We start from the raw sequence: 72,089 nt of genomic DNA, 5'->3' as shown, positions 1-72,089 counted from the left end.
TAATCATACTTTAGATCAGCCTGTTTTACTTGTTGTTTTATTTGTGGTTTGGTTTGGGAAGTTGTTTCTTTACTGATCTTTTCCTGTCTTCTGTTATTAGACTTGAGATGTGACTGCACTATGCTGTTGCTGGTGACCACAGTTAATTCTACAAGACATGCTGTGTAAGTGAACAAACAACAACAGTTTGGTCTGCATTTCTTGAAAGATCACATCCCAAACTTAGTTTAGAGGGTCTACACTGTATATAGTGAAGTCTGCAAGTTTTCTAACAGCAAAATCTGTTTTGTGCCCAAAATCATTTTGCACATCATTAGAATGAAAGTTATTGGTAAATGGCCTGTATTTATATAGCGCTTTTCTGGTCCCTAAGGACCCCAAAGCGCTTTTATATCCAGTCATTCACCCATTCATACACACATTCACACACTGGTGATGGCAAGCTACGTTGTAGCCACAGCCACCCTGGGGCACACTGACAGAGGGGAGGCCATGTTTGCATAGCCCTTTTTAAAATGATGCTTTCATGACATTATTGTGTGTTGGGTGGTGGTCAGGGTTATCCAGACTGACAATTTGGGACATTGAATGTCACCTCTCCGTGGGGAGGGAGCCTGAGATCGTCTAAATTGGAGTCTGTTTTATACCAAATGCAGAAAAAATGTTTTAAGAAAGCAATTAAGTTCATGTTCCAAAAATATGATTGTTTGCTTGCAGGACACCAGGAGAGATGAGTCCTCCGTCACAGATGGTGTGGTCAGTGAAGATGGTCGCCTGCAGGTTCAAGCTCATTGCATCTCCAACCCACATCCACTGCCACTGTACTTAAGGGAAGTTAAAGACTTTCTTCTGCACCTACATTTGGATCACCTCGATCCATGACAGTCATTCAGGCAGTAATGCCTGGACTGGAAACAAGCATCCTTAAAATAATACAACATTCCAGCTCCTGTGTTGGAATGGAAAACAAATGTGTTGTTTAAATTAGAGACTGCACTTGTGACAGAACAACAAATATTTTATTTTGATTATATAAGTAATGTAAGTACAAAACAAACTTGTGGCAGGCCTAAACTTATTTTCAGAATAATTAAATCTGAGACTTTGTTTCATTGTAAGATTATAACAGTGATGGCAATATAATTGTTTGTTGTTCAGCAGAACAGTGTCCAGTATGTTGGCTGTTATACTTTGTTGTGTTTGAAAATAAAAGTTGGGCTGATTTTAACATCATTACAAAAATTGTTGTTAATTATTTTTAAAAATATTCATGGTACCACAAATTGTTTTTTCATTTAGTTGAACTTAACATGTTTGTCAGTAGGTAAACAATTAGTATTGTACAGTCAGAAATATCAAGTTATTGTTAATACTGCAGACTTGCAGTATTAAGTAGTAAAATTATGGAAACTGTTGCCTCAAAAAAACTAAGTAAAGCTTACTTAAGATGACTGTTAGGACAACTTATACATTAGTTGTCCTAACAGTCATCTTAAGTAAGCTTTACTTAGTTTTTTTGAGGCAACGAGTTTCCATAATTTTTTTGAGTTCTGGGAGCTAACAAAGCTGTACAGTGTACTCAAAATGAGTAAGTTGCCCTAACTTGGTCATCTTACGTAAACTTGATCCAATTTTTTTGAGTTCTGGGAACAAATGAGCTTGTACAGAGTACTCAAAGTAAATAAGTTGTCCTAACTTAGTCATTTTTAGCTAAGCTTTACTCAATTTTTTTGAGGCAACGAGTTTCCATAATTTTTTTGAGTTCTGGGAACTAATTAGATTTTACAGTGTAGTACCATTCTGTCTGTATACGTTATGCACACTTTAAGAGAAAGAAGACACCTTTTACAAATAATTGTTATCTTGTTAAATTCACACAGCTTTTTTCTATAATTTGGGAACTTTTTTTTTCAAAAGACTCAAATGCAGACACACATGAACAGTTTTAATAAAAAGTATTAGTACTTTACTTAGTCACAAAGTCCAGACTAGTCTGATCAATTAATCATTTTCAAATTTTGTGTGACAGTAGATACCAATAACATCTTAAGCTGATTTAATTTTTGCTGAAAATTGGGTGAAGTTCAAAGTCAAGGTCACGCCGAATTTGAAAATCAGTAAAAACTTTATTGTTCTAGGTCAAACTTCACAACAAGATACTAAGCCTTGGCAGTGAGTACCTAGTTTGGCTAACCATTGACCTTGATCTTTACTGTTAGCACCCAAGGTCAAATTTAGAATAATCCTTTAATCCTTTAATTGTCCCACAAGGGGAAATTTGGTTGTAACAGCAGCCAAAAAGACACATATACAAACAAACAGTACACAGGACACAGAACAGAAACATACACAATTTTTCTTACATATTTACATCAAGGACAATGGTTACTATATACAGAGAGTACTGTACAGTTATTAAATTAAATAAAAATAACTACAGATAAGAGGCAAACCAGGTTGTAGTGCGAATCGGTTGATTAACTTATTGCAGTTACAGCGCAGATGTAAACATCTATGATTGTTGGGAGCAGTTCTGATTGTACAGTCTGACAGCTGCAGGGAGGAAGAACCTGCGGAAGCGCTCCTTCATGCATCTAGGATGCAGCAGTCTGTCACTGAAGGAGCTCTGCAGTTCAGCAACATTTCCATGCATGGGGTGGGAGACTCTGTCCATCAGAGATGTTATTTTGGCCAGAGTCCTTCTGTCTCCCACCACCTGCACTGGGTCCAGGGTGCATCCCAGAACAGAACTGGCCTTCCTGATGAGTTTATCCAACCTCTTCCTCTCAGCGGCCGATAAACTGCTGCTCCAACATACCACACTGTAAAAAATGACAGATGCCACCACAGAGTCATAGAAGGTCTTTAAAAGCGCTCCCTGTACTCCAAATGACCTCAGCCGCCTCAGCAGGTAGAGTCTGCTCTGACCCTTCCTGTAAAGATCATCAGTGTTGTGGCTCCAGTCCAGTTTATTATTCAGGTGAACACCCAGGTACCTATAAGAGTCCACTATCTCAATGTCCACTCCCTGGATGTTCACCGGTGTCAGTGTGGTGGGTCTGCGTTTCCGGAAATCCACCACCAACTCCTTGGTTTTCCCGGCGTTGATCAGCAGGTGGTTCTGCTGACACCACTAAACAAAGTCCAGAGTCCACTGTCTGTACTCTGAGTCGTCCTCACCTGTGATGAGGCCGACTATGGCAGAGTCGTCAGAGAACTTCTGTAGGTGGCAGCGTGGGGAGTTGATGGAGAAGTCTGCAGTGTAGAGGGTGAAGAGGAACGGTGCCAGCACAGTTCCCTGTGGGGCCCCCGTACTGCAGACCAGCGTGTCAGAGACACAGCCCTGTGTCCTCATATACTGTGGACGTTCTGTGAGGTAGTCCAGTATCCACTGGGACATGTGGTGGTCCACTCCCGATAGCTCCAGCTTGTCTCTCAGAAGTCGTGGCTGGATGGTGTTAAAAGCACTGGAGAAATCAAAGAACATGATCCTCACAGTGCTTCCAGGCTTCTCCAGGTGAGTCAGAGCTCAGTGCAGGAGGTAGATGATGGCGTCCTCCACCCCAATGCCAGGCTGGTAAGCAAACTGCAGTGGATCCAATGAAGACCTCACCAGGGGGCGCAGATGGTTTAGAACCAACCTCTCGAGGGTCTTCATCAGATGCGATGTCAGGGCTACCGGCCTGTAGCTGCTGAGGTCCTTGGGATGGGAGGTCTTTGGTACCGGTACCACACAGGAGGTCTTCCACAGCTGTGGTACTTTCCCCAGTGACAGGCTCAGGTTGAACAGATAACCTAGGATGCCACACAGTTCATCTGCGCAGCATCTCAGGAGCCTGGAGCTGACACCATCTGGACCTGCAGCCTTCTGCACCTTGATCTTGTGAAGCTCGTTCCTCACTTGAAGTGGTGAGATAGAAAGAGTGGATTTTGGGGGAGGGGTGTGTATGTTGGAGTCCACAGAAGCCGGGGGTGGATGTAATGACTGGGAGCTGGGAGGTGTGAAGTCCTGAGATGAAGGACAGGCAGTCCCTGAAGATGAAGGAGATTGCAGCAGGGGGGGCGATGCTGTGGGAGGGGTGGGTGTTTGATCAAACCTATTAAAATATTTATTTAGGTCATTCACCCACCCCAAGTCTCCTGCAGCCTGGGGGGTTGGTTTTTGTCCTGAGATTGTCTTCAGGCTGTTCCAAACCCCTCTGATGTTATCCTGTTGCAGCTGCTCTTCCATCTTCCTCCTGTAGTTTTCCTTTCCTTGCCTTATCTTCCATTTCAGCTTCTTCTGGACAACTCTCAGCTCCTGTTTGTCTCCAGATCTAAACACTCTCTTCTTCTCCTTGAGGAGAGCCTTAATTTCAGGATTTATCCATGGCTTGTTGTTAGAAAAACACCGTACCTTTTTGATGGGTACGGTGTTGTCGACACAGAAGTTCATGTAATCCACAATGCAGTCTGTGATGCTGTTGAGGTCATCCTCCAGGGGGCTGATTTGATGTTGGAAAAAAATTTCAAGAAACCATATTGTGTAATATATCACATAAAAGTGCTCGGAGAGAGCTGTACAACACAAACCATGACTACAGCTCTTTGCCGTTTGGGGGTAGTTGCACACGCTGAGTGCTCTTTTTACCAATGTCTTCCAGGTCTCGTGGACTTTCTGTTTTATTGAATGCATACAATGATTATTATTTCTATTCTCAACTATAATGTTGGCCTGGAAATTAGTCTTGCAGAAACTCTTAGAGCCCCCCAAAAAAATGCAGATTCAGATTTTTGAAACCCAATTATCATCATCATCATCATTTATTTGAACAGCACTTTTAAAACACACCTGGTAGACCAAAGTGCTGTACAATACAAGACCAAGACATGTCCTTCAATGCACATATTAAAAATAATATGTAAGACTGCTTTCTTCCATTTGTGCAACATCTCTAAAGTTAGAAATATCCTGTCTCAGAGTGATGCTGAAAAACTAGTTCATGCATTTATTACTTCCAGGCTGGACTACTGCAATTCATTATTATCAGGAAGCCCTAAAAACTCGCTGAAAAGCCTTCAGCTGATCCAAAATGCTGCAGCAAGAGTCCTGACAGGGACTAGAAAGAGAGAGCATATTTCTCCTGTTTTGGCTTCCCTTCATTGGCTTCCTGTTAAATCCAGAATTGAATTCAAAATCCTGCTCCTCACATACAAGGTCTTAAATAATCAGGCCCCATCTTATCTTAATGACCTTGTAGTACCATATCACCCTATTAGAGCACTTCGCTCTCACACTGCAGGCTTACTTGTTGTTCCTAGAGTATTTAAATGTAGAATGGGAGGGATGAGCCTTCAGTTTTCAGGCCCCTCTTCTGTGGAACCAGCTTCCAGTTTGGATTCGGGAGACAGACACTATAAGATAAGATAAGATAAGATAAGATAAGATAAGATAAAACTTTATTAATCCCTCGGGTGGGTTCCTCTGGGAAATTCGGTTTCCAAAAGCACAGCACCGACAGAAGTTACAGAGCATGAGCAGAATATTATATATATACAGATACATACATATAAATACAGAGACATATATAAATAAAAAATATACGAAGGGGATAAATAGAATAAATAGGAATAAAAATACAAGTGAATTGCACATTTCAAGCATTGAAGTCTATTGCACCGTTGACTATTAACAAAAAGTATTGCACAAAAGGTATTGCACAGTGAAGTGAAGAGGCACGACAGCTTAGTTGTTCCCCCCTCCTTTGTCCTCCTGCTTCCCCTCCCTCTCCCCTCCAGAGAGGAGTTAAACAGTTTGGTGGCGTGTGGGACAAAGGAGTTTTTAAGTCTGTTGGTTCTTGTCTTTGGGAGAAGCAACCTGTCACTGAACAGACTCTTCTGGTTGTTTATGGCCGTGTGCAGAGGATGCCCAGCATTGTCCATAATGTCCAGCAATTTTTTTAGTGTCCTTCTCTCTGCCACTGTCACCAGAGTGTCCAGCTTCATGCCGACCACAGAGCCAGCCTTCCTGACCGGTTTTTCCAGCCTGGATGAGTCCTTCTTTGCTGTGCTGCTCCCCCGGCACACCACAGCATAGAAAAGTACTCCAGCAACCACTGACTGGTAAAACATCCTCAGGAGCTTCCTGCAGATGTTAAAAGACCTCAGCCTCCTGAGGAAGTACAGTCTGCTTTGGGCTTTTTTATACAGGTGCTCTGTGTTGCATGACCAGTCCAGTTTGTTGTCCACCCACAGCCCGAGGTACTTGTACTTGTTGACCACCTCCACCTCCTCTCCCTCTATCTGAACCGGCAGTGGGCCTTCTCTGGACCTCCCGAAGTCCACAACCAGTTCCTTAGTCTTTGAGGTGTTGAGTTGCAGGTGGTTTGTGTGACTCCATGCGACAAAGTTCCTCACCAAACTTCTGTACTCCTCTTCCTGATCATCCCAGATACACCTCATGATGGCTGTGTCATCTGCAAACTTCTGAATATGGCATAATTCAGAGTTGTAGCAGAAGTCAGAGGTTTACAGGGTGAAGAGAAGAGGGGACAGCGCAGTTCCCTGTGGTGCACCTGTGCTGCTGACCACAGTGTCAGACATGATGTCCTTCAGCCTGACGTACTGTGGTCTGTCAGTGAGGTAGTTGGAGATCCAAGCGACCAGGCAGGGGTCCACCTGCATCCTGTTTTTCCTGAAGCATACAGGGCCGGATGGTATTGAAGGCACTGAAAAAGTCAAGAAACAGGATCCTGACCGTGCCTTTTCTCTTGTCCAGGTGTGAGTGGGCTCTATGTAGGAGGTACAGGATGGCATCCTCCACTCCGACATCCGTCTTGTATGCGAACTGTAGTGGGTCCTGGGCATGTTGTACCTGTGGTCGGAGGAGGTTGAGGAAGAGCCGCTCTAGAGTCTTCATAAGATGTGACATCAGTGCCACTGGTCGGAAGTAATTCAGCTCATTGGGCCGGTTCCTTTTGAGGACTGGGACGATGCAGGATGTCTTCCAGAGGGCGGGCGCTCTCCCCAGTCGCAGACTGAGATTGAAGACTTGTTGTAGCGGCTCCCCAAGTTCAGCAGCACACGCCTTTAGCATCCTAGGACACACCTTGTCTGGGCCTGCTGCCTTTCTGGGGCGAAGCTTCCTCAGTTGTCTCCTGACCTGATCCACTGTGGCACTGGGAGATGATTGGAAGGAGGGGGGGGGAAGATGTCCTGCTGTTGAGAGAGGGATTGGAGGAGGGGGGTGTCATAGTGTCAGGAAGGGGGGGAAGCGAGGGAGGTAGGAGAGTGGGGAGAGGGCTCTGTAGTAAAGGTGAGGGTGGGGGGGTTGTGGGCTGGTCAAACCTGGTGAAGAAGTTGTTGAGTTCGTTTGCCTTCTCCACAGTCCCCCCACTGTGCTATTCTTGGTGTTGTGGCCTGTGATGGTTTTCACACCATTCCAGACCTCCCTCCCATAATGAAAGCCTCAGGGTGTTGTGTCTGCAGTCTTGCTGTAACTGTGTGTATTTCCTCACAGGCAGCTGCTGCGTCGGCTCTCGGAGGGATGTAAACACACACACAGATCACATGACTTAACTCCCGAGGTAGATAATATGGCCGCAAGCTAACGGCTAGCAGCTCCAGGTCCGGACGGCATACCGAAACTTTAACGGAGACGTATCCAGGGTTGCAGTATCTGTTGTTAACGTAGACAGTGAGTCCCCCACCTCTGCTTTTTCCGCTGGCCTGCGTGTCCCTATCGGCTCTCACGGATGTGAAACCGTCTACGTTAGCCTGTGGCGTTAGCTCAGTTAGCCATGTCTCCGTGAAGATAAACAAACTGCACTCACGGTATAGTCGGTGGTTGTTCAGAGTAGAGAGAGAGACCCCTGCACCGCCCAAAAGCCAGTTGCAGGATCTCTAACATTTGAAGCTCAACATGTGTCTTATATGGTGTTATTTCGGTACTTCAGACGTCGCACACGTCACACACAGTTTCATTACAAACAAACTCCTACTCAGTTCCTCTTTTCTGTGCCTTATTTATTAATATGCCTGTGCACTAAAACTTCCTGTGCAGCTTGCAATAACTTCCCCTTTCTGAGGTCCCTTGTCAGGGCAACCTACCACCCTTTGACCTAGTTCTTCTGGTTTATAAAGGCCTAAACATAAAGCAATATAATCAGCAAATATAATCAGCAATATATATTAAATACATGACAAGAAGCAGCCAGAAGAACGCAACTTGGATCAGCAATAGCAATAGTCGCACAGTGCTCATGTCAATCCCAGAGGAAAGAAGAGGAAAGGAAATTAAGGATCAACAGATCAACTTCCAGTTGAGAGAGCACTGGGTTTACAGTGGTTCATAGAAACAGACAAGTTCCAGTTCAGAACCGTCCAACAACCAGAAGGGGCATTTTGTCTGTGGTCAGCTCACTGTATGATCCTTTGGGAATCTTGTCTCCCTTCAGTATGCCTGCTAAGCTGTTGCTACAAGAGCTTTGCTGACAAAATTTGAAGTGGGATGAAGTTATTCCCCACTCTCTTTCCCAGCGGTGGTGTGATTGCCTGGAGGATCTCCAGCTGATTTCATAATTCAAAGTGGAACGTTGCATTAAACCAAGTTGCTTTGGAAGACCAGATAAGGCACAACTTCATCATTTTTCTGATGCAAGTCAAGATGGTTATGGAACAGTGTCATATTTAAAGTTGGAAAAGAATAACATCACGCATGTTACTTTTATCCTGGGAAAAGCTAGAGTTGCTCCTCTCAAGCAAACTACAATTCCCAGGCTGGAATTGACGGCTGCAGTTCTTGCAGTTCGAGTGAATATGCTTCTGCAAAAAGAGCTGCAGGTAAGGTTGGAAAAATCAGTTTTTTGGACTACTAGTACAACAGTACTGAAATACATCTCCAATGAAACCAGAAGATTTAGTACTTTTGTTGCAAACAGAATTGCTGTCATTCGAGAAGCAACAGATGTGAATCAGTGGAGATATGTTTCTTCCAAGGAGAATCCTGCAGATGACGCATCCAGAGGCATGAGAGCTGGGGATTTCCTCAAATGTAGGAGATGGATAAAAGGGCCAGGATTTCTCTATAAGTCAGAGGAGGAATGGCCTAAACTGGATGTGGAGTACAGTGTAATTTCTGGAGATGACCCAGAGGTAAAAAAAAAAAAAAAGGATCTGACAATGAATGTCATTGTGAAGGAATTACAAAATCCTGCCAACTATCTTATCCATTACTTCTCGTGTTGGGCAAAACTTAAAATCTCTGTAGCCTGGTTTTTAAAGCTGAAAAATGCCTTGGTGTTGCTGGCTCAGAAGAGGAAAGAGTTGTGTTAGGAGTAGTAAAATATTATGCTGCTATTATTTGCTGCTATTTTTATGATCATTATTACTATTCCATTAATTATTAATATTGATATTGCATTTAGATGTTTAAACATATTGGCACCCAATTAAGCTTTTATTACAGGTCCAGTAAGAACCACTTTAAACTGTTGAGTTGAATCTATAATTTTAAAGGCTTTTGAATGTTTTTATATTCTTACACTGAAGTCCAGACTTCAGTGGGTGAGAGACTGAGTTGCAGGCTGACAGGAAACGCCATGCTTTGCAAAAGTGAAACTGAAAGCAGAGTCTAAGTGCAAGCTAAGAGCAGGTTATTTTATTATGCATTTATATCTTTGATTAAGCTTTGATTAAGCTTTAAGTAGTTGTATTAGATTGAAACATTTGTTTTATATATTTTACATATAAGTCAAGATCAGTACACACAGGATGGCCTTAGCCTGGGTGCCTAAGCTGAGGTCAATTAAAGTGCAGCGTGAGGAACACACATGCACAGACATACACACACATACAGACACATATAGTTAGAGAGGTCAAATAAGGTGCAGAGCGAGGGCAACACAGCACACACACACACACACACACACACACAGTAGTAGAATCATTTTAGTAGGTTAGAAGTTGAGAGGTGTTTTGCTGTAATTGCAAAGTTTGGGTGCGTACGTGTTAGTTTGTTCCAGGAAGTACACCAGATGTCCCAGAGATAAGCGACAGGGAAGGCGAGCTGAGGGGAAGCACCTAGGTTCAAGTCGAAGACAATGTTCTTTTTAAACTGTGTCAAAAGTTAACTGAACGGTTGTGGTTTTGGATTGACGTAGGAGATCTTGAGTCTGCCTGGCAACAGAAGGGGGCTGTACTATTTCACCCCTATAAAGTCTTTGTTCTGACTATTGTAAGACAGTTCAACACTGAATCTGCACAGTGTTGGACTCCACATGTGTATTCATTAAAATGTCGTCTAATTGCACCAGGCCGGATCAGTGGTCATTATTTTTGGTCTTCCTCCTCAATTTCTGAACCCTAACAGTTGCTTGCTTCAGGTTTGGATAAGAATGATCTGGAAAGTCAGAAAGAAGTGGAGATAAGAATGGAAAGATTTAAGACCACTTTGAAGAAAGGAAATCTGACTCCAAAAGATTTAGCAAAGGCAGAACAAGCTATTATTCAATATGCACAACAACAGAAATTTAAAACTGAAATAGTTTAATCAGCAATGGCCTCAAAGGAGTCTCCAAGGGAAGTTGTCTCTGCAAACTTGATCCAGTATTGGATGTGGGAATCCTCAGAGTGGGTGGCCGATTGAATAAAGCAGCCATGTGTATGGAAGTAAAGCATCCTGCAATTTTGACAAAGGATATGCATGTGTCAACACTGATTTTACGCCATATCCATCAAAGGTTGGGACATGCAGGAAGAGCGCACATGCTGTCAAAACTGAGGCAAAAATACTGGATAGTAAATGCAAATTCTGCTGCCAGGAAAATCATCTCTTGTTGTATCACGTGTAGACGCAACAGAGGAAAGTTTGTTGAACAAAAGATGGCGGATCTGCCTGGAGAGAGAGTCCTGCCAGACACAGCTCCATTCACAAATGTTGGAGTGGACTATTTTGGACCTATAAGTGTTAAAAGAGGACGAAGTCTCCTTAAAAGGTATGGAGTTCTTTTTACTTGTTTGACCAGTCGTGCAGTACATCTGGAGATTGCATGTACACTTGATACAGACTCCTGTATAAATGCTGTGCGGAGGTTCATCTGTAGACGAGGCCCAGTTTCGACCATCAGGTCTGATAATGCTACAAATTTTGTTGGGGCGAATCGAGAGTTGAAAGAAAGTTTGACTGAGCTGAACCATGCTAAAATTTAAAAGGCTTTTGTTCAGGATGGAATGAAATGGAACTTTGACATCCCAGCAGCCTCTCACCAAGGCGGTGTGTGGGAGCGCCTCATTCGTTCAATAAAGAGTATTTTAGCCTCAGTTCTCAAAGAACAAGTTTTGGATGATGAAGGACTCCAAACAGTCTTCTGTGAGACTGAAGCTATAGTGAACGACAGACCCATTACTAGAGTTTCAGATGACTCAAATGATCTTGAAGCACTGACACCCAATCACTTGTTGTTGCTGAAAAACAAACCAGTTTTACCACCAGGACTGTTTGATCCAACTGATCTTCATGTCAGGAAAAGGTGGAAACAGGTACAGTACATGGCAGAGTGTCACGGACCCAGCTCCAGGGATTCGGGGTTCGTGAGCAGGGTGGACTACTACTGTAGTTATTATTATTATCATTATTATTATTATTATTATTATTATTATTATGGTTATTGTCGTTATTGTTATTATGGTTGTGTCTGCTGTCCTGTGCCCCGTGTTTGTGTACTGTCAGGTGTTTATGGGTGTGTGCATGTGTGTGAGGGTGCCGTCGTGGCAGGCACTTTTAGGCCTGGTGGGTGTGGCCCTGCCAGCTGACCGGTCACACCCAGGAATCCACACACACCTGGCGCCGATCAAGCCTCGTCAGAGGAGCTTCAAAACAGTGTGGCTGAGAGCTCCTCGACGCTGGATCGTTGAGTGACTTCCCGTCAGTCTTAAGTTTATGTGCAAGGTTAGTGCAGGTCTGCCGTTAGGTTTTGTACTCACGGCTACCTTTTGTATGCGTGTTTCCCCAGGAGGCATTGCGGCATCCAGGAGGCAGCACACGGACAGTACACAGGGAACGGAGACAGAGCACGGAGCACGGGATAAGGGAGAAGACACGGAACGGGAGTCGGGATCGCGCGGGGGATTTATTGTTGTTTGGATTTTCACCCCTGTAAATAAACGCACTGCCTTCAGCATCAAGTCCTGCATTTTGGGTCCTCATTCCTCACATCCCCACGGTCTGCCACACAGACCGTGACACAGAGTTGTTCTGGAAGAGATGGCTTTCTGAGTACCTACCTCTGATGCAAGAAAGACAAAAATGGACGAGGACTAAAAGATGTCTTATACCTGGAGATGTTGTTTTGATTGCAGACGCTACAGCTCCAAGAGGATCATGGATGATGGCGAAAGTCTTAAGTGTAAACCAGGATGCAAAAGGCTTGGTGCATTCTGTGAGACTACAAACAAAGACCAGTGTTTTGGAAAGGCCAGTGGCAAAACTTATTTTGCTACTGGAAGCCTCATCGTGAAGAAAATCATCAACGAAGATTAAGGACCTGCTTGAGGGAATAGCTCCTCCTTTTGGGACTTTAAAGTAATTTTGATTGTATGTACAATTAGGGGCCGGAGTGTTGGAGCTATTTGTTCTTTATTTCTATTATTTTGAAATTTGTTAAAGTTTGTTGTTAGTTTACTTATATTTTCGGGTTTATTTACAAGTTTATTTGTAGGTTAATATTTGTTTCAATGTTTTGTTTGTTTGGTGTTTACCTTGTTAAATCAGTCGGTAAGAGCTGTAGGGTCATTTTGTTTCTATAAATAAAGAGACTGGTAAAGGACCAGCATGCACTGGGGTGGGCCTATGTTTTTTGTTTTTTTTACCAGAGCAGGAGAAGCAGCAGGAAGTAACAAAAAAATGGATCTTGTTATTGCTTGCCAAACTGGATGAATAAACCATAAAAACGCAACTTTCAAGCTTGGACAGTGGACTTCTTTTGCCTGTGTACGAAATATTATCTCAGTGCAGCAGTGGCTTGTGGAGTTTTAATTGTGGGATGTTTGGTTTGTCAAACAAAAGGAATTGCCACTACACTCACTATGTGTTAACAGACCTCTCTGCATTGAATCATATCTGTTATTAATCTCTGTTCCTGCTTCAGAGTCACATGCAAAGTATCCTCTGATAGAGGGCAGGACCTCTAATTTAATGCACTTTTAGAAGCATGTGCAGATTTAATTTCGCACTGTAAACCAAACTTATAAAACCCACAATATATTAAGCAGTTAATAAAACAAACTATTTGCCATTTAATAAACAATTAATACTGTAATAAATATGGTTATTGTAAAGTCTTACTGACTTCAGCACAACCAGTGAAGATCTTTAGAATAGAATAGAATTCAACTTTATTGTCATTGCACATGTCACAAGTACAAGGCAATGAAATGCAGTTTGCATCCATCCAGAAAGTGCTTTAGCAATAATATAGATATATTACAGAATAGGGATCTATTATAGGTATATATACACCGTGTATATGCATACAATGTACACGGTATGACGGTATGTTATGTTTATTATATCTGATCAGTGCAGATGATAACTTCAATTTATGAGTAATTAAATATGTGAAAATAGGCAGTAATTTCTTCTTTCTTTAGGAATTGATCACATACTAACTAACTAAGAGGTGAAACATCATCAAGAAACTTAAAGAAGTGCAGTCACTTTCCTTCACGGTTCCTTAGATTACAATGACACGGATGACTGAGAACCCAGACAGACACTTTTCTGGTTAAACCTTTAAAAAAAAAAAAACTTTAACAGTAATACGGACCTCACAAATTATTTCATCTTCCCATTAATTGCTAAGAGCAACATAGGAAGCATAAAATAATTTGTAATTATAAACCATTTGTAAGCATGTAAGAAACTTGTTGACATACTGTAGGATTTGTTTTGTTAAATACTCTTTATTTTAGCATCTCGGGTTGTCACAATATTAAATTTTTAAACTCTATACTCTATACAGCTTGTAAAATAGACTAATGCTATTACTTTGCTAGTAGGCTTTTGTCAACTTGATTATGGGACTTTAGGAGAAATATGACACTTGTTAGGTTACAAATAATTGTGCTATCCTGTTAAATTAATGCTGATTTTTCTTGCAATTGGCAGATGTTTGGTTACAGCAAGGACTCAAAAGCAGGCACACATGAACAGTTGACCGGTTTTTAATGAAAACTGCAGGCGCAACAAATAAAGGTATTGATACTGCAAACTGTACTTAGTCACAAAGTCCACACTAAATCTCTATATAGCCTTTGGTTCACTAGTTCAGATTGCAGTAAGCTCCTAGACAGGCTTCTTTTCCTCACAACTCTCAGGTTTGATTCTTTTGCAACCCAAGGTCTTTACTCATAGTTTGGTCTGCTACCTTTTCCTTTTCCTGCAGTTTTTTTTCCCACTGTTGTACTGACCAGCTGACTCTGCTAACAGAATTTCTACTCATAGTAAGTTTTAAAGCAGCAGGCTGGTTCTCAAAATTGGAGCGTCAGCACAGCAAGGGGGCTCTATCTCTGATTAACAGGCAAGGTAAATAGCTGGAAAGGAACACGGAGAGATTTTCAACAGTTATAACAGAGGAAGCCTGAGTAACTCTACTGACTAAGTAGCTTAACAGTGTAGACTGGAGGGAGGTAAGCATAGTTAGTGGAGGACAGACAACAGGCAGACATGAAAATCCCTAACCTGACTGACATCCAAGACCAGAGGGCATGGGACCCAAGAGGGTCATCTATCGTCTATAGATCATAATCTTGCTGTGGAATTTTGTTTGTTATCAAAGAAAAATGTCAATGAATGCAACCGATGACTGTCAATCACATGTCTCATTGATATCTGGAAAGGCTGGTTTTGCAGAGTAAGCAGTGCTGGAAGGTCAGAAAAGCTTTTTTTTCTCTGTAGCCTTACACATGATGTATATAACATCTCATTTATTAGATTTTGTTATAACAAGTGACCAGTCTGTTTGTCATTTTGAATGTGATGACAGGGTCATTTGTACTACTGTGTGCGTGTGTGTGTGTTTACCCCCTCAGGGTATTGGGTCAGATTTACCCAGTTTTACCCAGTTGGATTGTTCATATTTCTTTCTTTATTTGAATATTTTGTTCTGGTTTCTGTTTAATTTTGTATATTTGTTTGCTTTAGAGTGTAATTCCTCCCTCAGTCGTCCTTCCTCTTATGTTAAGCCTTGTTGTATTAAGTGTATTCATGTGTCTGTGGGTTTTACCCATTTACTTTTTTTACTTCCTGGTTCATTTTGTGAGTCATTCATTCATTGTACTTTGCTTGAGTTGAGGTTTCTCTGTATTATTGTAGTAAGAATAGAATAGAATAGAATAGAATAGAATAGAATTGAATTGAACTGAACTGAATTGAATTGAATTGAATTGAATTGAATTCTCCTGTATTTATTTTATTCATATGTCTGTGTTTTCCCCATTTAGTTTTTGCACTTCCTGCTTTATTTTGGGAGTTATTCATTCATTGTGCTTTGCTTGAGTTGAGGTTTCTCTGTATTATTGTAGTAAGAATAGAATAGAATAGAATAGAATAGAATAGAATAGAATTAAATTAAATTCTCCTGTATTTATTTTATTCTTGTGTCTGTGTTTTCCCCATTTAGTTTTTGCACTTCCTGCTTTATTTTGTAAGCTAGTCGTTCCCTGTATTTTGCCTTTACTTTTGCTTCAGCTCAGCTGTGCATCGTTGTTCCCAGCAGTCTCCACTTCCCCTCATTGCTTTTCTGTCTGTATATAGTCATCGTCTATCCTTGTCCTGTGTCAGTGTTTTCTCCACTTCTCCTTATCATCCTTGCCTCAGTATTCTTAGCACTAGTGTGTGTTCCTAGTGATCCCAGTAAATGTCTTATGGATTTATTAGTGATGGCCAGAAAGCTTTATTTGGCCATTGAATCTCACACTGAAAAAGGTTTCATTATTTAAAATTTATCAACTTATCTTTGGTGGCATCTGGTGGCCAAAAATATGAAGAGCAGCTTGAATCTACATGAACTACAACATTCATCTCTGCTCTTTGGAAAGTTCAGTGGTAGCCAAATGGAGAAAATGATTGGATTATTGAGGTCAGCTACACAATAGGCAGGAACTACTTTTCTTCCACATTTCATAATGATATGTGAAATATAGCTGTATAAATGCATTACATCTCACCATGAGTTTAGCTTGGAGTAATATGTATGTCCCCTGAGGTCACCTCTCATCAGTTCTGTTGGCCTAGATTTCGTCAGGTGAGGTTGTAGACTAGAGCATTTAAAGTGGATTGTAAAGGTTAGGTATTATTAAAATATACAGCATACATGCAGTAAAACTGCAACTGTAGGGTTTAAAAAATAAACATATGTAAAATATATAATGGTTGAGAAATATTCTCTCCCCAAACATGACTTTTTCCGTTATATCTTGCACAGTACTAACTTCAGTGAGAGCCATGAAGTCTCTCCTGTTGAGAAATTATTATTTTTAACAGATAAAGAGGTACCTGTGAAGATATTTTATAAGGCTTTATATTACGTACCTTCAATGATGTCACAGAGGCTTTAAGGGCACATGGGAAAAGGAGTTAGGTATAATAACTGATGATGAAGAGTGGAAAGATGTCTGGAGTTATGCCAAATAAATCTCAGTCTGTAATCATACCAAAGCAATACAGTTAAAAATCATACACAGACTGCATATATATATATTATATATTTGCAGTCCTACCCTTTCACCCATGTGCCTCAAATGCAAAACAGAAATTGGTACCCTAACTCACAGCTTCTGGTCATGTTTGAAATTGCAACAGTATTGGTCTAATGTGTTAACTGAAATGGAGAAGATTTTGGGTTGCGAACTGGAGATGGACCCTGTGTCTCTCATACTGGGCCTCCCCAGCCGGCGGTTAATATCCAAGAATAATAGCAGTATTGTATTCTCAACTAAGAGGCGAGGAAGAATATTTTACTCCAATGGATTAATGAAACAGCGCCAACTATTAAAGGCTGGCAAAGAGTAGTGTTGGATCTAGTGCCATTGGAATATCTTACATGTGTACTGCACTTTAAAACAGACCAATTCCTCAAGGTATGGGAACCATACTTGAATTATGTGGAACCTGACATCTCTAATATTATGCTACAAGGATTCTCTTGAGTGTTCAAACTGCGTCATACTACTGGGACCACAGGTATTGTACTGTATTGTATTTTTTATTTATTCATTAATTTATTTATTTATTAGATGGATCTGAGCTGGTGTTTTGTTTTGTGCTTAGTTCTCAGTCTGTTTGTTTGTTTTTGCTTTGTTTTGGGGTTGTTTATTTTTTGCTTTGTTTATTTTTTTTGTTTTTTTATTGCTGTGAACTGTACACTTTATTATGTTATGCAATTATGCATTATTTGTGAAAATGAAAAAAAACTAATAAAAATATTGTAAAAAAAATAAAAATAAAAATATGACTCAAAGTATTTCATACATAAGGGCAGATGTTATTATCTATTTTTAAAATGGTTCTCGGCTGGATTATTATTTATTGACTGAGGTTGTTTTGTTTTTTTTAATTTCATGTAGGGTAATTCATCCTAATTGAATAATAAGAACAGTCTGAACAGTAGAACAGTAGTCTGATGTCTTATCATTTTGAAGGTCTAATTTGAAATACACTACTTCTGATTTTGATTTTCCCAACACTTTAAGGTTTTGTACAAAGTACCGGAATGGACTCAGTATCGTCAATAACAGCTTGAAATTACTTGGTATCAGATCGGAACGGGTCAGTAGTGTCGACATCACTAATACAAGTGTTGCAGTATAGTGTATGTGCCTTCCCACCTGGTGGTCCGGCAGTAACTTTAGAGGTGGTCTAGTGTAATGTGGTGAAAAAGACTATTACAAAGGCTCCAGTAGTTTCTTCAGCAGACCACAAGGTGGGGCTCTCTGTCTATTTTAAAAATTTACATAGGAATGTTGACTTTAATATTCTGGGGTCAAATATAATAAAACTGGGGGGCGGGGAATGAATTAATGCACTTTATCAGCACACATCAAAGGATCTGACTGAAAGAGAGGATGATGGCATTTATGAGGAGGTCAAACTCATCACTTTCCTGTGTGGAGAGAAAAGAAATATACCTGTCGGGGGAAACAAGAGCAAAAGTTGTATGTCTTATGGCTTCAGCTGGACCGGGATGCCAGAGGTTTTGAGTCTGAGTTTTATTTATTTATTTATTTAACTATTAACTGTTGTTTATTTAGTACCAGGTGAGTTAAAGAGGAACTTTACTGTACAAATCCCAAAGATGATTCTGTTCATCTGGACATAGCGTTTTCAGTATGAGAAACATTTCATTACTGATCCAAGTGACTTCTTCAGTCTCAGCTGACTGCAGGTTTCCCCAACCTTACAAACAGTACATTTGCATAATGACTGAAACTAGCACCACTGATGAACAATGAGCTATGAGGTTAGTTTTCTGATCATTAATATGCAAATTCTATGTGAAAGATGTAAGATGGTGAAAGATGTACCCTTAGGCCCCCTCCTCGATTCAGAGATGGTCTTTCCCTTTTCACGTAAATGGCCTCCTTGGGTCCCTGCTCAAACCAGCGTTTCTCCCTGTCCAGGATGTGTACATCCTCATTATTAAAAAAGTGTCCACTGGCATGTAGGTGTAAATAGACTGCAGAGTCTGCAGAGTCTGCAGAGACAGCAATAGCGCATGCAATACTGCGTGAACGTGTCTCATAGGTTGATAATAAATTATATGCTTGCTGAAGCCATATTTTAAATAAGTGTCAAACACAAAAGTGACTTCATATTTTCATTTCATTTCTCTTCTTTTTTTTCTGCAGTAAGAGGAAAAAAATTGGTTTTATAAACGTAATGAGACCTGCGGAGGAGATGGTGGCACTAACAAAAAATAGGAAGTCGAGGTGGAAGTGGCAGAGCTGACGTTGTTGATATATTTTATGAGGAGTGTGCTTTGGGCACAAAAGTATGGAAACCATCTTTTTTTCTCTTCTCTTTGCACTCGCCCTCCAACCAGTTACGGCAGTTAGCTGCCTCTTCCTGAGCCGTGTCTCCCAATGATTTCTTCCAGTTAAAAAGAAGCTATTTCTTCCCAACTGTCTTTGACTTAGGCCCATTCAGATAAAAAGCTCATTTGGATGAAATGGTAGCTTTTGTGTATCAGTTACTGTTACAGCTCCTCACTACAGTAGATTGTGTATTGACTCAGTGATCTAATGAGTTGATAAAACAATGTGGCTCCTTGAACACTTGACAATCTTTTCTTCCTTGCACTTTTTAAAAAGAACATTCACATTTCTCCATGTGCATTTGTACATTTCTTTTCGCTATTATCTCACATAAAAAAGAGAAACACACAAAAAAGACCTCTGGAATTGTGTCTATTAGAAGTTTTTCCCCAAAACAATTTACCAGAATAAGAATATTTTTTTAAATCCCAGAGGAAATTGTGATCACAGTTGCTTAAAAGCAGTAAGAACAGTAATGAACAAGTTAAAGTACATTGTTAAATAATATAATACATTGGAAAGTAGTCAAAGTAATAAACATAGATTTATTATATAAATATCCTTATATATTACACCACAAACTGTTTATGTTTCAACATGTGATGCTCAGTGCAGGGAATAATTTTGCTGACTGTCGGGTGATTTTTAATATAAAACTCACGTTTTGAATATTACAGTTATTATTGTTATCATTATTTTGATGACTGAGTTGTCGAACTGGTCCACTAACCCAATTGGACAAACGACAGTTCTTCACTCGACTGCTTTTCCTCGCGCCGACGGCGCTGGTGTTAAAGCGGCTGAGCCCTTACACCGGAAACTGCCTCCTTTGGGTTTCAAAATAAAAACCATGGGCTTTGACGTCGCGTAAAAATAAAAGCTTTAACGCCATATAAAAACAATAAAAAACGTAAAATGTATGCATTTAATATTTAATATTTTAGGATTATCTTAAAAATGTGTCGCATTTTAAAAGCGTCAATTGATTTATACGACAGGTTGTTTTTTTTTTTTTTTTATTAAAAGACTTAAAGGTAGACGTAGCCAATTTTCGCTTACTTGACGATAGCTTACCGTTTGCGCTTTAAGTAGCAAAATGACAAATGCAAATAGTTGTTGTCGCTACATTTCACCAGTATGGGTGTCCAAGAAGGGTAACACTTTGCTGAGACCTTAGGTGTACACATTGGGTCACAAAACCTCGGTGTCGGGGTGTCGGTGGATGACGCAGGGTTTTCTCAGTTAAGTTTACACAGGATACATAAGCAGCTCCCGCAGAAGAAGAGGACGGCGGGGCAAATAATCCAAGTCACAAGACTTCTTCTTCTGTGAGCCGCACGGCTGCTTTCTCCCCTCCCAGGTAAAGTAGGGCTTTACTCGTCTTTTTCTTTCATTATTGATGAAGCAAGGCGCAAAGCACATTTCAGTTAATAGCGGCAGCACTGGTGAAAGTTAGCTGTACGGTTACACCGTGTCGGGTTGTTTGACAGCTCAGTCCTCGTCGCGAGGAAAGAGGCTAATCCGTTGTTCCTGGGAGCGCGCTGTTTTCCGCTGCTCTGGTGGCTTTTAGCCCCGAAGCCGCAGGCATGTAGCAGAAAGAGCAGCGCAAAAAAAGAGAAAAAAAAAGCGGAAATGGTTGCGAAAACTTCACCGTAACCACAGATGTGCTGTCATTGACTCTGCAGCCGCTGCTTGGTATGAAGCGGGTGAGAAGAGCAGCTGTTGTCGGTGCCCGTTTCTTAACAGTAAAACAGTTAGCAGGGGGGCTTTTTCGCGTCTTATCTTTGCGCTACTATGTCTAACTTTTGGACGAGTTTACGTGGGAAACATGCAGCCGACAGAGAGAGAAGTAACTAAAGCCGTGAAGCAGATATATCCACTGTGGGGCTCGTAGAAGTGAACCCTTCCTCGCTAACTTCTTTCCCCTCCCTTTTCCCTTTTAAAAGGCTCCGAAGGGATGGAAAACCCCGGGTACTGCTCCGGGAGCTTTGACGGCCTTCATCATCCCAGCGATGACGATGATGACGAGATGGTGGACATCGCAGGAGCCACACTGGACTTCTCGAGCACGGACGACGTCCCTCCGCTCAGCTCAGGTGGGCCTGCTGCTGACCGTCTTTAAAACGCCTGGTTTCAGTGCTGAGCTTTTTAAATGTCACCAACCATCTTATGCAGATAAAACTAAACTCTTATCAGGAAGTTGTGAGGCAGCACAACGCATAAGTCAGCCAATTATGGTATTAAAAGTCCCCCTCAAAATAAATAAATAAAATAAGAGTTTGTTTAAATTCAGGAATCACTTTCAGCCTGTTTCCTGAACAGCTTCTTTCTTCTGACAAATAGATCGATACAGAGATCGATATAGTATTGTATTGCGGTATTGTGCATGGTGATGTTATATCGATATTTTATTAAATACATTCAAGTACTCTGTGAATATTATAGGACAAGAGGGCTCATTTTGCCTGATAGGAGGCAACATTTTCTGCGAGCAGTTGCAGTCTGACTTGGACTGACTGCAGTCACTTGCAGAGAGATTGTTGGAGGTTTGCAAAGAATTGCTGTGTAAAGTCCAAATGCAACAGAGTCTCTGTCAATGAGTGCAACTCGAGGGGGCTCCATTCACCTCGTTTTGTTCTGGTTATATTCCTAAAGAACAGGAAAGGTTGCTGAGTGCATTTCTGTCTGTGTAGACTGCAACAGATATGCAATTTTGGAGGATTTATCACAGTTGATTGTTGCATTATCAGAAACAGAATGCATGCAATTGCCAACTTGAACCCATTTAATCACAGACTGATAGCAGACTGACTCCGTCTTACTTTAATGACAGGGTTAGTCAACAATGTCATTGTGCAGCAAAGACATAACTGAAGTAACAACAAGGCAAAAAAGTCACATGAAGTATTACTGTGATACTCAGCGTGTCGCAAGATGTTAAACGCTGCAGTAATATTGCATCGTGAGTGAAGTATTGTAGGGTAGCTCGGTGATTTCCACCTCTACTGTCAATGTAAAGTGTATACAATAATTATGAAGTATAGGGCATTCAGTTAAACACAGCAGTATAAATGGGTTGTGCTGTTTTACAGCTAAGGTGACTCTGGGATTGAGAGCAGGCTTTTGGGCTTTGAGAGTCAGTAACAGCACAGTGATTGCAGGCTGCACCTTGTGGTTGATACAAAGCATGATGGTCAGGTCGGGATTGAACTTTCCATGTGTGGCTGATCCCCTGTGCATCAGCCGTCACATCATGGTTGGCTGGTCTTTGGAGCAAGCCCAGAGCATGGCTGAAGTTCACCAGGTTGCGTAAGAAGTTGCAGATTTGGCCTTCAGAGGAAATTCTGAAGTACTGATAGCTCAGAGAGATTTCATCTAGCTTTAAAATAAGTCAATTTTTAATTTTCTTTTTGTTTGTGCTACACATGCTCCCGTGACTTGTTTTACTAATTAATATTAGACTACACGGCTAGTTTAAAAGTCAGAAAACAACCAAAATGTAAGTCTGATGGACAAGGTTAAAAACTGTTGTGTTTTTGTCCCCCGCTGCAGATAAAAGTAATTGAGCTGAAGCTAGCAAGTGTTTATCACATATCACACATAGTTTACATTGAATGGATTAATATGTGGTCCTTTGCCTGTCTTTTCTTATACAGCTAATAACCGGAATAGGAATATTTGCTGAAAAAGAAGTCTTAGTCAGAATTAGAAGAAGGTCACAAGTTTTGTAATCACACTATTTCAACGAGTTGTATTAATCATAACCGTCATGGTCCGAACTAACAGCAAAATATAGACTTCTGTCAGATAATGTAAGACTGACTCTTTGGTTTCACTGTATGTGGACAGTTTGTGCATAGGTGTGTAATTACTTGTAATTTCAAGCCCATTTCAAAGCAGAAAAAATCCTGAAACAGTCATTTGCTTATATATTATAAACAGTAATTTGCTTTTTGGTTGCACAATGATATCATTACATTTCCTGTGTCTATCCAGCGCTCTCTCTCTAGTACGTGAGTAATTGGGCTGTCACTCAGTAGCAGCCTGGCTGTTTGAATGTAGTAGGATTACATGACACTCCCTTTTGCAACTTGACAGGTTTGAGGTAGGGGTGAGCAGCAACTGATTTTATTTTTTACCCTCCAAAAAAGCTGCACTGCAGATGCTAGTGTGGCTGAGCTGCTGTCTGGGAGTGTTTGCATGCTCTGTGATTAGTGTGTGTTTGTGCTCTCAAACAGTGATAAGGTATCAGTAATGGCTGTGTGTGTGTGTGTGTGTGTGTGTGTGTGTGTGTGTGTGTGTGTGTGTGTGTGTCACATGCTTTGTGAGTCACCTGAATGAACAGTGAGTTCACGCTTACCTGGTAATGTACAGATTTACTGTTTATATATATATATGGCTTACCCTCTGGCTGTAAAAACAGCCAATTAACTGAGATAAGAGCTTTACAGTGTTTGAGAATATAGTGGAAGATTTGATAAGTTGGTTTTACTTTAAGAAAATATGCAGAAATCATGTCTGGGTTTTTTTGTTTTGTTTTTTTTTTTTAAGATTTTTTTTTTTTATTTTGTTTTTTTTTAATTTTTTTTATTTGTAAGAATTGCTGCCAATTTCAGAGGGTGAGTTGGAGGGTGAAGCAGGTCAGATTAAAAGAGCTGTACTTCACTCAGTTCACTTCAATTGCATTTTATTTATATAGCATGGAATTAAAACAGCAAGTAAGGTAAAGACCACACAATAATACAGAAAAAGCCCTAACCACTTATAACCCCCCCTATGAGCAAGCACTTTGCAACAGTGGGGAGGAAAAACTCCCTTTTAACAGGAAGAAACCTCCAGCAGAACCAGGCTGAGGGAGGGGCGGCCATCAGCCATGACAGGTTGCAGGTGAGGAGAGGAGGATTTAATTTGGAGACAGGACACTCTGACCGCACTATTTATTTATTTCAGTAATCTTTATTTTAATTTATGTTTGAATAAAAAGACCTGAACATGAACGCTGACCTACGATATTGGTGCCCCAACCAGGTTGATAGCTAAACCTTTGGCCATTCTCAGTTATACAATAATTGAAAAACACATCAAATATTCACATGAATCAAAGTCTAACTGAAATAATGGTCATATGAAGTTGAACAATAATAGTCCCATTAGTCTTTGTGCTACTTAGAAAAAAAAGTGACATACAAAATATTAGACTTAGAACTTTTTATTGTCATTGTACAGTGGCCTGCACAATGAAATTATGTAGCAAGAATAGCAATATAAGAACACTATGTACACTATATACATGAAAGTAAAATGTTTGGGTTACAGGAAGCATTGTGGGGGTGTGTACAAGGGCATGGTAGTAAAATATAGTAAATATGGGTGGAAGTGCTGTGGAAATTGCACAGGAGAAAAAAATGGCAGTAACATAATAAATAGCAAAATAGCAGCAACAGAATGCTAGTATGATTGTATGGGATATAAAATGAAACAACTACGCAAAAGCAGACAAACATCAGTGCATGGAAGTAAACTTTAAAAGAGAGTGTACGACCTCAGTGGAAATGCGCAAATTAAATGGACTAAAGATGGTGTTTGCATTTGCTGCAAAGTTCATAAAGTTCCTTTAATCAGAAACAAGGCTGCCTGGTTACTAATGATGTCATGCTTTCAGCATGCAGTGGACATTTCTCTTTTTACCCTTGCTTTGTCATCATCAGACCTTGTCAGCCCACTCCCAGCATGCTTTTATTTGGCCAATTAGAGCTGAGATCCAACAGAGGAATTGAGTGAATGGAGTCATTTATTAGACAACTCTGTTTGTGGGTTTTTTTTGTTTTTTTTTGTTTTTGTTTTTTTTCATTGCTTTTTGTTAGTTTTCTTTTTTAGCCTGGAGCCACTTACAAGGGTATAACAGAGTTGCTGTTATTAATTAACAATCCTGTGAAACTCCTGCTAGTGTATTACAGTAAATTTGTCATATGGAGAAGTTTGAATCTTCCTCATTTGTGTTCTTCCTGAGACTTACTGACATGTTACTTTTCCTCATCTAAAGAGAAGAGCATTGTATCTTAACTACAATTTCAGTAGTTTTCATGCTGCCATCCTGAGAGTCCGAGAAGCTGAAGCAGCTTCAAGTGTTTACCCTTACCACTTCCTTTTCCTCATCACTGACTCTCCCTGCAGATTAAGCAGCAAACATTTTTCCAGCTCGCTTCTGTACAGCAGAGTCGGATATAGCTCAGATCTTTCTGTTGTCAACTTGACATACCCTAAAATAAAATCCCAGACAAATTGGCAAACTGTGCCTGTTGCCAGGGCAAATAAAAGCGAAGGCAGTGTCAGCAGTGTGCGTTATCAATCTTCCTGGTTACTACTGATGTCACAGTGACATCACCAGTTTATTGCCGGAGTTAAAGCAGAACTATAAAACCATCACTCACTCTTAAGGGTAACCCAGTGGTTACCCTTAAGAGTGAGTGATCCAACTCTAAACTTAAAATGTCCCACTGTCAGACCCTGATAAATGGGAACTTACAGTTCAGCTCAAACTTCTTTCTTTTCGTTCCTTTCAGTGGTGAAACTAGGCAGTAGGAAGTGTTTGTGGCATTCGTAACTGGTCTTTAGCGAGCACTTGAACCTGTTGCCAAGCAGGTTTCCCTGAAAGCCCTTAGTGCTGCAGGCATTATCGTTTACGTCCTTGTGTAACCTGTTTCCCAGGGACTCATTAGCCTGCGGTGTTTGAAGAGGAAAGTTTGGGTTAGGGAGGCACTGCTAGTCCAAATACTGACATCAAAGTGTTCTGATCCTTCTGTCATTCACTTCTGTGCAGTGAAGGTTGTCCTTTAGGTCCTATATATCAGCGGTGGGGGAACTCCAGGCCTCATGGGCCTGTGTCCTCCAGGTTTTTGATGTGTCCTTGATCCAGCTGATTCATATGGCTAAATTACCTCCTTAACATGTCTTGAAGTTCTCCAGAGACCTGGTAATGAACTAATCAATTGATTCAGTTGTGTTGACTCAGGGTGATATCTAAAACCTGGCGGACGCCAGCCCTTGAGTGTTCCCCACCCCTGCTGTATATGTTTCTTCTTAGTCCTTGTGGGAGTGTACACTGTTCATTAAAAGAAACAACACTTTTCCCTTGAAATCCTTTAATCCTCAGTGGTAGTGAACATGTTGCTGCTTCTCCCAGCTCTCTGGCTTCGCTCCATGTCTGTTATCTGCTACCGAGTACAGTAAGAAGTGAATTTGTCAAATTACATGATTAGCTTAGACTGTGCAGGCACACATAGGAAAATAATTTAAATGTATAAGAGAAAAAACATTCAGTGGAGATCTAAATTAATACATTTTAGAGAAGTCTGTAATAAAAAAAGTATTTCTTCTATAGTGAGATTTCTCTGAAGGAGAAAACATTTTTACTCAGTGAACATCCTTTAAGAGCTTTTTTTTGTTGTTGCTGATATTACAAAAAAATGTCTCTTGAACATCCAACTGACAGACCTGTTGTGTCTGGAATTTGAAATGTAACCAAGAAAATATCAAGTTTTGTAGACTGTCATTAAGAACTTGAGCTAGGTCCACCCTTGAACTACGCCTCATTTTCTGCTTCTTCTCAAATAATTATGTGCACCTTAGATATTGAATCTTTGTGTACAAACATTAATCATGAACAAGGCCTAGAGTCACTGGAACATTTTCTTCACACTAGGTCTACAAAATCATCATCTAATAGGATGAATTTTTATTTTGAAAGGCATCAGTTACTACTTTGGCTTTAAACTGGATGAAAGAGGTAAACCTAAGGATGTAGTCAAAGCGGTATGCCACTTGTGCAGACGTATAGTGCAAGGACAGTACTCAAACATAACTAATTTGCATGGGCATTTACATGTCCACCATCCGGATGAGTATGCGGCTATCACCAGGTTCTGCAGCTCCATCAACAAACATTAGGGCGCACTCTGAGGAGGGTGCATTTGCTTGCAGATGAAAGAGGGTGCTGTTAAAGCAGCGCCAATATTTTTATTTATTTATTTTTTTCTGTTGACTGCTTCTATTAGCTCCATCATTATTAGCAAACTTACTCATGGGCAAATAAATAAATAAATTGCCCTTGTAAAAACTATAGTCGATATATTCGTCCAATCGCCCAACCCTATTAGCTGCCGACTGTTGACCCTTATCCTTTGCTGCATTAGCAAAACTGGAACAAAAGGAGAGATGATTGAAGAACTGCAGCCTTGAAATGATGCGTCTAGTTGCTTCAGCGCCTGTTATTATGTAGACATGTAGTTAAGTTGAAGTTTGAAAAGACTCAGTCAAGAAACTGGAAGACATCTTTGGAGGATTTCCAAAGAGATGATCGAAAAGTGAAAAAGTTTATAAAAGTGTTTCAAAGGACTCTTTGCAGTCCTGTGAGAAAACTTATTACTGGTGTAGTTAGTTTTTACCTTTAGCAGCAATAAGTCGAAGTAATCCATTTCTGTGTGACTATTAGCCCTTTGTTCTTTACAGTGTTTCTTCAGTTCATTGGGGTTTGGTACTGTTCTTTTTTTCTCTAATAAATCAGTTTTGTGTTCCTTTGCTTTATCACTTGTGCCGTTGTTGTTGTTATCCAAAGTGCTTTCATTGCAGCTCAGTTTGACTGCCAGTCCTGCTGTTTCAGGCACTGAACTGTCTTATCACACCATAACTGTGAAAACGGGTTGTAATGATTGACAGGGACTGGGCTGCCTGTCACATGTTACAGTGATAACTATGAAGTACTAAAATGGACAAAATCAAACGCAAATGAATAAATGGTTCATTAAATAAATCAATATAGCATTATACAATACAAGTACTTTAAAATACTTTTTGCATGAATTAGCACTCTAGTTAAAGTAACGAAAAACAAATCAGAAACAAATTATTTAATGTAAAAAAATAATACATGAATAAATAAAATGTTACAGAAACAGTTGGTCACATTAATAAATGTAATGCCATATATTACATTTAAAAAAAAAAACAAAATAAACCTTTTTTTTTTTTTTGTAATATCTTGGCATTCATGGCCCTCCATACTTCACAGAGATTGTGTCAAAAATGCAAGAGGCGAGAATAAAGTGCATTCATTTTTAATGGTGGAATAGAAAATAATGTTTTAAAAGAACACCTGTGTGTTATAAAATACATCTACCTGAGGTTATGTCTAATCTTAGACCACTCTTTTTTTTTCTACAGTGGGCCAAGTAAAGGTCATCTGGGGATACTTAAATGTTAAAACAGCTGCCAATTTGTCACAGCTTTGCCTCTATACTAGTAAAAATTCCTCTTCAAACCATGAGCAGAGCAAGAGATTTGCTGAGCTTACTCATTCTTCCTTTTACTTCCTTTTACTGCAGGAACCTCTTGCACATTCATATGCATTCAGGTCCACCCCCCAGACAGTTTGAAGAATATAATAAAGAGCATTGCCTCTGGATTAAAAAGTTTTCTGTTTTTAAAAAAACAACCACAACAACAACCTAGAATTGTGTCAAAAAGTCAATCCCTAGATTTACCACTTCAAAGTTTTCAGTTACGTTTTGCTGACTTGTTGTTGTTAGTTCCTCCTTTTCTGTAACGTCTGGGTCTCGGGCACTTTGCTGCAAAGCTGCCTGTCAGTAATTTTCCAGCAGGACTATTGCATCACATCCTCATATTTAAAGGTTCTTTCAAAATTTGATCTCCTACATATAAGGAAAAAACAAATCAAATCAGCCGCAGACACATATTTCTACTTGATTTATTTTTCCCCAGACCTAGTAAATATGACTTTTAGATCTCCAGCTTCATAAACTAATGACAGCCCACTATGTTAGTGTGTTCCAGAGTTTGTTTGTCAGTCAGCAAACGTCACAGGGGTGACATGAGACGCCAATTCCCATAGAGACAAGACCTGAAGAGTTCAAGGTTCAGAGCCTTACCGGAGCCTTTTTTATTTTCTGTGTGTGTGTGTGTGCACTGTGATGTTGAGTCTGGTTGGTTCCCTCTGGACGCACACTCGAACACACAGCGAGTGCTGAACTCAGCATGACTTCCCTTGCTGGAAACCAGCAGTGTTGCTCTGGGGGAGTCTTCGTGTTGTTAACCCAGTTTCTGGGAAGCGTTGGATGTTTTCTTTGGCTTTTGGTATGGATTTGTAGCCAGGATGCTAGTGTGTTTCTTTGCTCTTTGATGGAACGTGTTTGGCTCAGTGTCTTTGTAATATGTGCATTTGTTTTTTGGGAGGTTTTTTTGTTTGTTCTTAGAGCGGCTGAGTGGTCAGCATGCCTTTTAGAGATATCCATTGCCGTGTAGTTGTGAACGATATATATATATATATATATATATATATATATATATATATATATATATATATATATATATATATATATATATATATATATATATATATATATATATATATATATATATATACATTTTCACCAGGGATGCACCAGTGCAGCTTTTTTCCATTTCCACTATGATACCAGTATGTTCCAGTGGATTTGGGTCGGTGAGGATATGAAATGCGAAGATATGAAGAGGAGTTTTAATCAATCAGACAAACAGACTGAGAATTCCTACGTGCGACTTGGCTTGATCAAAATATTGCTTTTGTAACTTAAAACAAATACAATTAAGCATATATTGAAGGTTCTCACATGACGTTGTGCATGCATTGCTCAATAATTTGCTACCATATTGGATGTGATATAACCAGTGGTCACTAGGGAAACGTGTATTTCTCGGCTGGTTGGGAGTGGCTCCTGGGTCTTTCTGGCTGGGTGAAATCGGTTGCAAAGAAAGTGCTGCACCTGAAACGTGCCAGTGATTGCTGTGGTTGCCTGTAGGTTTTCATGTTTGTCTGCAAAAGCTTGCAGTGGTAGTAAAAGCAAACTTTTTACTTTGATGCTGAACTTTCTCCACTTCTGATTTGTATGACTCTTTTCAAAGTTTCATTGCAGCTCCGAGAGTAGCTGGCTGGTGTTAGTGGACAAATCCGTCACTTCAAATCAAACTACCACTGATCTTTTTGCCAGTCGGTTTGGGAATGCATATTTTTCCCTAGTGATTGCAAGAGGGTTCACTAACCAGTCTGTAGACCTGTGGGAATCATTTTTCCCAGTAACTGTCAACAAGCTCCAACAGCCACTAGGAACAGGTGGGGGAATGCTCATTTTTTAAATGTCTGATGCAGTAAGATAAAACAAGAGACCTTGAACCTGCCGGCTCTCTCGCACAAAGTCCTCGTACACAGTGCCATGTGAGCTTGTTGTCTTGAACGCTTAATTGAGGTCCTTTTCTTGAAGTTTTGAAGTGTAGGGGATGACTATGAATGTGATGACACAAAGGCAGCAACCTTTTTGGCATATGACCTTTATTAGGGTTATTCATAGTAAGGTCTTGATGCATTCTCAATCATCCAGGAAAGTAAATCTCCAAAAGTTGATTCTGTTCATCTGGACGTAGCGTTTTGTGGGAGAAACGTTTCGTCACTCATCCAAGTGACTTCTTCAGTCTCAGCTGACTGCAGGTTTCCCCAATCTTATAAACAGTACATTTGCATAATGACTGAAACCAGCCCACTGAAGGAACAATGGGCTGTGAAGTCACTTGGATGAGTGACGAAACGTTTCTCCCACAAAACGCTATGTCCAGATGAACAGAATCAACTTTTGGATATTCATAGTAAGCTTAATTGCTTGCCTGTTCATGTTTTAATAGACTTCTGACCATTTGAATGTCACACATGTAGTTTTTTTTCCCTTTTATCCAGAAAACTACTTTCTGCCTCATATAAAGTAGATTGAAAGAATCTAATTGAGGATTTGGACTAAGAAACATTAGATCCTTGGCTTTTAGTCTGCATGTGTTCTAAAAAAGTAAAGCTATGCATTTGGAAATTTCTAGCTACGCAAAAGTCAGCCTTAATTTCTTTATATTTTGCAAGGAAAACGAGAAATTGGTGAAAATGAATGATTAAAATGTGTAAACATATGCGTAAATACAGTATACATGACAAAAACTGAGCTTGTGCAGTTCTAACCAGCCTGAGAGTCAGTATTTTTATATGACCACCTTTATTCTTCAGCACAGCCTGAACTGTCTTGGCAAGCCATCTTGTCTTGTCATTTCTTTAAACACAATGAATTGGCAGTTTTTTGTTGTTGTTGTGGTTTTTTTTTTTTTTTTTTTTTTTTTTAATCCTTGTCATACTTAAAAATAAAACATTCTGCAAATCAGATAATTTCCAGATGTTGTTGCATAGTGGGTCAAAATCTAATGGTACAATACATTAGATTTCAAGTAATGGTACTTGAAACCAAGCCACAAACCATGACACAGCCTCCATGTGTCAAAGATGGCTGTAAACACTCACTGTTGTACCTTTGCCCTGACTTTGTCTGTACATACATGCATCTGAACATTCAACAGTGGCAACAGGTGTGATGAAGTGATGAATCCAAATTTGACAGTGTTGGCTCAAATATTGTTTTCAGCCAATAGCTTATTCGTGTACTTTTTAGAGATGGACCGATCCGATATTACGTATCGGTATCGGTCCGATACTGACCTAAATTACTGGATCGGATATCGGTGAAAAATAAAAAATGTAATCCGATCCATTAAATATCAAAAAAGCATCTCACAAAACTTGCAACACAGCGTAACTCGGCTCATAAGTAGCAGGTTGCAGCAGTATGCGTCATGTGATAGAGCGGCTGTGTGTATTTGTAGCTACCAAACCAGCATTTCATCTCCGAGGAAGTTATCCCAGAGAGAAGTAAAGCAAGTGTGTAAGTTCATCTCTGAATGTTTGTAAAGCATTCCCACGTTAAGCTTAACAACCGATATATGGAGCGACTGCCTCTCTCTCTCCCTCTCCTGCCGCTACTTCAATCGTGAAACTGCTTAACGATCAGCTGATCGGCTTTTCTGTCGCGAGTCCGTCTCTCTTCTTTGTTTTTGGCCCACTTTGCGCCAGAAAGAGGAAACCAGCGGCTGAACAACAGCAGCATGTTTAACCTTGATAAGCTGTTGTTAGAATGTATTTAATATTACTTTCTACACCAGGATCCTTTTCTACGTAGCTGACGGCTGGTAACTGTGCAGGGGCGGATCCAGCAAAGTTTAGCCAGGGGGGCCGATAGGGCATGAACAGGGAAAAGGGGGCACAAAGACATACTTTTCTTTCTTATTCTCATTTAAAATGTCTAGCTTTTAATAAATAATTATCTGAATCTTACAACCAAAGTTTTAATCTGATGTAAAATGTATAGAAGTCCATTACTGTATATAGTAACTCTTAAGTCTATATACCCTAGTAAGCTATAGTACTTTTTCCTTTGGGAAGGTACCATCTGTGCAGTCTGCAATTCTGTTGAAGAAAGATGTTGAATCTATTTAATTATTCTTGAAAAATAATTTGTTTCTGTGCATTTTTTTTCCACCCTGCATCAAATTAAAGTTGATTACATCGATTAAGCATCATGAGGTAGAGGGTGGGGGGTTCCCCTTTGTTTTTTGTTTTTTTGTTTTTTTTTGCTGGGAGTTTGCAACCCTATTAGTTAGTTTGCTTAATATTTCTGCTAAGTAGTCTTTAAAATACCAGAATAGGGAGGATGGAGTAGGTTTAAGTTAGGTTTAAGTTAGGTAAGGTTTATTAGATTGATCAGTGTTGCTGAACTATGAAATATTTTGGGTGCAGTGTATTTTTTACACACAGATATAACAGAATAGCTTTAGTGTTGTTGTTTATTTAAACTTGAGTATGAACTTATACAAAATGCAGCAAGATATTAAAAAAAATAGTTTTATTGATTAAAAAACACACAATATCGGATTCATATCGGTATCGGCAGATATCCAAATTTATGATATCGGTATCGGTATCGGACATAAAAAAGTGGTATCGTGCCATCTCTAGTACTTTTATTTATTTATTGTTTGCCTGTCAAGCTACTTTTTCATAGAGTCAGCTAAAGAAACAGGTTGCTAGTAACAAAGTGCCTAAAGATGCGATTTAAATTTTTTTTTTTTTTTTTTTTTTGCCAGGTCTATTATGTGTAGACACAACACTGGTTCATCAGTGACTCACAGTAACAGCAAACAAAATGTAAAAAAAACATTCCTCTGAAAATGGTCAGGTACAAGGACTGGACTGCAAATGAGTAAAAAAGCAAACAAATGTCCAAAGAAAAACTCAGAAAGACCTTTAGAAAGCCTGAACTGTTGCTCAAGAGCACTTTAAAGCATTACGAGAAAGTCTGGCTCCTTGAAAGCAGAATATAAAGAAATTGGGGGGGGGGGGCTCGAGACTTTTGCACAGTACTCTTGGCATTCACAGCTGTCAGAAAATTTCAGTTTGGTTGAACCATATCTACTGTAAATACTGTGTATCTCATAGGAATGTGATGGCTATGTGTAGCAGCGAGATAACAAAATTCTCCTGAGTTCACAGCATTGTTGGCATCGCTCGCTTTTAGTTCAGCGTCTCTTAATAGGGTTAAAGTGCAGTTAAAGTCCACGGTTAAGGCTATAAAAGTGTTAACTGGTAATAATTCATTCATTTGTTTAGTCGACTTTTCTCCCCCTTTTTTAAAAGCACTCCATCTGAGGTAGAAAAGAGCTTTTTAAATTTCAAATTTTTTTCACAGCCTTTGTTTTGCTGCGTAGGTCAGCGGTGCTTATCAGAGCACGAGCTGTTTGGCAATTGATATTCAAGAGGACTGCGTTCACAGAATGAATGGAGAGTAAATGTAACCCACAGCCTGACCCCGTTTCACAGCACTGTGTACCACACAACCTTTCTTCCTGTCAGCTATCAGGGTCCCGCAGCATTCAGGAGGTGAAAGACCTTGTAAACACATGTGATCTCATTTTTACGCAGTGATCTGCCTTCGTCAAGCAGCTACAGCTCACAAACCTTTAAAAACAGCTCAGCAAGTCCTCAAAGACTTCCCAGGCGGATTAGCCAATCATTCACTTCCTTCAACAGCCTTCAGGGCGCTCTGTTGGAGTCCAAAGGAGGGACTGTGGGCAGTTTTCAGTTTGAGTCGTAGCACCGATTGTGGATTTTAAGTTTTGGGAGTTTGAGGGGGGCCTGAGGAGAGATGCACTGGGAATTCTGGACTAAGAAGGTGGATGAGGAGGATTTGATTGAGAATGGTGAGTTTGTGTCACTGAGAGTGTTTTCCTTTCAGCTCAGAGTTTTTTTTTTTTTTTTTCCTTTTCACTGCCAGTGTACTCTGCTCTCTCGTTGTCATAAACAAGAAGTGTGCTTTAACAGAGCCGAGAGTTAAATGGTTTCAACACAATCACTGCAACTACTCTGCAGTCATGTTCAGTGTTTTATCCACTGTCTACTTTTGTTCACCAACTGTTTAAATTTGCACTAAATCTTAAAACCTCATCCGACTTTGCTTTGCTCTGTTTTTTTGCTGATGTCTTTAACTTTATGGCACAAGAGTTTAATTATTAAGACAATTTACGGCCAATCACGCAGTGAGTCGTGTGGTTGGTGTGCTGGTGTGTATCTACTTTTATATCCTACTCTAATTGATACAAGACGGTCTACTACACTCAGTCTCAATAAGTGTGTGTTATTATTATTCAGTCTCTCTGTCACTTTCATGCCTTCTTTTGGTCTGTTTGAATATCATGTTTGTCATCAGTTTTTGGTCATCGTGATCGAGATAGGACATTTCTGTTTTACAGCATCCAAAACATTAAACACAGCATATACAATAATGGATTAAACAAAGCAGAGTAAATGTATAACTCAATAAAATAATGCCAACTACAACTTGACAACAATGTCAATAAAATAAAAACCACACAGCACAAAGGAACTCAATTAAATACTAAAAATAAGGTAAAATAACGGATTTCAGTAACTCTAAATAAAATGCAATAAAACACTTTATCATTACAAAAGTTGATATGAAAATCTATAAAAATGTAAATAAAGTGTTAAATAATTTAAAAAAAAATGGATATCGATCTCAATGAAAAATAAAAATATAAATATTAAGTAAAAATAAAAAGTAAATAAATGTATAAATATGAAAATATTCAAATCTAAATAAATACAGTAAAAGGAAAATAATTAAAAATGGTTACTATTGTATGTTGTATAACTTATCTAAAAAGCTAAATATAATACAACACAGTCGTATTGCAAAGTAAATAAAAATAAAGTGCAAATGCACCTTTAATGAAGCTCCTCCTGCTTTGTCTTCTTCAGGACTTTGTCAAACAAAAGCTTCTTCCTGCTCAGTCTGAATAAAACTCTTGGTGCTGTCAGTGCACATGGAGAAAGGTACAAAACCAAAATGTCTTCACACAAAACAAACTGTTAACATTTGAGCCTGGGAGAGATCTGAGGATTAGGGTGAAGCCCTGGTCTGCACCACAGTTTGTTTGCAAGGCTGAACACAAGCAGAACAAAGCATAACACACTTCATGATTTTAAAAGTGTGAACTGTCAACAAAGTCGTTTTCTTTATTCTGACATTTGTTTTTTCCCCCTAATCTCAGTGTCAGGAAAGGAAAACAATTTAACACAGATGCTGCATTTCAACATCGGGTTAAGGACTCCAAGACAGACTTGGATGCAGGGCGTTGTGCACGATATGACCAAGAACATTCTTCCAGTGATTCATGTTTTGTTTTCACATTAGCAGACCATCACTATCAGGGTCATGGAGGCCTGCGGCCTGTTCTTGCACACAGTGTGCAGTATGGCTAATAAATGGCTCGAGGGCAGTTACGATACAGCTTAAACTAGTTCATGCTGTTGTTGTTGTTGGTGGGTTTTTTTTGAGGTGAGTGCGATTAATACCGCAGGTTATGGGGGCCATAATCAGCTTGGCAAAGACTCTAATCCGGCCCACTGGACAGCTTTGGATAAGGTGACAGAGGGCATTCTTTTTGCACTCTTAACTGGATTTTCATAGCTTTTACATTTTTTTTTTTTTTTTTTTTTTTTTTCCTACTGATACAGACCTCCTCTGTTGCCTGTCATTGTGCCAGTGAGCAAGGCATTTTAACCCCTGCAAGAAGGATTCTTGTCAGGAGTTTGTAAACTGATGTCATTTATATAAACCGGGGCTCAAACCAGACTTTTGGTGATCCATGTACAGTAATGGTTAATACTTAACGATATAGCTGTGGCTACAACTTCTTTGGTGGTTTTGCCTCTGCATGACAAACGGTGCCTTCTTTTTCCCCTTTATTAATTCACTCACCCATACTGGTGTTCCTCTAGACCATGCTGATACATATATCAACAGATCAGTTCTGTTAATTCACCCTCTAAAACCAGTCTAACCTGTCAGCTCAGGTGTGTAAAACTGTCCCTTTTGTGTTGTTGCATAAGAACATTCTTGCTGCTGTGATGCAGCTCATAGTGTTACAAAAGGCAGAAATGTGAAGTAATCCTAAATCAAACCAGTCGTCAATTCCTGATCACACATCAGCTGGAATTTCACGACGCTACGCTTCATGATCACCTGAGGAAAACCACCTTCCCAACACTAATGTGAGTTCATGTTTACTGTGGGTTTCCCCCCCTTAGTTCTCAGAACAAGCTCTCCTCTGCTTTCACAGTCATTACAATTATATTGTGCTCTGCTTTAATACTCAAATGAAAACCCTTTTAATTTCAGCTCAGGCTATTGTTTTGGGCCCATAATAACACACTTTCACACTGGGTAAATCTGAAGGTCTCCCTGCGTTGTTTCCTGTTTCCGTTTGGATCCATTTTTGATTGGTTGCTGCTGTCTGGATATGATTGCCAACTGTAGCGCAGACACTGCCACGTACTCAGGCTCTTTTGTTTTGGAGCTGCTTGAGAGAATAAAGCAGAGCTCGATCTCAGAGCCTTGTGTGTCTTTCCCTCAGACTTTCATCAATGCAGTATTGTCGAGGAATGGTGTTATCAAACTCACAGAAGCGGGCTACAATGCACTTTTCCTGTTGCTCTTTTGTGGGCATTTTTATGTTGTTTTTTTTCTTCAACCCCTTTTCTTTGCTTTGTAACAAGACTCAGCAGTGGGGTTACCACTCTTAGCATTTTAGCATTTGTGTGTCTGTGTGTTATTTTGTGCACTAGTCAGATTTTGCCTGAGAGAAGGAGGAACTCAGTTTGCTGCTGCTGACACATAAATTTTTGAAAAGCGAGTACTGCTGTGAAACACTTGTATGTAACATACTTACATTAGATTTTTCTTTTGTGGTACTTTTCAAATTTGTCTTCTTTAAATGTCATATTTTTACTGTCTCCCAGGGTTTTCTTGGTGCTTTTACATAGTTACACATATGCGGCATGACATTTATTTTTAATTCTTCTGGTAAAAAAAGTCCAGTTGAGAATCGACTCTTAGCGACTTATCTTGATTGTTGTTCCAGTTATTTTTATTTATATTTGAGGGTGGTGTGGGGCAATGAGGGCAGAGAGAATGGGTTCACTGTGTGGAAGGAGTGACAAATGGGTTGAAGGTGGGCCTCCAAGGAGCAGAGGACAAGAGGAGTTTAGATATCTGAAGTCAGCCATCTGAAGCAACAGGTGGTGCACAAGCGGTGAAGAAGATGGTGCAGGCAGGGTGAAGTGGGTGGAAACAAGTGTGAGGGGTGATTTGTGACAGCAGCAAGAGTGATGGGGGGAGACTGACGAGGTGGTAGTGAGATTTTGCAGTAATGTATGATTTGGAGACGGCGGCACAGACAAAAACACCAGAGGGAGAGTTAAAGATTTTAAGATTTTCATCAGGAGGAACCATCATTGGAATGAACAAAAAATTAGTAGATCAGAGGGACAGCTCAGGCTGGAGACAAAGTTAGAGGCAAAGCTGTGCAGATCAGGGAAAAAGTTTAGGGATGTAGTGATGGAGGACATGCTCAGGGTTGGTGCCACAGATGAGAGTGCTAGCCATTAAGTGGGAAGGAGGCAGATGACCCGCTGTGGTGGCCTCCTAAAGCAAGTAGCAGAAAGAAGAGAAGAGAGAGTGTTAGTTTTATTAGTAGTATTTTTTTTTTAATAGCATTTGTTTTGTTACTATTATTATTTTTCTGTTATTGTTGTTGTCATTAGTATTAGTAGAAATAGTAGTAGCTGTATTGTAAATAGTCGTATTGTTCACTTTTATTTAGTCTTGGGATTATATAATTGTTATTAAGATTGAAGGGCTGGTGTCTGTCGAGTATGATATAATTATATAATACAAAATAAATGCCAGAATCTGTGTCTCACATAATGAGGTCAGTGTATATGCAATTAACAACCATCAGGCAAAAAGTCTTAGTCTGCTCTAAACACTTAAATCAGGGGTGGGCAACTCCAGACCTCGAGGGCTGTGTTGATCTAAAACCTGCAGGACACCGGCCCTTGAGTTCAACACCCCTGACTTATATTCAGACACTTTTTTTTTTTTTTTTTCTGCTCCTGACTCTATATCATGTCAGTGAGAGAGGATATTTAAATTGAGTTTCTCTGCTCAGTAAATTAAGCTAACACTGGTTATTTCAGATGAGTAAAGCTTTCTAATCCTCAAATGTCTGAAAGTCAGGCCAAAGTAGCAGCATTTTGAGTCGACTTGAATCTTGCAGTCCTGCTGACGTTGTGACAGCTGCACCCGAGAAGCCTAAAGCAGACATGAGTCTGTGGTCCCATCATCCTTTAGGTGCTTTATGTTGTCTGACCGCAGGAAGTGCTGGAGAGACAGGTGTTTGAGTGTGGCGATGTTACTCTGTCTCAAATGTACCTTCTGTCCCTCACTTTCAGGAGTTTACGAGGAGCATAACGGCACCAGCAGAACAGCCGGTATGAACGGTAGCGGCCCCAGCAGGCTTGTGGACCCACTGGAGGATCCGCTCCCTGGAGTGGGCACCTATGAAGACTTCAACACCATCGACTGGGTCAGAGAGAAGAGCAAAGACCGGGACAGGCACAGGGAGGTAAGGAGGAAGGATGGTTTTTTTGGGGGGGGTGTAGATCAATTTCACTGTTATACCAATAATAAGATGAGACATGCACTCTCTGGGTGCTAAAGCAAGCATCAGTTCAACATCAGTTTTTTGTTTTTGGTAGATCTGGGTCCGTCAAATGGTGTCCAAATCCAAATTACAAATGATTATTCATGCTTTGTTTCCTCATGTTTCATAAGTCACTGCTTGTTGCCTTAGTGCGTCACCTTTACTTATAAGTGGTCCTCAAAGCTCCTGAACGACTGCTTACTCAGTCCTCTAAGTGATCTTATCAGGGACCTGTTTTGTCATCTTTACACTCTCCCCATGAAGTTTAGACTTTGACAGATATGGCCATATGCCTACTTACATTAGCAAACTCCTGCATCCATATGTGTGATGCAGGAGTTTGAAGACTTTGTGTATGAGTTTGCGGCTTCTAAACTTGCATTAAATGCACTACGATGTCATTTGATACCTGTGGACTGGATTTATTTTTTTTTAATTTGTTTATGATTATGAATCACTTTGTGATCCTGATCTACTGTTGCTTGTTTTATTCAGCATTATCTGGGTTGTTTATGTATCGCCACACTTTTTAGAAGTAGAAGCATGGATGATGGAGGTTATGTGGAGATGTAGCTTCTTGAAGTAATCCTGAGTATTGGACTTCACGCCTTGTTACATGAGCCATCAATACAGCAGCACATGAGATAAATGAACCAGAATATAACTCGTCACTGTTTTTCTTGACCAGCTGTATATTTTAAGAGGTCGCAGTCTCATTCAAATGACTTTAATGTCATGTTTTTAGGATATGGAAGAAATTTCTCACTTTCTCATTCCTTTCATTCCTCCAGATCACCAATAAAAGCAGACAGTCCACTGTGGCCCTGCTGCACAGCATCAGTGATGCCTTCTCAGGGTGGCTGCTCATGCTGCTGGTGGGACTCATGTCAGGTACTGCACGCACATGCATTTATTAACACTTTATTACCGCAGTTCTCTTCAGTAACAGGTAGACAAAATCATAAGTAAGGAAAGCCAGACTAACTCCAGATGCAGTGAATTTTGATACACACACACACACACTGCAGTATAAAGTATGCAAATTCTCTATATGCTGCAGATGCAAATACACTGTTTTTGCACATAAATTGTCTCTCTTAAGTGCAGCGGCTCAAACTCTGAGTAGTTTATTGAAATGTTGTCATATCTTTGCTGAATTTGGGACCTCAGGTCCTGAGCAGGTGAAGACAAAGTGCAGAGGAAGGATGGTGGATATACTGGAGAAAGGATATTAAAGATGGAGCTCAGAGATTAGAAGTGAAGGAGGACATGCAGATGGTTTGTGTGACACAGTAGGATGACAGGGATGGGGTGAGGTGAAGGCAGATAGATGATCTGCTGTGGCAACAGAGTTTGGGGTACTGCTCTTGACTTGTAAAACACAGAGTTATTTAACTGATCTTGTAAGGCCATACTTAAAGACCTCTGAAGGTTCTAAAAAAGCTGCGGAACTGACATTATCGGATGGCCTTCTGCCTAATAAGTCTTAAAAAAAAAGACTGAAGACCTCATTTTCTACCCTCTGTGGTTCTTGGGGTCTTTTTTCCTATTCCTGGTGTCTTTGTGTTTGACTGTGTGACTGGGGTGATTTTCACTGCATGTAATGTATGTTACGTCTTCTCTGTTCGTTGTGAAGCACTTTGATGGAAAGCGTTTGTACTTGCTCAGACTTTTTCTCTTGTTTCATTGCTGCCCGCATCAGCTGAACATTATTTCCCATGTGGTGACAGAAAACTGGTGTAGAGCCGCGACGTAGCACGAGCACAGCACTGAAAATATGCAGGGCAGCACATCTGAATGGTCGTAATATCGGTTAAAAATCTCGCACATAATCTTTTTGTTGACCCTTTAGGTTGTAAACCTGTTCAGATTACAGTGATCCACTTCTCTGACATTTGGTCGTACTCAGATATGCATAATAAAAGTAATAAAATTTATCTATATAGCACCTATAAAAACAGAACTCAGAGTAATGCAGAGTACTCAGAGGCTAGATTCAAACAGAAAGCCAAACATTAAAGTCGAGATTGTTGTTTTAACAAAGGAAAATGTCAGGCACAAACCAGGCAAACACAATAACTTGGGTCATTCCATGAAAAACACGGTTCTTCAGGGCGTGAGTGTATTTAATAAAACTAAACTGTACCTTCATACTGTGGATATGAATACTAATACCAAATAAGTTTTGTAAAGCTTGTTTCTGTTCAGCACACTTTTTTTTTCTATGAAGACCTTTGAGCATCAATAACAGAGGATGTGTGCTAGCTCCAATAGCAAAAATGCAACAAGACTAATGTCTAAGATGTGGAGTAAGTGAAACAAGCATTGGAGCCCTGGATGTTTGATCTGTTTTCTCATGATTCACTGGAGGAAACTTCAATAACCTGTATTTTGTGTAAACTGTACCATCATGTGGGTGAGCTATATTGGTCAAAATAACGTTCTCCTCCTCACTTACATTTTAATACCAGGCTTATCTTTAAGACCAGATTTGTTCTGTTTCAAAAACTTGTTTTAACACTCATCATTGTAGCTTATGTCTGTGAAAATGCAGGAACTACTCATTACTTTGGTTCCCTTGCTACTCCTAAGAACCGAAGCAAGGGAACAGAAATAATGACATAGACAAGTTAAGGCGGTAACCAGACAATAAAAGACTGTAAAAGACGACATCACATGTGTTGATAGGACAGAATACAAGTCTATAAAAAGGGAGTTTAGGTTGAGCTTTAAAGGAGGTCAAGGAGTTAGTCGTATCCCATCAGGCAGTTCATTCCAAAGAAGAGGAGCAGGATCTGGTTTAGACTTAAATCTTGAATGTTTGGTAACTGGAAGGGAGAATATGAGAATATGGTGTCAGTATTTCTGCGCAGATGTGCAAATGACTTGTAACATGTGGAGAGTTTCCACAGTGTGTGTTTATCCTATCTTCCTGCCCTCAACCTCAAACTGACCAAAGCAGATGGCTGCTCCTCCATGAGCCTGGTTCTGCTGGAGGTTTCTTCCTGTTAAAAGGGACTTTTTTCTTCCCAGTGTTGCCAAGTGCTTACTCATATGGGGAGCTGTCTGACTGTTGGGGTTTCTCTCTATTATTGTAAGGTCTTTACCTTACAGATTTTTCTTTCTTGTTGTCTTTGCCCTCAACTCGTCTCGCTTGCTTTTTCAGGCGCTCTAGCCGGCGGCATCGACATCTCAGCCCACTGGATGACAGACGTGAAAGGAGGGTTGTGTCTCCGAGGCTTCTGGTTCAACCACGAGCACTGCTGCTGGTTGTCTAATGAGACCACCTTCCAGGAGAGGGACCGGTGTCCACAGTGGCAGAGCTGGGCTGAACTCATAACAGGAAAGTCAGAGGTAGGAGAAGATTTTAAAACTAGAAAGCCGAAAGTGTTCAGAGTAAAACTGGTTTTCCGCTGATTTTGATGCATGTACAGTTAATGGCAGTTATCATTCTTAGACCTGTTTTTGAGTGCTTTTCTTGGCTCCAAATGTGTGAATGAAATGTTATCCCAAGCCTTGAGTTTGAGATTTGTTGACTGTTCCTCAGGCTTCAGTGCTGCTATGGTTCCATCTACTGGTTGAAAATTGTCATGGTACAAAATCTAAACCACTGACTTCAGGATTTCCACAAAACTAATCACTGCTTAGTTATTTATGTTATGTTTATTTATGTGTGTTTTGTTTGTTAATTTTTCAGAAGTCATACGTCACTTCGTGTGTGTGTTATTTATGCTTCTGCAGGGCCCCTTTGCCTACATCGTGAACTACCTGATGTACATATTTTGGGCTCTGATGTTCTCCTTCTTGGCCGTTATACTGGTTAGAGCCTTTGCTCCGTACGCATGTGGATCAGGAATACCAGAGGTGAGGCTGCACTCTAAACAGTAATGGGTAAACCATCACAGAGTTGTTAAGTGACTGATCATATTAATGGTTTAAATGACTTTTTTCCCACTTTATGTCGTTGCTTTTAGTTCATCTCTTATTTAGTTAATAGGCCACATAGAGTACATCAGTACTCTATGTAAGAGTGGTCCAGTAAGAGTTGGACCACTAAGGCTGTTAGTTAAATAACTATAGAGGGGAAAAAAACACCTTCAGAAGATTTGCTTCTCTTTCACTATTAAGAAAAGTCCAAAAACTTTTAAATCTAATCTAAAAATTTCATATTTAATAAATCTTTTACATATAAATGTAAAGAAAAGTCACAAAACAGCTCTCTGTTTTTCCACACTACAAAGAAACACTGCTGTAATAAATCAGTGAAACCCGGCACCCACCCCTTAATCTGACACAGATTTGTAAAATTACAGAAAGGTAGAGGGTATTTTAAAAAAATAAATAAAAGAAAATAAAATGTTTTGGACCCAGTGTTTTTAGTTTTTTCAAAATATGTAAGGGTTCATGGACAGCAGCAATTCCTTAAGTATTGTCCCCAGCCCCCTTGTGGGTCTTTTAGGTACTGCAGTCAATTCGATATCATTAAAATAATTTGGAATTGGTTCCAAAATCAGCTTTGTCCAGTTAAATGTTCTTTTAAAATCCCAAAAGATTTTTTTTTAAATTTAGATTTTGTAATGTTGTATAAAAATAAATGTAAAAACTAAGATAGTTCAGCCCTCTGGCTCAGAGTTATGAGGATCCTGTGTTTGATATCCATGATCTGCAGTCATGGCTAAACGTTTTGGCAGCAACACTGGTTTTGTGTTTCATAAACTGCAGTTTCATGTTTTAGAGTTTTGTTTTTCACGTTTCTGTTCTAGTGAAGAACAGGCATGAGCATTTTATAAGCTTCAAATTGGTTTATAGTCAAATAAGTCAAATTCATGCAGGGAGTTGGTGTTTACAGCATTGACCCGTCTTGATAACAGTCCACTGCATCTTTAGTGGGCTTCTGCTTGCCCACCAGCTTTTTAACAAGAGACCATGCTGAGGACTTGAGGTACTGATTAAGCAGGAATGGATTGACACTGTCACTCAGGATTTGGCCCAGAAGATGAGATCCAGCAGATATCCATGCTGCAGAGAACTACAGAAGAAGAAGGATCAAAACTGTTAACACTGACTCTTTGCATAAATTTGGTTTATTTGCCAATAAAAGTCTTAGAAACTTGTGAAATGTGGGAGCTAGCATGTAGGGGTGGTGCAGCATGGGAACAAGAGTTAATTCAGTTGGCAGATTTAGCCAACTGAATTCAACACATGAGTCGATGCTTAATGAACTGTATGTTGGATTTCCAATCTCCTTGACACTGTAAAGCTAGTTTAAAAGGTAGAATTTTGTGTGTGAATCTAATTGGCATATACTCAGATTTATGCCCGTTACCTTTGATGTAACCTTACATTGAACACCAGATCCTGACCTGCACCAGTCAACACAGTGCATCGCTGTAAACTTCATCACATTACCAGCTTAACCTGCGTTAAACTGCCCAGTACATAGTTTCATGCAACCTTTGAATAATACTAAATTTGTGTGCTTCAGTTGGTTTTGCCAGACGTTTCACAGAAGCTTCATTCATAAACACATCAAAGAAGTGTTGCTCGTTAATGCTGCTCCTGTGCAGTTGTTGGAAACCTAAAATACTCTCATACTTACAGCTTTTTCTTTTTAATTTCAATAAGCATCAGGTCAATTAGTTCTGCTTCTCCATTCTCACCATTCACTCATCATTTCTTTTTTTTAATCAAAGCATCCAGTCACATTGATTTATTTGTGTCCAGCTCTCACTCGTCCATCGGCCTTTGTTTGCTCTCCTGTTCGCTCCGTTTCTTTCATTTTTCATTTCTGAGGAGGTGAAAAGCCGAAGATTTGCTTACACTCTGGAAATCCAAACATTTTCCCACTGATTCGTCCACTCTAGGAAAAAAACCAAAACAAAAATACACCAGTTTCCTCCAAATACAAATATTATCCTGCTCACTGCTCCTCTCAGTTGAGGAACTGTTTAATTTTGTGGAACTTGAATCGTTTTCTCCCAACACTCTGGTTTCTCAAAGGTCAGCAGGGCCACGCACGAGAGATTAACCACTTATTTGAAAGAAAAATATCAAAACACAAACCTCATTTCTCTCCTCGGGCCCTCCTTCGGTGTTTACACTCGCTTTCTCGTGGTTATACACTCAGACAGGCGTATCTAAACCGAACCCTCCCTAACATAAACATATCCTCATCTTCTCCTTGCACATGCAAACAAACCCAGTCACTCTCACCTCCGTCTTCTTCAGATTAAAACCATCCTCAGTGGCTTCATCATCCGCGGCTACCTGGGGAAGTGGACCCTGATCATCAAGACCATCACCCTGGTCTTAGCCGTCTCCTCCGGACTCAGTTTAGGGAAGGAAGGCCCTCTGGTCCACGTCGCCTGCTGCTGTGCTAATATACTCTGTCACCTGTTCACCAAGTACCGCAAGAATGAGGCCAAGAGGCGAGAGGTAAGCAGGGTTGATGCCGGCGGTGTTGGAGGAGTTATTGCTGGTTTTTGGAGAAACTTGACAGGAAAGACGGTGATCAAGAAAGAAAACACTACAAGCAAAATATTACAATAGCTAAACATCGCAAGTACAAGACTGTTGACCTTCTACATTAGGCTGAAAAATGGATCTGTTACATTAAAAGTTAACTTGAAAATGATATTTTAAACCACACTGGTTAATCATGTAACTCTTAAATTGGAAGCAGACCTCAATACAGGCGCTTTTTATATAATATATACTCTCATTGCAGAAATTTATTTTTCCCATATTCTCTAGATTAAATTGATGGAAGATAAAAGGAATTCAACAAAAAGGCCAAAATTTCTGGTTGAAGCTTTAAATTTTAAATATTTTTCTTATATTTCTTAATTATAGGATAAAACAGTGGGAACAGCAGTTTTTCCTGTGCTGTCGTTATCCCTTTAATCTGCACAATGACTGTTCGATGTGCTTGATCACTTGATTGTTTTGTTGGGCAAGACAGTTGATACAGTCTTTTTTTCTTCTTTTCTTTTCTTTTTTTTGTCTCTACATGTAGGTGTTATCCGCGGCAGCAGCAGTGGGTGTGTCAGTGGCTTTTGGAGCTCCTATTGGAGGAGTCCTGTTCAGTCTGGAGGAGGTGGGTAGTGCTTATGATGCATTTTCCACCTTTTTCTATCATTTGTCTGCAGATCCTCTGTATATGTGTCTGTATCCCTGTGTCAGAACAACACCCGCAGTGCCGGCTGTTTTATTACTGCACAAATACTTGATCTGAATTGGTTTTTAATTGCTTTCCAGTTCCTGTGTAATTTTTCGTACTGGAATGAGCACAGCGCTGGCACCAAGCTGGGACATAATAAATATGAGGAATTATTTGCAGTCTTACTTTGGGAAGCGAATGCATTTTTGGCAGCTGTCAAATCCATCTTGAGCAGAAACATGCTGAGGAGTTTCTGGAATAAGGACACTGGCACTTTGATCACTTCATGGGGTCTCCCCAAAACAGGGAACATGACCAGTGTTTTTAATTATAGAGCCGGCCTGGCCGTGCACTGAGCTGATGAACCAGGGTTTGTTTGTGTTATGAGATAATGTAATGAAAACTATTAGCTCAATGTTGGCCTCACAAAATAGAGGAAAGGCCAATGCGTGAGCATTTTGTTAATTAAAAAAATACATCCAATTTAATTGCCCATACTGTTTTTTTACTGGCTCTTTCTATCGCCCCACACAGAGATCCCATCTCGGTGTCATAAAGATTTGCTAATGTCTGCTATGCTTATTAGACTTTCCAAGAGTTTTTAATTTTATTTAGTTTAAAATGGTCATTTTTAACTCAGTTTTGTCTAATTTGGTTTCCAGAGCAGGCTTGCTTTGTTTCAGTTGAGTTTTTATTGTTTAAAGATGTTTAAAGATGACTGAGATATTTGAGTCTCACATAAACAGAAGCAGCAAACGTTTCCTTGGGATGGTTGTTTTGACAATCTGAGCAAAATTGAAAAAAGACAACATTTTAAAAACATGGAGAATAATGTCTTATTTTATTTAGTTAGTTTTGTAAAAACTAACTATCATTTTGGTTAAGCCTAGTTTTTATATCAAAACTTTGTGTTTTCCTTTCAGTCCAGTTTTAGTTATTTTGTTTAGGTTTGGGTTTAATTGGGGTGAGGTGTAGTGAGTTACGACTTTGGCCCTCTCTCATCAATAAATGTCTCTGTCCGCCTCTCTCTCCTCCAGGTGAGCTACTACTTCCCCCTGAAGACTCTGTGGCGTTCGTTCTTCGCCGCTCTGGTGGCGGCCTTCACCCTGCGCTCCATCAACCCTTTTGGGAACAGTCGCCTGGTGCTCTTCTATGTGGAGTTTCACACGCCGTGGCACCTGGTGGAGCTGGCCCCTTTCATCCTGCTGGGGATCTTTGGAGGCCTTTGGGGGGCGCTGTTCATCAAGGCTAACATTGCCTGGTGCAGACTTCGTGAGTAGCGGTGACATATCTGTGACGTATTTTTCTTTCCTTTGTGTCTCCAACCCATAAATCAGCTTCTCCACACACCCCACAGGTAAAACCACTTGTCTGGGTCACTACCCCGTCATCGAGGTGCTGGTGGTCGCCGCGCTGACCGCCTTACTCTCCTACCCCAACAGTTACACCAGGATGAGCGGATCTGAGCTCATCTCTGAACTCTTCAACGACTGCTCCCTGCTGGACTCGTCTCAGCTGTGCGGCTACAAACAGGTCAGCCGATAAATTGCCGCATCAGGATACTGCAGTTTTTCACATTATTATTTAACCTTGCTGAGCTATCTAATATATATTTATATATATTTGTTGTTCTTCTTTCTCGCTGCTTCCTTTTCCCCCTCTTTCTGTCTCTTTGCGCATCTTTCTTCTCCTCACTCGTGCTCACAGCCAGCCAACACGTCAGACACAGGTGTAGATAACAGCCTCGCTGACCGGCCAGCGGGACCGGGCCTTTACACGGCGCTGTGGCAGCTGGCCCTGGCCTTGGTCTTCAAGATGATGATCACTGTTATTACATTTGGCATGAAGGTTTGTGAAGAGACACTCAGCGGTCTGCTTTGAACTCCTCATTGATGAGACATTTATTGTTATTCTCCCCATGGTGTAACATTGCATGTAAAAAGCCTACAAAGGCAGCTGCCTTTAATATATCTGGAGCTACATTTGATCAAGTTTCCAGCGTTCATTCACTCATGTTACCCATTTGGGAATTTTGATGGATGAAGTAAGTGATTCTGTAAATGGTTTTCTGTGTTTCATATACGATGTGAATCCCCGTCATGTCGCTCGCTGAAGAAAAAAGTGAATATTGTTTTGTAGAAAACGTAAAAGTCCCTTTGGTAACGAAGCTTAAATGAATTGGCTGAAAATGCCTGTGGAAATATTTTAATTAGAGACAATCTTGTCTGAGATGGTGATGTGCATCATGAGGTTCTCTGACGGGGAAAAAAATGGGGGGAAAAGTTGGGAACATAACCAGAATCTGGGCGGGAAGGCCCTCTTTTTGACTTATTGAATTAAAAGCTACCACAAACTAAACTGTTAGATGCACAGAAAGTTCTGGATGGATATTTTTAACTGATTCTGTCCGTGCAGGTTCCCTCTGGGCTCTTCATTCCCAGCATGGCAGTTGGAGCCATAGCTGGCAGGCTGCTCGGCGTTGGCATGGAGCAGCTGGCCTACTACAACCACGACTCTGTTATCTTTAAAGGGTGGTGCTCTCAAGGGGCAGACTGCATCACGCCGGGGCTTTACGCCATGGTTGGAGCTGCCGCTTGTTTAGGTGAGACATGGATGTCGGTTTCCTGAGTGTTTGCTTGATTTAAAAGATTTTAAAGCTGTGTGGTTAAGTGGAGGATGATGAGGGTATTAGGCTGTTTCGCAGTAATATTCTAAACATGTTCTTCTACGAACATCCTGAGTCTGACATGGAAATGTTTTAAGATACAGAAAGCAGCTGGATGTGAGAAGGCTGAAGGACTCCTGGAATACTTGATCCACACCGGAGGAAGCCATTCCATGAATCTTTGTGTATGACTTATCTATCCAGTTTATTATGGTCTGTAAATGATTCGAGGTGCCAGACATTGCCAACAGTCACTTAAAGGAGCTTTACATTTTAATTTAAATCCACCCTTCAGTCTATCCATCCTTCCACTTTTCTCCTGAAGTCGGGTCAGTTCCTCCTGAGGGATCCCAAGTTGTTCCCAGACCAGACAAGATATGGGTCTACCCCTGATCTCGTCTCAGTTACGCATGCACTGAAAACAACCAAAGGAGACATCCTAACCAGAGTCCCAAACCACTTAAGCAGGCTCCTTTCAACAAGTAGTAGTAGTGGATCCCTCTGGATGTTTGAACTCCTCACCCTACCTCTAAAGCTAGCCTCAGCCACCCCAAGGAAGAAACTAATTTCAGCCACTTGTATTTACAATTTTTCTCTTTTGCTCATTACCCAGATTTCATAACCGTAGGTGATGGTTGGGGCATAGATGGACTGGTAAATAGAAAGTTTCACGAAAGACTCAGCTCACTCTTCATCACGACAAACAGGTTCATTGAACCAGTCCGGCCGTTTAACTGACACTCCACCTTCACATCACTCGTGAATAAGATCCCAAGATACTTGAACTCCTTTGCATAAAACAATCAGACAATCCACTATAAGCAAGCACCTGGTAATGGCAGGAAAGAAGAAGGGCCTTTTTTCTGAACAGGAAGAAATCTCCAACTGACTCAGGCTCTGTGCTGTGATGGGGGAAAAAAGACAAATCAGAACTCTATGGAAGAGAGAATATGACAGTTAATAACCAAGAATGTATGGATGGATAGATAGTAGTCAATCCTTTGATTGATGTGTGAGTCAAAAGCCAAAGGGAATCTGTGCACTGTTTTCTTATAGTAGTCCCCAGTGAAAGCATGAGTAACACGTCTTGATTTTTGCTCAATAATCCACATAAGGAAACTTCAAAAAGTTCATTCAGATTGCAAGTTCCTCCAAACTGTACTGTTTACAACACTGGCCAAACTTGCACACGCTGAGACTAAATAAGTCACTCGGATGAGTAATTAAAGATTTCTCCTGCTGAAAACGCTCCATCCAGAAGAACTGAGTCAACTTTGTGGCTCGTATAACGCAAGAAATATCGGCCCCTTGTGGGACTCCATGGCCAACTTTTGTGTGACTCCTCACTTACAACAACAAACAGGAATCCATCAGACACTTATGAATCAAGCCACCACAGCACATGGCCTTTAATACTAATAATGCTTTTTAGTCACTGGTATAAAAATTTAGTCAGCAGTACTCAATCCTGCACTGGTGAAATGAAACCCTACAGGTCACCAGTCATCAGTGTTGTGAGAATTTCAACACTGATGACTGATTGTCTTTTTTTTTTCTCAAGCAAATCCAAATATTTTTTCAATTCAAAATCTGCCACTTCCACTATTCTTCCTTTTAGAAAAAGATTTTTGAATAAAAACAGGTTCAAAAACTCCGCAGTGGCACATTTATCTCAAGAAAACAAGGTTATAAGTATCCATTTAAATACAGAAAAAGCTTTACAGGGTGATTGTTTACCACACATCATCTGGTGTATTAAACACCAGATGATGTGGTGTTTAATACACTACAGATTTATTGCTGTTTATTAAATCAGTTTTTTCTTCTTTTTTTTTTTTTTAATCTCATACAGATATCACAACAGTTCATAGATGTCACATGCCGTACACACTTCAGGTTTCTGATATTAGCCATTACTTTTCATGTGCAGTAAATTGTTTTAAGACATGATGATGATACAGTTATCATTATTTACCCTCCCTGCTCCTTTGTCTAACTAAACATAGCACAGAAAAATAATGCTGATGGGTTATCGTTCTCTTCACGGAGACGTGTGTAGTCTAAAAACAGATAGACGTTTAATTCTTAGCACAAGAAAAACGTTTAAAGCTCTGAGGGTAGCGATCATGCGTTCATGTGCATTTATGTGTTTTATAGATCTGGGACAGACTTTAAAGAGAGGTTTCTTGTTTCTGAAATATGTCTCTGAATATATGTACACACTACACTTTATGATAGTGCTCATAAATAAAATATCTGGCAGTGAAAGAGATCTCATCTGATTTAAGAAAGCCAGAGATTTCATTCCCTTTACTACACTGAGGTTTGTCTCTTTACATTTTCCTCAAAGGCTCTTTCACAACAGCATTTACACACAGGTGTCTCCACTCTTGACCGCCTCAGTCTCTCATGCGCTGCTGTTATTCTTGTTCACAAGTCACTGTTATGGTATTGTGCCATTGTAGCTGCTCTGTGGAGCTGTTTGAGCTGCAAACATTCAAACCCAGCATACGCCAGTACTTAGATCTCTATACGTTTACTTATTTTCAGCGCTCTACATGGTGCTGGCACTAAATACATTCCTGATGATCTGGTACAGCAGTGCAAAACCAATGGACATTTGTAGAGATTGCTCATAGAGCCAAAACCAAAACGAGGGTAGCTACTTTCAGGTTTTACACAGTAATAACACACTGCCAAATACTCTGAACCAGCTGAGTGTTTAAATAGAAAATGCTCCTCCTTGAGTTTTCTTCCTGTTAACTTTTTCCCTCATAAACAATATTTGATGACTTCCCCTGTTCCCTCAACGACAAGGTTTGACACCTCAGTGTGTATAAGTAAAGATTTGGTTTGGCGTCTATTACAATTTCCAGATTTTTCCAAGGGTTGTTGCATAGGCAGAAACCACCTTTACTAATATCTACTTCTTTTGTTGGAAAAACATCTTGAAGTGATGAAATTAAAATAATATCTTGTTAGATTTTTGTGATACATAATCCCAAAAAAAATCATCAGGGAATAATTGCAGAGATTTCAGAGTTTGTTGTTTTTCTTTCATCTTGAAATACACAGAAAGAAACCAGGGAGGAAAAGTTTTTAATCCTCCGAAAGAGGGAAAAAAGGATATACAACACTCGTAATAAAGTCTTTGACATGCAGCTGTTTTGTGGCAGTTGTTTTGAAGAAAAGCACAGAGTTGAAAACGCAGCCTTGGGTTTCTGGCCGCATCTGAGGGCGAAGATGATTATAATTGGATTCAGACTTTACCAACTGATGTTAGTGACAACATTTTCATACAGAGAGGAGATGAATGGTATGAACTCTCAGGTAGAGAAATACATGTGCCACTAAATGCCTCTGTAAACTCGATGAACAGCAGCGCGGTCTCTTTTATATGCTCACCTTAGGTGCCCTCTGTTCTCTAATTGCTCTTTTTCTTTTTGCCTGCAGATGAAGATTAAATGAGTCAGACGGGAATTAAATCGCCTATAAATCTTGCTCGACTGTGGTCTAACCTTTTCCATTCTCATATCTCCCTCCAGGTGGAGTGACTCGTATGACGGTATCTCTGGTAGTCATCATGTTTGAGCTGACTGGCGGTCTGGAGTACATTGTTCCCCTCATGGCTGCAACCATGACCAGCAAATGGGTGGCAGATGCTTTCGGAAGAGAGGGAATTTACGAGGTGACGTGTCTGCAAACGTTAATGAAAAGTGTCTGTCCCCTCCAACCCTTTGCTGTACAATAAGAGCGAGTTTGCGCTCTTTTTGTCTTTATTAGGATTCATGTTCTTTATTGTTTAGTTTTTTTGTTTGTTTGTTTGTTTGTTTTCCCCCTCCTTTTAAAAATGGAGACGTAAAACCTGCATATTCTTGATGTTTCGCAGGCTCACATCAGGCTGAATGGTTACCCGTTCCTGGAGCCAAAAGAAGAGTTTGAGCACAGCAGCCTGGCGGTGGACGTGATGAGGCCGAGGAGGATGGACCCCACGCTGGCTGTGCTCACGCAGGAGGGCATGACTGTGGGGGAGGTGGAGGTACGACTGCACATATTACACCTATGTTTCTTGGGAAGAGATTTAGACTCCTAATAGAGATAATAGAAGTAACATTCGTTTCTTGGTTTATGTGCAGTCATTGGTGGAGAGCACGCACTTTAGTGGCTTCCCTGTGGTTGTCTCTTCGGAGTCCCAAAGGCTTGTGGGATTTGTACTCAGGAGAGATCTGCTCATATCAATAGGTATGAATTATGCTCGTGTGTAAACAAGGATCCAGTCACAGGGTTTTTTCTGTATGCAAAGCAATTGGGTTTCCACAAATCCCACTTTGCCCCTTTCAGACAATGCCCGGAAACGTCAGGATGGCATCGTCAGCGCCTCCCAGGTGGTCTTCACTGAGCACACCCCGCCGCTTCCTCCCGACGCACCGCCTCCCCTCCGGCTGAGGTGCATCATGGACCTGAGCCCCTTTACAGTTACTGATCACACCCCTATGGACATCACTGTGGATATTTTCAGAAAACTGGGGCTACGCCAGTGTCTGGTCACACATAATGGGTGAGAAGAAACACAAACACACACATGCATATGCTTCATTTTGTAATTAATGTTTTTATATCAAGTATTTAGTCTCCAAAGGGCAAACCTGCGCTGGATTTAGTCCTCCAAAATGACTTATTGTAAGAGCAGAGCCCTCTAGTTTCAAGCAATATTAACAAAGATACACAAAACGACCACACTCCCACTCCTGTAGACATTAAAGTGAGATATGTTGAGGAAATTGCGCTTGTGGAGGAATGAAAGGAGTGACAGATGAATGTGTAGGAGAGCTCCGGGTCATTCCTCTGTCAGGTCATGCATTAAGGTGAGCGCAGGAGTTAGGGAGGGGGAGACAGAAGGTTAATGGAGTGTGTGGCAGTGAGGAACAACACTGGAAATTCTCAAGGTGTTTTTCTGCCTAAAACTCTGAACTGTCACTGACTCCATACCATGAACTTCACTGAGGACTTTGTACATCTGCTGATATAATGGCTTTTGGGGCTTTGGTATGCACGTCTCCATAATGGAAAACATGTCATGGATAGAGCTACAAAGCCTACGTGGTATTTGATATTTGCAAAAGCAACGCACAGGGAAGTGGAGGAATTATGATGTTGGCATGCTATCAATTTGGACGCATTGAAGATTTTTTTTTTTTTTTTGTAGCTCATGACACGTTTTAAAATCTGCATCTTCAAAGTAGTCCCGCAGTGATCAAGGCTTTCGTAGTATGACTGGGGAAACTTAGCAGATGATGGATATTTTCAACTTTCTAACATGTTTTCCTCTTTCACCACTAAACCTAACATGCACAGAGTGTGCAGTAAGAGCCAATGCAGGTGAAACCGTAACCACTGTTCTGCCATTTAAAAAAAAAATATATATAAAAAAATCAGTTTATACAAAAAATAACAAAAACTAAAACCATCAACAAAGTGTGAAGAAATAAGTGATGTGACTTCATGTCCAAGACAACTGAGTATCGTACTAAAGTGATATCTGCTAGAGTTCACCTAGGACTAGGCTGTACTTTCCTGTAGTAGCAAGTTGTACTACAACAAGATGCATCAGTTCAGGATAACCTTTATTGAACTACGTAAGTCGTTATGAACATGTTCTTAAAAGTAAATCCCAGAGAACAACATGCATCCAAAAACTTCCTGTAAAATCTATTTGTGCATGCTGCTTCATGGTGGTGAAAGCCAATACTTGGTCACTAATGGGACGGCGACATCTTCGTGCCTAGGAAAAAACGGAGCAGCGGCTGGAATAACTCTGATGCAGATTGGCCAAGTTTTTCATGAATGCAGAGAGATTGGTTGCAACAGTTGGTCTACACTGATGAGCACAATTTGTCTGCAAGTTGACTCAACTGGTTGCCAGCTGGTTGTATTCTGGTCCTGTTGCTATGTAAGAGAAGGTTGCTGAGGTTGTCTGTGTCATTTCGAGTTAAATCACCGTCCTCCAGCAACTTTGTCTATATTTAGGATGAATATCTGTTTCAGGTCTGTGAGGTTTTGGCTGGATTTATGCAAGTACTTAGTATGATTTTCTGGGTATTTAGACAGCAACAGATTTTGGATTTTCACAGATTTGTCACAGTTAAGAGCCGCATTATCACAAACAGATTGTAGTTTAGGTCAATTTAAATGCAAACTGATAAGAAACTCACAGCAGACTGACTCGGTCTTATTGGGATTGTATCGTCCTATTGTCACTTTGAAGATGGCAACTTACTGTGAGCGCCCCGGACTTGGTCCCTGCCTTTGAAGCAACCATTTCATCGCAAGTTCGTTGCACATGGTTGCAATATATCCAACCACTGTTTTCCCTAGTGTGGCTGCAGCATTAGAGATGTGATGAAGGATTTTATTAACTGCCCTCTGAACTCTCTCAGACTTTGCAATTACTCACAGGCAGTTGCAATTCCAACACGACGGCATCAGCAGCTTGGATTGGCTCCGTACATTTCAGATCTGCATTCGCTTTAATATTTGATGAGCGCTTTAATCTAACCACAAACCAAACAACCAGTGTCCATAACCCTGAGTAAGTGATGCCTTTTTCTTTTCTTTTAGTTAGTTTTGTTCAGATGCATCATTAAAATGTTTTAAATAGCTTAAATAAAACTTGGCCTCAGCTGTAGAAACCCTGGAATCAGTTCAGCCGCTACAAAGTCGACATAGAAATTGGACTAAAGCTGCTGTTTGGTCATTTATTTGAAATGCAAACTCTCTGTGATATTTAGCAAAACTTTCTTTTTTACTCTGTTCTAAAATCATCATCAACCACGCCTCCTCCAGCCCCACTGAGGCCAACTTAACTGAACAACAAACTGTTCTTTTGTCTGTCAGGCCTTGCATCTGTCTTCATAATGGAAAAGTATAGTGTTGGTCTGCAGAATTACATTCAGCAACAGAAGAACAATAAACTTAATCAGAGTTGGGTTCATTTTTCTTCCTTCGGCCCCACCGTCTCTCGTGCGCGCACAGTTGTTTAGATCGAGGTCTGACATGTTCAAACATGGGATTTTAGGAGTGGGACTGTGTATATTATGAATTTACAGAACATGCGGTGTATATAACAAAGACGGTTAAACAAGCGCACGTAATCATGCAGCTTGTGGTTTCTCACTTTGTCCTCTTGGCACACTGTATCAATTTTTCTACAGTAACGCTCCTTTTGTGGAAGACCGAGTGTTTAGCCTTGGCCTGAGCTGCCACCGAGGCACAGAGCCACCTAATGTTGCAAAGAGCGAATCAAAAAGCAGCGTAGAAAAAGAATGAAGATATGAAAAGTGAGAGGGAAGGAAAATAAATGTAAGAATATGAAAGAAATGTGGGTTTGCCAGGGGAAGAATTATGCCAAGTTTATCAGTTTGGATCGCTGAAGCAGAGAAGGCTGGCTCAGCCCAACTAATTCAGGCAATATATTCACTGTATTTGCTCAAATTAAATTCTGGGAATGAGGATCTCCTGCAGCTCAGAGGTTAAGATGCAGCGAGCTACAATGTTCCTGTTATCTGTCTGCAGTATTCTTCTTTTTTTCTTTTTCTTTTTTTTTTTTAATATAAAGGCTTAAAATGATCCAAAGTGTTACCTATAAATCACTAAAAACATGGAGAGGAACGTAAATTCTTTCCCTTAAAATCATCAGCAAAGTGACCTTTGAGCTACTTTAAAATTAATTTTCTTTGCCACAATTTTTTTTGCAGCCTGGGGGACAATAAAATTTGATGTTACGACTTAGCACCCCTGAAATACAGTGGAGTTGGCAAATGCGCTTGGGATTTCTGGGTAATGAGGTTAAAGGGGACTTCTCAGAATTTGTCATTGCAACCCCCGTGAGTTAGCTGATGTGCAAGAGGCTGTTTGAAGCAAGTCTTTTTAGATCTCATGATCTAGTATTTATTGTAAATAAGCACTCAAGGTACTTTTCACTCTAGTATGGATCAAGTTACAAAAATGCCAAAGCCTACAGTAGTGATCAGAAGTTTGAATACACTCTTTATAAGGGGCATGTGGAATTTCATGGTAAATTGGGGCTTTTAGCTCTTTTTCCAGGGTGGGATTTTTGTACAGCATACATCTGTAATGACTTTAAAAAACAAGAACTAGGTGCTCAAATTTGAATGTATTTTCTCTTATCCACACGGGGTCAAAAGTATATATAATTTATGTCCTTTAGCAAGTTGCACCTCCGCCAGGTGCTTTTGTTGGCCGTCAACAAGCTTCCACCATAATTCTGACTGGATATGTGACCAATTGTCTTGGCAGAGTTGGTATAATGTTCATTTAAATTGGTTTCCTGCCACGGACCCAGCTATTAAATGCATTTTCAATATGGATGTGGACAGGGATTTGGAAAGGCCATTCCAGAAGTGGAATCTTTGCCTGTTTTGATATGTGTTTGGGATCATTTACTGTTGGAACCACCAACTGTGTCCAATTTTAAACCATCTAGCTGTTGGTTTGAGGTGAAGTTGAAGAATTTGGCAGTATTCCTCCCCCATTATTATTCCAGCCACTTTGTGCCATTGCTAGTGCCATTAAACAGCCCAGAACATGATGCTACCACCACCATGCTTGACAGCTGGTACACTGTTCTTAGGTTTGAAAGCCTCACCTTTACTCCTCCAAACATAGCTCTTGTCTTTGTGGCAAAATACCTCAATCTTTGTCTCTAATTTCCAGTTCATGGCAAGCTTGATCCTTGGTTGTTCCTGGGTTGTTTCAAAACATCTAACCAATTTTCTGTCATCTGAGGGTAAGGTAACAGTTTGCCGGGGTCTGTAACAAGACTCAAAGTTCTTTAAAGTCATTAAAGATGTATGCTGTAACTTCAATACACTCTGGAAAAAGAAAAGTTGAAAGAAATAATTAAAAGCCCCAAATGACCATGGCATTCATGCCCATGATGAATACATTTAAACTTCTGACTGTACATTAGTGAAACTTAGTGACATCTTACTTACCTTGGACCCTAGATTGTCAAACACCTGAAAATGTCTCAAAAGATGGGTCATTTGTAAAGTCACCTTAGCTTCACCCACTGGTTTGTGGAACCTGAAGCTGAACTTTTTTTGGAGGGGTCAACAACATTGACAGCATTTAATCTTTTGTATAGTGGGTCTGTGTTTCTCTGCAATTTCACCACCATGCAGTAGATGGCAGTGCATTTGTAAATACATACTTTCTTGGAATTGGAGTTGTGGTTACATTTAAATGAAGTTACACACTAGGTTATGGTGTACTCTTTGTCAATATGTATAACCAATTTATCCTTCCTGCGAAAACCCCCCCTTTTAATACTGTTGCTTCCTGCTGCCAGTTGGGTCTGATGTGTGGAGCAATAATTCAAATCAAGTCTGAGAGCAGAAGAGATGAAAATCAGCAACTGTCAACAAAAATCCCTCAGGCATGTAGCTGCTGCTCTTCAACACAACAGCTTATTATTAAAGCTCGGTTTAAGATTGACTCCCTGCCTGTGGGTAACTTTGACAAGCACAGTGACTCCTGAAGGACATATCAGCCTCAGATGGGCCCAAAGTAGAATGTTTTTCTTTTCTGGGTTGGGCTAAACGGGGACTTAGAGGAACATGAAGGATCTAGAGGCACATAAAAGGGGTGAGAAGGAGAAAGGACTGAAATTGGTTGAAGAAAGCTGTACTCTGTTCTGGTTGGGCAGGATGAGGTTTTAAAGTAAATGAATCATTCATTGTCTGGGAACGAAAAAGGTTTGACACACAGAAAACAGACCTTGAGGCTGTATGAAGTGCAAACTCTGGTCTCTGCGGTCCTACGAGATGTTAATTTTATCGCTCTCACTGGCAACAAAGGGATTTTCCTAGGCTATGTTTAGTTCAAGGTTGCCTAGTTAGGCGGAAGTCATTTTTGGTTGACTCAGTATTTGTTGTGTTGAAGTTTTTTTTTTTTTGTTTGTTTGTTTGTTTTTAAAAAACTCATCTGGTCTTGTTTTTCATGTGTCAGCTTAAGTTTATTTTGCAAAACAAGCCAAAACAACAACATCCTCACTGCCACAAAGTTTTCTTTACACTTGGTTTTGCTTTTTTGTTTTCATGTTTTTGTTTGTGCTCAGATTTCTTTGATCCTGTTCTCATTTGTCAAATTCACATCTTCAGGCGAGCATTTATCAATGAAAGTCAGTCCTGTCACATGGTTTGTTTTCTCTGAACAGATGGCTAAAGATGCAGCTCTGGGTTTGTGTGGGCGGTAGAAAGATGTAAAAGCTGCTTGTGTTGGGTCTTTTGTTTTGGTCAGAGGATGAAGTTGTTTACATTAAAGTGGACCTGTTAAGCCTTTCCATATTATCTGTTTGTTAAATATTTTATCTAAAAAATATAATATGATATAATTCATATACTGCTACAATTGTGAATGTTAATGATGAGGTCAGTGTATTTAGAAGTAATCCCTGGGAGCTAGAAGATCAGGCTTCAAGCTCCTCTAAACACAACGTATCCAAAAAAAAAATTTCTATTTTTAACTCTGCATGATGATATAGTGATCTCACCGAAGCCCCACCCACCTGCTCTGGAATACTTCTGTTTGCTAGGGACAGCCAATCAGATGAAAGGTGGCTTAAAGGGAGAAGAGCTAAAACAGCCTCTTTCAGTAAGGGTAAGCTGAGGTTGTGCACCAAAGCTTAGAAGGCTTTATTTGAACTGAGAATCATGCAATGCTGCTCTAGTAGAGACTCAGGATAAAAATCTAAATGTAATGATGTATATTGTTATGCTTTAGTCCAAAAAACAGTAATCCGGGTTCTTGTAGACGTCTGATTTTTGAGACTGCATGGACTACAACTAAACAAGCCCCAAGCATCAAGGACATTACAGATAAACAAAAAATATAATATAATGTCAACAGCGATTTCGGTGCTTATTCGGGTGTGGGTCATAGGGGCGGCAGTCAAAGCAGAGATTCCCAGGTTGTCCTGGGGGGGTACATAGGCTATCCCTTAGTCAGTTAAGGGATCGCATCCCAGTCAGATGCTCAAACCACCTCATCTGCATCCTTCCACCAGCTGTACTCGAATTCCTGCCAAATGACTGAGCTCCTCACCGCAGACACCTTCCCAAGGATGATGATTTCTGCCGCTTGTATCCACAACCTCATTAAGGATACTGGGGAGGTTGTCAGATGTTGTCTTTATGGGGGAAAATGTTAAAGCTTCAGGGCTCCATACAGACCACTAACATGTGTCAAAATAGCGACCCTTTAATCTGATTTTCATGCTGGGGGAGGCGGCGAAGACGCATCTAGTTGGGCGAGTTGTGAGTGGAGATTCTCATAGTATGGCCCCCATAAAATCTAGTTTTCATCAAGCCATTTGCGGACAGTTCAGCCCGTTTCTCTGACACCTCAGGCTGTGACTGCCTCACGTCATCATTGGCTGATTGGGTCGCAGACAGATCACAGCTTGCATACAAAAACAAAGTAATTTCCTGCAACAGTTTTAATTGAGCGAGCATCGTGAGCTGATGGTGGTTCGCTCCTTTCAGATGCAGATCGTGACTGGCATGTGAGGTAATTTCAACATTTAATTTGTAAGAAGAGGAATGGCTTATGTCATCTGTTGAAAATCATCTGTCGCTAATATGCAGCAGATTAAATGTCCTCGGAGTGTTGCGCAATTAATCGCCGGATGTCGTGGACGGCTTCCATTTCTCTGACCCCCACCCAACCCACCACCACCACCACTGGAAGTCGATTTGATTCGCGTTAGCAGAGTCGTGTTGTTGATCAGTCACTTGTTTGCTCTGTGTTTTCATGTTACTGTGATCTGCCAGTTGCCCTGGCTCCGTTTAATAAAACTGAATCAACTGTGCCGAGATAGAGGGCCAGGCCTCAGCCGAAGGTTTCTGCTTTCTGTCACTCTCGCTGGTTTTCCATGATGAGGCGATCAAAGAATGACTTGAACTCATCCACTTTTGTTCTGTTTTTCTGTCTCTGTTTTCAGGAGGCTGCTGGGAATCATCACCAAAAAGGACATACTCAAACACATGGCGCAGATGGCCAACAGGGACCCAGACTCCATCCTCTTCAACTGATCTTCTCTGTCCTTCCTCTTCATCCTCGCCCACCAAATCGCCCCTCTGTAGAGCAGGGGGGGTGGGGGACACCAGGTTGTAGACTTACATGAAACGCACCTTTACCTCTTTGGCAAGAGAGAGCCAAGGAAGCTTGAGCTTCATTTGCACAGCTGAGCAGAAAACAATGGAATTTATTTTCTGTGTAACTTGAAGGCAATTTCAGCTCTTCAAATGACGACACACACCACTAACAAAAAATTCCAAGGAAAAAAACAAGCTCTCAGAAACAGTGACTCATCCTTTTACTGACAGTGCTGGACCCGATGTCATGAGGGAAGTAGGACAGAAGTAAGTCGATGGAATATCTCATATCTGTACCTTCCAACATTTTCTGTTCTCATTTCTTTCATCATTTTCAAACCAGTGAGGAAACCTGCACTTCAGAGAACCCCAAAAACCACTTCTCTCTCCTCTGTTTGCCATCTCAATTCTCACACCTGTGAGGAGTGGGGGGGAAAAGGGGGGGAGGCAGGAACAGCTAATCCTGTTATAGGTACTGACAAGAGAAGACTGGGTGGAGGAGGAGAAAATAAAGACATTGGGGAAGATGAAGAGCTGTTTTGGGAGCTCCGTGCCTGCCCCCAGGCCATCACAGCGAGCCCAGACAGAGCACTTTGAGCTGGGCTGATGGATGTTCAGACACCTCCCTCCCTCTGTGAGGTTTCCTATAGCCATGAGGGTGAAGGATCCAGGAGTGTGAGAATAGGATCGACTACACACACACACACACACACACACACACACACACACACACACACACACACACACACACACACACACACACACACACACACACACAAGCAAGCGTACACTCCACAAAGACTTTCACAACAGCCTGGGAACCCACTAGAAACATCTTTTTTTTCTTTCTTTTTTCGTCCTGTGTTTGAGTTTTGTGATACAGCTCCAGCCTGGGAACTATGCAGCGCTGTCCTGCCATGCAGACAGTTTTGTTATGTTAACGACGTACATAGTCTTCGTAAACCATGTCATTCCTTATAGACGGTGAGGAGCATTTCCAGGCTGCTGTGGAAGGGTTAAAAGAGAAAATCATGACGTGAATTAATTTATGTAAATGTAAAATTGTTCATTCTACTAAATTATTCCCCTGATTAAAGTTGTGTTTTGTCTTATTTGTTTTGGCTCCTCATCACTTCGACTGATGTCTTGTTTGCATTTGATACCCACCTGATTTTTATTTCATTTATTTATATATTTTTTAAGCTCCGATTCTAGCAAATCTCTCACTGGAACGTCTGTTTTCGTTTTCGTCGGTGTTCAAAACACTGATTTTAGTTCTCTGAATTTATATTTTTTTCCGTTTTTCCTAAAAAGCCAAACTGAAACTGATCCAGTGGAAAATGTCAGCTGCAGCTAATCAAATAATCTTGATCAAAAATGAGAAACAGCTGCTGCTTTGGTCCTCTGAAATATAAGATTTGTTTTGTTTTTTTCTGTCAGACAATAGTGAGGTGAACATCCTTGTTCTATTCAAAGACATCACAACAGGCACTGTTTTCTGACAACTAACCACGCAAACAATTTTCAAATGAATGGAAAATGGATCATTGTTCAAATTTTAGTAGTTTAATCAGGTTTGAAGCTGGATGTAGGCGTTAATATGGTGATGTCAAAGTATATTACTCTGTAAATAAGCCTGTATACCGTTAAACCCACCACAATATTTTAAAATAAATGTGTTAATTTATAATGTTCTCACAGGACTAAATACACCCCCTCTCTTCTTTATCTCTTCTTTAATATATTTATTATTTTCTTTTTTTTGGTTTGTTTTATATACCAGCATTTCAACCAGGTCTGGACTTTGACATGACCATTGCAGCACCTTGATCCTTTCCTTTTTCAGCCATTCTGTTGTAGATTTGCTGCTGTGACTGGGATCATTGTCCTGTTGGATGACCTGATTTCAACCAAGCTTCAGCTGTCAGACAGATGGTCTCATGTTTGACAGGTCCTGCGAAACGAGGCCAAATCATCAGCCCTCCACCACCGTGCCTGACGGTTGATATGAGGTGTTTGTGCTGATGTGCTGTGTTTCGTTTTTGCCAAACCTGCTGCCGTTCATTACGGTTAAACGTCTCCACTCCATCTGGCCAAATCACATTGTTCCAGAAGTCTTGTGGTTTATTCCAGTTTATTAGTTCTCCTGCCAACCTTTCCAAACAAGTCATATTTGTTCAATCATTTTCTAATTTGACTATCTTGAACTTTAACATTTAATGTGCTAACTGAGGCCTGTGGAGTCTGACATGTTGCTCTTTTGCAGTTTCTCAGAGCATTTCACAGTGAGGGATCTCAGGAGTGAGTTTGCTGAATGTTGTAGCTGAATGCTCCTTATTGCTGATCAGTTAATCGAGTATATTTGATTAGCAGCGCCTGGCTGCTACGTACGAGTTGTAGTAAGGATGCCCCCCAACCCAGTTTATTTCTCCAAACTTATTCTTTTTTGATTTTGCTTAGCTCAAAATTACAGGAATGAAAACAACTGCTAACAGAAATGCCAGTTTAGACCATTTTATGAGCTAATTTGTGTTTATTTCAAGTGTCTTTTAGCATATTACATTAATTACAGGTTCGTTCATTTCTTTCTTTGTTTTGAATTTTTGGCAGCTTTGGTCCTCCATACAGGGTCTGAATGGAGAGAGGAAAGCAGCTCGTATTATCTCAGACGTTATATCACCATCCAGAGAATAATATTATTCTGGGCTATTTTTAACTCTTTAGAAATTCAGCGGGTCAGTTTGAACTTCATGTGCTACCCTGTAAATGTTTGCGGCCCGGGACTCGTAAACTTTCACCTCCTCTCTGAGCACTTTGTTTAGATGGTGAATTGATTTTCTTTTTTCTCACAGGCTGCTCTCTGCAGCCAGTAAAAACATAAAGTAATGGTGAAAGTTTAGAGAAACGATCATGTGTCCTGGGAACAAGCACCTGCTAGAAATCCTGTACGTTATGTTGACTTAATGGGACTTTGAAAATGGAACGAACCCTGTGAGTTAGTCCAGGCAGACAACTTGAAATGCACTGCGTCATCCATAACAGGATCGGTTTATATAAGGTTACCCAAATCTGAAATGAAGTTCCCACCTGACCCTCAGAAATGGCAGATTTTTAAAAAAAAAATCTAGACGATAACTTTAGTACATTTATTGAAGCTACACAAATTTTTTTTACATTTGTTCTATTAAAAAAATAGTTGCACATCTGCCCTCTGAGGTCCTGTTTATTGAGCCTTCAGAAATGCAAAGACAGAGACACAAAAAATGTAAAAGCTGTTTAAAAAAAAAAAAAAACTAAAAAAGAACTGGGTGAACAACTTAGAATTCATTTAGGATTCTTTCCAGTCCACACAGGATCATACAAATGTACATGCATATAGATACAAGTTCTAAAGTGTGTTTTAACTATGACAAGGCCTATTAAAATTCAGTTGTATTTATATAGAGCCAAATCTTAGCAACGGTCACCTCAATGAGCTTAACATACAACTGGTAGCTCTCTTTGTCAGCATAAAAGGGATTTGTTTGACAGCACTCATTGACCAACATTCAGAACAATGGAAAAGTCCAAGGAACTTGGGAAGATCTAAGCTGGAGAGCTTTAGATTTACATAAGATAGGAAGATCTCAGGAGACGCCTAGGTTTAAGGCTGGGACACCAGCATCGCTGTCCACAGTGAATCGGCACCTTCTACCTTGACTGCAATTTGCAGCTGCCCACATGGAGAAGCCAAATGCTTTCTGGAGAAAAGTTTTCACAGTTGAGAGAAAGATGTGGACTTTTGACGCTGTGTGGATCATAGAAAATCCCAAAAAACTTCAAGCTTTTGCACCCAATTCTTGTTTTTTAAAGACATTAAAAAAGAACAAATAAATCATAAATTACCATGATTTTCATGCCCGTGATGAATGTACAACTGTAACCTACAGAATGCTTCTTTTCTTGCTCTCACCTGCATCCAGCAGAAGGATCTGGGAGGATGATTTACTCATCACTGCCCAGTTTTATGAGCAGGATAACCGTGGAGAGTGATGAGCTCTGAGATCCCTTTATCACTACTTGTATATCAGAGTTGTCCGCTCCTAACCCTCAGATGAGTCTGCAGCTCTCTATATACGTGTTTAAAACTAGTTAAATGAATGCTTTTATTATATACAGGAATGAGATGTGTATCATTACCAGTGTATTTTGGTTGGCCCACTGCTGCAGCAGCTTTGATTGTGATTGACCATTTCCTTTTAAACATCATTACCCTACACTAGATCATCACCATGATGATGATGAAGATGGTGATTTAATCTCTAAAATCAGCCTGATTGAAACATAAAAGCACCAGAGTTCATCTACGTCACGCCCCACCTGACTCTGGCGTGGTACTTCCCCTGCCAGTATTTGGACGCGTCTGTATCGATACATCTGTTTCCAGTTGAGCTGTAAGAGAAACTTGCTGTGTAAACCTTTGTTTTTGATTTATTTTTATGAGCTGGTGCCAGAGAGGGCAGGTTCAAAGCTCCTACCATTTGTTTCAGTTAATTCACCATGCTGGTCACTGATGATGAGCATGTGCAAAATAGAGTGCAGAATAGACCCATACAGGGGATCACTCCAGAGAAACAGGCATTTAATGACCAGAAAATGAACTGTAGGCTTTAATTCTAAGCAGAGAGACGTCGTTACTGATTATTTCATGGCTTCGATGCAAAAAGTGACTCATTTTGGACAATACACGAGTCCCTTAGAGCAATTATGCATTACCTTTCTAAAGGATTTTGGCCAATAGATGGTTGTAGCTTGGTTTACCTCTGCATATATAAGCTGGTGTGGATGACTGATGTTGGAGGCATATATAATGTTGGATGGTAACGGAGTAGGAAAGCCGCATTAATTTAAATAAATATTTATGTATTTGAGCCACATTTCACATCATGTGGAAGCACTTTCAACTTCTCCTGTCTTATAAATGATGTGAAGTGGTTAGGGAGAGGTCTATGGTGTCGACACAAGACCCAAAACATGACAACTTCAGGGGACTGGCTGGTTATTGATCGGTGGACGGAAAAGCTTGTGCAACAGGCTAGCAGGTTAGACAATGGTTCTTGTTCTTGGGGGACTAAATTGATCATTTTTACTGTACGATTAACAAAGTGCCTGACTTTTTTGAGAATACTCCATCCTGGCTGTGTTTTCTTTGGGCAGAAATAGAAACCCGTGACATACATGTCACTCAGTCAAAACTATGGAGGACCAAAGCTGCCAAAGATTTGATGAGGTCCCAGTAGGCGAAAGAGTGAATTACTGCGACCATGTGCAATGAACATGCGATCGTGTTTTCTTTGACATCACAAGCGCTGAAGATTGAGACCAGGTCTGCAACACCTTCATTCGTAGCTCCTGTCTTCAAAGTGACTTTGGTGCTAAATGACGATGAGATGGAATCAGTCTGCCCGCAAAAGTTTTAGGCAGGTGAGAAAAAAATGCTGTAAACAAAGAATGCTTTCAGAAATATAAATTATTGTTTATTGGCCCCAAATGTATTCTGCAGCAGGACAACGACCCCAAACACGCAGCCAAAGTCATTAAGAACTATCATCAGTATAAAGAAGAACAAGAAGTACTGGAAGTGATGGTTTGGCCCCCACAGAGCCCTGATCTCAACATCATCGAGTGTTTCTGGGATTACATGAACAGACAGAAGGATGTGAGGAAGCCTACATCCACAGAAGATCTGTGGTTAGTTCTCCAAGATGTTTGGAGCAAACAGCCGAGTTCCTTCAAAAACTGTGTGCAAGTGTATCTAGAAGAATTGATGCTGTGTTGAAGGCAAAGGCTGGTCAGGCAAATATTGAATTGATTCAGATTTCACTTTTGTTCTTTCACTGCATTTTGTTGAATGATGAGAATAAATGATTATCACTTCCATTTTTCAAAGAATTCTTTGTTTACAGGATTTTTTTTTTCCCTCACCTGCCTAAAACTTTTGCACAGTACTGTAAATACTTAAAAAAAAAAAAACAAGTTCTGTGTTTATTTGGTGATTTCAGTCCTTCATAACATGTACTGAGGCATTTAACCTTTATTTTTATGACAGGTCAATAGAGTGCACAGGAAAAGAGATTGAGGAAATGACCCCTGCAGGAGCTACAGCAACGCCACCTTCTTTTTAATGGTCAGCAGGGGGCGATGTCTGTAATTTTAAAAACACTTCCTTTTCTTACAGACGCCTACGAGAAAACTGGCTTCTGCCTTGATTGCTAAGTACATAAAGTAATAAAGTGTTCTTAATCACTTGTCTTATTTGATATCTAAAAACTAAGTAAATTTTGTTAATTTTGGTCATTGATAAAGTATGAAAGCAGGAATGGTGTTTCATCAGAAAGGGCATAAAACTTGGCCAAATCTGAAACTCTGTGACAAGGGAGCAGCGCTGATGAGGTTAAAAAAAAAAAAAAAAGAGCCTTATCCAGCTAATCTGTCAACCACAGGTTGTTATCGAGTGATATTTCATCCATCTCACTTAGATCCTCATCACATCAATTTTTAAAAAATGGTCAACTTGAGGACTCATTACAGGACTTCGCCAATGGTTCAGTCATACTAGAGTAAGAAATGCACACCATCCTCCTTGTTACAAGGAAAAATTAGGAGTTGCCTCATGACGCCCTCAACCTCTGGACCGCCACTTTTGATCGCAAGACAATTTTATAGGTCACCTGGTGGGAGGCAACCTGTCACCAGTCAATCACAATTAAAATGCCTGCAATCACTGTTTTTCCACCAGTGGGTGAGGTCACAGTGGCTACATCCATCTTTTATACGAGTGATGTCGATCTCATTTTACTTCGAGGGTCATACTCGGGCAACTTTGCCATGAAATGGGCTAGATGAGCAAAGATCATCTTTCTATCGGTGTAAAGAAGTTTAACTACACATTTAATCACTCAGATTAAGTCTTATTGTAAGATTTTAAAAGTGCAATTTCTCGTCCCTGAGCCTTATGTTTGACACCCCTGTTTTAAACTGTCTCATGACTGAGAACTAATGATTTTGGTCACTTTCTTGCTCTATCTAATATTTAAATTTAGAGTTCTTTTACATGTTTTTCCTTACACACTGGAAAAGTGCATGCCAAAGTTTAAGCAAGCAAACACTTTAACTGTTAGGCATCAGTTTGCATTTAACAAAATAACACCAATGTAGGTATTTAAGCAAATAACTCCACCTTTGACTCGAAAAGGTATAATTACCTGCAGGCGTGACTTTACTGACATTATTGTGTATGTTGCCTCTGCCCCCAGAGGTCACCGTCCACTTTAGGCGCCACTTGCTTAGATGACCTCGTTGGCCCTCGGGTGTCAAAGGTGTCATGTGGTCACTCTTGACTCAGCGTCTTCGAAATTGAGTCAGAGCCCGTTTGTGGCCACATAATCTCTGTGAGAAGGAAGTCAGAGGCATGAAGATGGAGGGGAAGCACGGGTTTATGCGTGCGTAGGCGTCTGCATATGGATTCACTTTTTGCACATGAGTGGTTAGCATCTGTGTGTGTGTGTGTGTGTATGTGGGTGTGGGTGTGTGTTGGGAAATGTGAGTGTATTGTAGCCAGCTAGTAATGACTCAGTGTATTCTTGAGTTCAGTTCCTGCGGCTGAGACTTCACATGGGGCTCGAGTTACCTGCCTGCTCGTGACTTCTACACTCTCACACCTGAAAAACGCTCACGTACACATTCGCACACACAGGTTATACTTTTATATTGTCTTTCCTCCCTACTTTTTTTTTTTTCTTAATAACTCTCTGACTTTTTCTTTCCTGTGTTCTGTTACTTTCCTCTAAGATAAGCTTCCTTGCCTCATGTACTGCTCTGTGTCATATCAGTCATCCAGTTCCCAGGCTCGCCATTGTGTCTGTGCACATTACAAAGCAGCAAAAACATCTTGATGTGGTAGTAGGCCAAACCGAGTTGTCATCCTACACCCTGAAGTGTCAGATCTCTCTCTCTTTTTTTTAATGCCTTACCTGTCTGGGTGTGTGTGTGTGTTCATCAGTGCAGAAGGAACAAAGAAAAATGCAAAGATGACTTGTTTGTTTTCCTGAGGGCTGTACAAAGTGAGCAAATATTTATGATCAATCACTGCCTTTTGTGATTTAAGTGTCTGTGTGTATGCAATCCAATCTGCACCACAGTGTTTTCCTGCAAGGCACACCTGAGGTTATCAGGTGGAGTTTCCCACAGTTGCCTGCTAAAGCATGTGTAACTCACGAACTGACCTCTCATGAGAACCAAGCTCAGGCCAAGATATTTGAGCAATGGATACCAGTGTGTGTAGTCTTTGAGGATGGGGGTTGAACAAGAAGCATGTACTGTAAATTCATAGCTAAAGCGACCTCCTGCCTAGCTTAGGTTCCTCTCCTGCCCTTTGAAAAAGTCAGCACATGAGTCCTACCTTTAAGAAAGTAATAATCATACAAGTTGTTTAGAGGTGCTGCCCGGAGGATGTTGCTTACTTTAGAGCAGTGGTTCTCAAACTTTTCACATTGAGTACCACCTCATAAAATATATGGCTCTTGCAGTACCACCCTTACACTGACATTAAAGTACAGTAGTATAGGCCACCACATACAGTTTACATAAGACAATTTATTTCTTATATGAATGTTATTTTAACTGTCATAAACAGGATGTGACAAGTGATAATAATAACAACTGTACTGCATTAAAACATTCACAGCAGGTGGGATATCCAATCTTTAAGTGATGAAACCTGCTTCCGGGTCCAAATTACTCCGCATTTATTAAGGCTGTTGTGTTTTGAACATGTTTTAATACTTTGTATTTGTTCTATTTAATCTCAACAAACCCCTAAAAACAGTCAATGATCACTGTCGGCCTATCTCGGTTTTTATTACCACTATTCATTTTAAAGCTCAGTTTTCAAAACCTTACAATGTAACTACAGTCCAGCCCATGCATCAGTATATTAATGACTAACCTCACATTATGGATGGATTATCTCAGTTGTTCTCCTGACTGAAGTTCGGACCGTTTACAGCATCCTGCCGCAACTGCATTTGTCCCTAACCATCAGGGCCCCTCACATTAACTTTTATCGAGTGGAAAAAAGTTAGAGTTCATCCTCTAGCGTCACTGTGTTTATATTATGCTAACCATAGCTGTGTAGTTAGCCACCACATTAGCACATCATTAGCTAGCCCAACTTCAGTAACCCTACAAACGCCACTGCTGTTTAGTTTTCTGTCTTCATTTTTGTCGGAAGTGATAGCAGAGCTGTACGTTTGAATTTTTTTAGAGACTCAGAGTAAATATATTAGTAGTTGTTGCAAGCTTCTAGCATAGCCTAGCAGCCAGCGGGTTAGCATAAAATGAAGGCCACTATATGGCTGTGAAGCAGCAGGTTGAATGTCCTTAAAGAAGCCTGGACAACTATCCCTAAAGACTGCTCAAAAAATTACAAGAAGGCTAAAAGTTTACAGGAGTTCAGGCTGTGTTGAAGAATAAAGGTGATCATACCAATTATTGGTAGAAATGTACAAAGAAAAATATAAACTCCATTTTTGCCTCATATACTGTATTTCCATGTATTTTTGCACATATTTCAATTAATTAATGTACCTATTTCCTATTTTCCAAACAAAATATTAAGAAATTATGGCTGGCTCAAGACTTTTCCACAGTACTATATAGCAGAATTAATATATCTGTTTTAGCTTATGTAATTCTACCAATATTGTCAATTTCCTTCCTTTTTTAAAATTGAAAAATTAATACATATTTTATACATAGTTATAAAAAATATATATATTTATCTTTTTTCATACACTATTTATAGTTTTCATTTTTTTTTCTTTTTTTTGGTATCCATTTTGTATCCTTATAGTATTATATAATTCAATTCATTTTGGCAGCTTTGGTCCTCCACAGCCAGCTGCTTGTTTAAGAGGTTTCTCTTTATAGTATTATAAGGTCTTGGTCTTACTCTATGAGGTAAGTCGAAATAAAAAAACCCCGATAAAATGGATGAAAAATAATGGAAGGTTCTGTTTATGCAGAGATTTCTAGATATGACTACACGGGACTGCTGTTAAAAAGCCACGTAGCCACTTTGAATCAATAACCGGTATAATACTCATCCATCAAATATCACAGAGACTTCAGGTTACTAAAACACATCTGCAGAGTGTTTTGGAAAGGCTAAATAACGTCCAGACCGGGAGCGGGCGAAGTGTGTGGGGAGCATGTAGAGTTTCTGTACAATGGCGTATGGTATGAAAATAAACTTGACTTGGGGTTACTGCAGTGTAAATCTGGCTCACATTATTGAAAGACTGGAAAAAAAATCAAGAAAAAATATGAAAAATATGCAATGCAAGAAAAAAAGAAAAAAGTATTGCATAGATTTTCAGTCACATTGCAAAAAATATGATTATTACAGTATGAAAAATGTTTGTAAAGACAAATGGCTAAGGACAGCGTGGTGCCACAGTAGTCGAGTGGATTGGTCACGGTGGCATTGTTCATTAAATGAGTGGCAGGCGTGACGGATTGTGGCACAAATAAAGCTCACTGGTTGTTTTTGGAACTGAAATCTGGGAAAACTTCAGAACAGTCTGAAAGAATTTTCAAACAGATGCTACAGCAGTGAGTAGTAAGCAGAGAGGAGTAATGAGATGCCAAATATATTTAATAAATTACAATATTTCCTGCACTAAATAAACTGAAGATGCTTATGGTGGAAAACCACAATGGGCTCATAATTTTGATCAAATCTATTCTGGAACATTTACGCTTCACATCAAAAAAAATAAAATAAAGTAAGACAAACAAATACTGAGCCAGTGAGACCTGTTTTAGTAAAATACAGCACTTCTCACATATGAGGCCTACTTAGAGTTTAGCAGGCACCCCCTCCATACAGAAAAAGTGCAAACAGATGTATTTTAAACACGATTTCCATCCAGTTTTCATGTTA

The 72,089-nt window shown here is 40.2% G+C and overlaps 1 protein-coding gene across 3 annotated transcripts; it reads left to right on the top strand.

Annotated features, from left to right (window-relative positions):
- Positions 1-19,643: 19,643 nt before the first annotated feature.
- On the top strand, positions 19,644-62,220 carry clcn5b (chloride channel, voltage-sensitive 5b). Of its 3 annotated transcripts, none has more exons than XM_031758812.2 (17): positions 19,644-20,428; positions 21,015-21,164; positions 38,855-39,027; positions 39,897-39,996; positions 42,272-42,459; positions 42,847-42,969; positions 45,334-45,540; positions 46,121-46,201; positions 47,302-47,536; positions 47,622-47,797; positions 47,972-48,112; positions 48,680-48,866; positions 52,475-52,617; positions 52,819-52,968; positions 53,066-53,171; positions 53,271-53,487; positions 60,952-62,220. In XM_031758812.2, the coding sequence occupies exons 2-17, from the start codon at positions 21,026-21,028 to the stop codon at positions 61,040-61,042; spliced, it is 2,457 nt and encodes an 818-aa protein (XP_031614672.1). In that variant the 5' UTR covers positions 19,644-20,428; positions 21,015-21,025; the 3' UTR covers positions 61,043-62,220. The 3 variants fall into 3 exon arrangements, with proteins under 3 accessions (XP_031614672.1, XP_031614671.1, XP_031614673.1); XM_031758811.2 differs by lacking the exon at positions 19,644-20,428 and adding an exon at positions 20,463-20,917; XM_031758813.2 differs by lacking the exons at positions 19,644-20,428; positions 21,015-21,164 and adding an exon at positions 34,093-34,239.
- Positions 62,221-72,089: the final 9,869 nt, after the last annotated feature.

Source organism: Oreochromis aureus, linkage group 3 (assembly GCF_013358895.1).
Source record: "Oreochromis aureus strain Israel breed Guangdong linkage group 3, ZZ_aureus, whole genome shotgun sequence".
Classification (NCBI taxonomy): domain Eukaryota; kingdom Metazoa; phylum Chordata; class Actinopteri; order Cichliformes; family Cichlidae; genus Oreochromis; species Oreochromis aureus.
Note: the sequence above shows the minus strand (reverse complement) of the source record. Positions and strands in the feature narration are given on the sequence as shown.

Excerpts from the sequence above, each read along its gene's own strand:
- clcn5b (XM_031758811.2), top strand. The coding sequence starts at position 20,863 with ATGTCTAACTTTTGGACGAGTTTACGTGGGAAACATGCAGCCGACAGA. Across the intron at positions 21,165-38,854 it reads CGTCCCTCCGCTCAGCTCAG|GAGTTTACGAGGAGCATAAC; the intron begins GTGGGCCTGCTG and ends CCTCACTTTCAG. Across the intron at positions 48,113-48,679 it reads TTATTACATTTGGCATGAAG|GTTCCCTCTGGGCTCTTCAT; the intron begins GTTTGTGAAGAG and ends CTGTCCGTGCAG.